We start from the raw sequence: 72,089 nt of genomic DNA on the forward strand, positions 1-72,089 counted from the left end.
TAAGCGCCGTGTGCTCCCAGACTATACAACCCTACCTTATGGATTTTAAATTAGATCAGGGGTTTGACGCCAGGTTACAGCACCCGTTCAGCATGGTGGCCAGCGGTCCCAGTAACTGCGGCAAGACTTTGTTTGTCAAAAATGTCATTGAAAATGCTTCCAGGATTATTTCACACAGCATTGATAACATTGTGTATATATACTCATGCTGGCAGCCACTATATGACCAACTTCTTAAGATAAGAGACATAAACTTTGTTAACAGTATACCCGAATCTCTGGCTGATGACACCCTTCTGCCTACAGACAAGAATAATTTGTTAATTATAGGCGATGTATTGAATGATGCCGCCAACAATTTAAAAGTACAAAATGTTTTCACAAAGTATGTGCATCATAGGAATTTGAGTTGTATATATCTGGTTCAGAATTTGTTTATTCAAGGAAAATCCAGTAGAACTATTTCCTTGAACACTAACTACCTAATACTGTTTAAAAATCCTAGAGATAAATATCAAGTCATGCTTTTAGGTAGGCAAATCTTTCCTGGTAATACTAAATATATTATAGAAGCGTTTAATGATGCCACATCCACAACACACGGGTATGTTTTAATAGACTATAAAGCTAAGACCCCGGACTATTTAAGACCCCGAAGAAATTTACTGTCAGACCGTCCGGTTGTTTATAACCCAAAACAAAAAACAGTGAAGAGGTGAAAGGATGTCATCACGCATGCGGAGGAATCTGTCTCTGTTGGAGTTGATATACAAGTCTCCCCCGGCTCTACGCAGAGTTATTATTAGCAATGCAAACTTGGATTTCATCAATGCATTGTGTGAGATAGCCTTTAACGTATTGCAGGGTAACATTCAGCAGTACAAACAGTTAAAAAAGAAAAAATCTCTAATCAGACTGATTGCTGAAGAAAAGATCAAAACTTTGAAAAAGATAAAGACAATCAACCAATCTGGCGGGTTTTTACTAGCCTGATTAGGGGCTGCAATCCCTTTCATAACCAGTCTGATAGCAAACAGGTGAAAATGGAACATGTGCAAAAGATGTTTTTGGTGCCCCAACATCAGTTGGACTTATTGAAGCAACCGCAGCAGTACACAGGCAACATCAGACAACAGGCTCAGAAAGACTTGGACAAGGAGATGCTTCAAGTGTTACAAGAATCAGACATAGATGTGTATGAGAAAGCTAAAAAAATATGGTGTTATTCTCCAAAGATACCTCACACTTGTGAGACAAGGTGCCCGTGAAAAGAATATATTGTCTTCATCCCTACCGGAACAATTTAACATGGATGTGCAAACCCAGCCTGCGGACACCCAACCTGTTTATGGTGATGCTGGGGTGAAGGATTTTATTGCAGAGAATGTTTTGACACACATACCTAAAAGGAGAAGGAGGAATGCAGAACTCATTCTATCAGCTCTGAACCGTTCGCCAAACACGGTTTCTTACAATGACAAAGGTGAAATTGTTGTTGATAAACACACCATCCCGGGTTCACACATTTACGACCTGATTAAAGCCGTCACAACCACACACACACCTTCTGAAGGTTTCAGACCTATTGGCTGGACAGAGTTTTTAAAGGCTGTTTCAGATTTTAACATACCGTTATCAGCCATATCCAACACCGGCATACGTAAGACCATTGCCATGTATAAAACTGATCACACACTGACTGAAGACTCTGGTTTTTTAAAACACACGCCTAAAAAGAACACACCAGGCGTTTCACTGCGTGATAGTACATTAAAGAAAAAAATAAAGAATAAAAAAAATAAATTAAAGAGTGGTCCTATCGAGTGGTTGGATTTTTGAATTCAGACTATTTCTTACCATAGCTGCAATGTTGTTATTGTTTTTCTGCCTAAAATATTGACTGTTTGTTGTTTTTCTACTGTATTTTTTTTCACTGTTAGATTGTTTTCTTTTATCACAGTTTTTCTATTATTATCATTGTATAATGTTTGATTTCTTTATTACTCTTGAAGCATGTGTGATGTGACTGTATAATAATACTGTATATGTGACAATTTTGATAATAAACACCATTGACTCGATTAAATCATGCTCTCATATCGTCTTTTATTATAACCGGTATTACACATCAGTATCCTTGTTGCACACACACATAATCACTACACACTGCTACGGGTTGTATGTTGTTGACAAAGTGACACGCCGTAGCATCGTTACAAGTTAAATTAGTAGAATACATGTTGAGCACATGTGAATAAGATACACCATTTTGTATATGAAATAAAAAAAAATACACAATGTTGACCGCATGTGATGGAGAAGTTATTCTGCACTTGTTTTCCTGAATATAAAATAGTGGAACAGTTTTTTAGAAGAAACACCTTTATTGCTGATGGAAAACTGTCTAGCGAGTTTCCAAAACTATCAAAAAAATAACCGCGTCTGTCTCTCGAAATATAAACAGCAAGCCAGTGTTCCCCGGGCATTGTCGAAGGGTGAGTGTTTACAATAGCCATAGCTGGGAGTCTTTGAAGCTGCGCATTGGGTACCTGATCACAGGCTAACACATCTAGAAAATGTGTGTTTTTATTGATAATCCTGCCCATCACAGATGTTAGTTCTATAGTGTTCATGACCGTCTTTGTTGCCTCAGTAGTAATCCAAGAGCACCTGTCTCATGTTATTTCAATGACTGAATCAAACACGGAATAACACAAGATGTTCATTGTGCGGGGTAGTGGGTTTCTGAAACGGGTTTCAAGCCTAACGTTCTCGGTTTTAATTAACGATACATTGCCTGAATGTCCTTCGTCAGCTTCCAGATTGTGTAACAGTGCCATTTAGAATATGTCAAACGCTGTAGTTTTTGAACGCCTAGTTTTGGGTCTTTTCACTCCGCGCGGCGGTGTCCGTTTGTTGGATCTTCTGCCTGGTTTTGTGGTTTTACGCTTTTTAGACATAGTGCGCGCTATGGGTGGGGTCTTTGAAGTACAGGGCATACACATACACCCCGTTACCGTCCTGCTTAGTGGCTGTGGGCTTGGTTATCTTGGATATGACATCAGACACTATGCCTGATGCGGCTGTTTTTAGGTGGGGTTTGACTATACTCACTCCTTTTTTAAACAGCGGTACTGCAAATCTAAATAAGCTGCGGAACAACCCCCCTAGACCTGCGCCATATTGTGTGCTGGTCCCTATATACCCTCCCAACTCCCCCCCGGCTTGCGCGAGGTAATATTTTAGATATTTTGCTTCATCTGCGTTGTAGACACCCATCCTTTCTTTTTAAAAATGCTGTCTTATCGGTCGGAAGTGTAGCTTGACAAACACCTTACCGTATAAAAAGGGTATGTGTTGATTCTGGTCGTCTTTCAAATCAATTTCTATGTCGTTGATTAATGTCTTTGACACAGGTGTGTAGTGTGGACTGTCAAATTGCAAAATGGTTACACGCCGCACATCGTCTGTGATATTTATAGCCCTTAATAGCCGCGCATGGGCGTCACCCACAAGTTGGTAGTCGGCAATATCTACATAAATAAACATGTTGTATTTTCCGCCGTATATGTCAGCAGGATGTGGCACGTATGTGTTTTTATAATGAAGTACAAACGGTTCTTCTGTTTCAAATCCTAGGATTTCTGCCAGTCTCCCTCTAATTGTGAGCATGCTGCCTCTAGGCCCCATAACACTGACATAGTTACTAACTGTGTTGTATTGTGTTTTAATGTCCGTTGTGCCCTGGTGCTGTTGGCATTTCAAATTAAATTCTTTTATTATTTGCTCCACAAAGGTATAATGACCCACAGACAGCTCGATCGTAGTTACGGCTAGGGCATCATCTTTGACAGGGTTATAAATTTCTACTCGCGCGTCTGGTTGTGGAAAAGACAACCAAGTGCGTGGGTACTGTATCTCTATGACAGCTACCTCATACTGATTATTCAGAACAATAGGTTTTGCTGCTTATTGCCTGGGTAAACATGAGCCGATGCATTCGAGAAGAGACTCACATAAAAGCCTGCTTTGTTGTTCTTTTTATCCATCCTTCTTTACTCCGTCTCTGCACTGTGATGAATGAATGACTGCATAGCTGTGTCATCCGGGTTAATCACGCATCAATGATGTCTTTTTCTGGAATCCATGAATTAAAACTTGCTGGCCATCCTAACCATTTTACTAGAGCCATCTTTTTCCGGCTCACTTTTTTTCTAGCCAATATGCTTTCAATTTTAAATGTTTTGTTTTTATCAACAATCACACGTTGTATTTCAGGCTCATAAAATGTTCCTTTCAACACCTCTCCTACTAGATCGGCTAGTCTGTAGACTGGTGGTTGTCTCCCTATACACTCACTGATTGTGAAAATCTCATCGGTGTAGGTTTGTTTGTATCCTTTTCGAAAACACTCCTCTCAGTTTCGATATTCGTATGGTGCCGCCAACATTAAATTTAAAATGCACTTTCTTCTGAGGCTTGGTTTTGTACAGGGTGTTAAAGACCAGCTTCTCATTATCCTTATTTACCTCTGCCGGAGCCATTTGGATAGTCCTGTGATAAGCATTGTTATATGCCTGTGTGAGCTCAGGGATGACTTGTACATATCTCCTTGAGTTGACGGATGTTAAATACTTCCACATTCTACCCTTGAAGCTGCGGTTGAATCTTTCAACAATACTAGATTTAACCTCACTAGCTGTTGAGAAATGTTTGCTGTTATATCGCTTCATTAGCTGTTTAAAGGGTGTATTATAAAATTCTTTGCCTTGATCTGTTTGTAGTTTCATGGGGATCCTGCCCTCGGTAAGTATATCCTCAAATGCGGCTGTTACGGCCGGGCCCGTCTTGGTTGTGAGACATCTAACCCATGCATATTTTGAGAATACATCTATACATGTTAGCAGGTATCTAACACTGTCATTATCTGCCATGTATTCAGACATATCAACCAGATCGGCTTGAAACTGTTTGTCGATTCCATTAACCAATACTCTGTTTCTGGGAAAGTGGATCCTAGCTGGTTTATGGAGTGTATATGTGTCATCTCGTTCTAAATAATGTTTGACCTGTGATAATGAGGGTTTTACCCCTGTTGCCTCGGCGGTAGCTAAACGGAGCTTATTTAAACTGGCCAAGCCAGCAGGATGGGCCGGATCATGATAAATTTTATACAATGTGTTTTCCATGATGCATGCAAGACACAAATGACTAAAATGTTGGTGTTAACACGTCTTTTTATTTCGTTCACACAGACAATGAATACTGAACAGCATACATTAAACCAGGTGTCTCCCAGCCCAGTAGTTACCAATCATGCGAAGCATGGCTGGTTTAACATGCTGGGCATAACGACTTGATTCTAACAGCAGCACAATGTTGTCGTTAATTGCGCATACTATATGTTGTGATGATCTCAGTTCAGTCATGGTGTGTTCTGCAATCCTGCTGAATTGTGTTCCAGTCCCAGCGACTGTGTATGAGCGTACAAACAGTCGAATGGCGGGGATGACTCGGTCTGTCTTGAGCCTTATCATCACATCGTCATAGTAGGTGTCAAAGAAATACTCGGACAATTCGTGCAAGCAGCTGTGTTGCACGGGACTGGGATGAGCTGTTTGACATCCGTAGCATGTATCCTGTAAAAAGTAATTTAGCGCCAACATCAGCAAGTGGTGGGTTGCAAGCTTGATGTCGATAATGGTTTCTTCACACAGACCCGATCCTGTAGGATCCTGCAGCAATTGTGGAGAGGGGGGTGGAGTTGGTGGGGTCTGGATTAGCAACGCTGGTGGAGGCAGGGAGTCTGTGAGGTCCCATGCTTGCATGTCTCCCTCTGAAAAAATGAGAGCAATAAAAAGATGTTATATTTTGTTGCATAGATACGCACACACACACACACACACACACACACACACACACACACACACACACACACACACACACACACACACACACACACACAAACTAAACCTGCCATTTGGTTTATTTAGTTGTCAGACGGCCTTATGATTTTAGGTTTGCACAGGGTAGAAGGCAAACCAGTCTTCGGACAAGTCGCAAAATCATCAAAAACAAGGCGTTTTCTAATACCCTCGTACGCAGTGTTGAGACTATCCCTCTTGATGGTGTTGTCAATCTGGCTAAACAGACGCAGCATAGGTCTCCAGTCGCACCACTGTATAAAAAACATGTCCTTAAACCATGTAGCGCGCTCTTCTATGCTCAGAGGGTAAGGATTTAACCTCCAGTTTTCAACCCCTCTGACAGCAATAAAACTTTCCCTGTCATCACATACACTGAGAAAAATAAAGTCATCGGGGCTACGGTTGAAGCGATCAGCCTCGACCCTGTAAAGTTCAGGGCCTGTTGGACTGTTCCACTGGGAAACATACAGCATCTCTGGGAATCCCACACTGTCCAAGTCCGCACAAACAACTGTGCGAAAGAGTTTCCAGTTTCTGGTAGACATGCATTGTGTCTCCCCCCAAAATACTCCCTCACCGCAATCTACACGAAGTATAACTGCTCCGTTGGTATATTTAACGGTGTTACGGTTCGTTCGATTCAGGTAATCAGAATCAGAATCAGAATCAGAATACTTTATTGATCCCTGGGGGAAATTATTTTTTGTTACAGTGCTCCATTTTAAACCAACATTAAGACAAGACAGACAATACGCTAACTAAGAATAGTACAATATATACATATATATACATACATACATACATAAGTCACTTATAAATAAATATTTGGAAAAGAAACATGTGTAGTTGTAGCAGCAAACAGTGTGTTAAGTGGATGCGTTGTACAGGGAGATGGCCACAGGCAGGAATGATTTCCTGTGTCGTTCAGTGGTGCTTTTCGGTAATCTCAGTCTCTCACTGAACGAGCTCCTGTGACTGACCAACATGTCATGGAGTGGGTGGGAGGTGTTATCCAACATTGTCTTTATCTTGGACAGCATCCGCCTCTCCGACACCACCTTGAGGGAGTCCAGCTCCATCCCCACAACATTGCTGGCCTTACGGATCAGTTTATTAAGTCTGTTGGCATCTGCGACCCTCAGCCTGCTCCCCCAGCATGCAACAGCATAGAGGATCGCACTGGCCACCACAGACTCATAGAAAATCCTCAGCATTTTCTGGCAGATGTTGAAGGACCTCAGTCGCCTCAAAAAATAGAGACGACTCTGGCCCTTCCTGTAAAGTGCTGTGGTGTTTTTAGCCCAGTCCAGTTTATTGTCAATGTGTACTCCAAGGTATTTATAGTCCTCCACAATGTCAACACTGACCCCCTGGATTGAAACAGGGGTCAAGTGTTTCCTGGTCTTCCTGAAGTCCACGATCAGTTCCTTGGTCTTTGCCACGTTGAGCTGCAGATGATTCTGCTCACACCACGTGACAAAGGAGTCGACCACAGCCCGGTACTCTGTCTCATCATCCCTGCTGATGCATCCAACCACCGCAGAGTCATCAGAAAACTTCTGAAGATGGCAGGTCTCTGTGCAGTGGCTGAAGTCTGTGGTGTAGAGGGTGAAGAGGAAGGGGGAGAGGACAGTCCCCTGTGGTGCCCCTGTGTTGCTAATCACCTTGTCAGACACACACTGTGGGAGACGTACATATTGTGGTCTTCCTGTCAGGTAATCAACAAGGTAAGAGAAGAAAGCAAGCCCAGGCCGAAGTAGGTGTCAAAAATAGTGATCTTTATTACACACTTTGCGCAGTCAGTGTGGGAAAGACAATTTGCAATACAATCCTTCGTCGACTGGACCGTCCCGTCTCCTTATATTACCATTATGACATCACAGTTGGATCTTTACTGGAAATGATAACAATTGCCCTCCTCTTCAAAACCTTGTCCTAATATAGACATCAACTGCTACTCTTAAAGAAAAACAAGTGTGTATTACATTGTGCATTTTGTGAAAGTGTATCTATCAGAAAAACTGTCCTCAGACGACCCTCCTATTATTACTAAGTGTGAGTGTAAACGTGCGTGTGTTATATAAGTCCGTGCATGTGATTACAGGCCGGCGTACGTGCAGAACTGAACGCAGACAGGCCGGTGTCCAAGTACTGATCATCTGTGTGCATTAATATTTGGTCAAAGTAACATAGATGTGATTCAAAGATTATTCTGTGAACAGATTCAACAATGGTAAATGATTAATCAATGATAACTGATTATAAGAATACAAAATAAAGTATCTCCTGATCACACTCCTCCTCTTTGGCCTTTAGAAAAAAGGCCAACTTTTACCCAGATATTGTGTCACTCCTCCATCCAGGCGGCTTCTCGCAACGGCATCATATGTTCCGGACCAGCTGACCCAGCTGAACCAGAAGCTATGGCCCTGCTCACCAGATTACCCAACACCTGCCTTACCAGAGGAATGAGACAACACCCGATCAGCAATAAACCTAGAAAAACTAAAAGAGAAAACATGGCAGACATAAACACACCCTTCCATTGCCCAAAAACAGATGTGATCCAGTCTCCCAGCCTCGAGTTCACGCCTGATTGCTCATGCATGGTTCTAGATAACGCTTTCAAATTCTCCAGCGCCCGCGCGACCGTTCCGTCCGGAGCTGTATTGTTGGGAATAAAGGTGCAACATAAGTCCCCAAACATCGCACACACGCCTCCCTTTTCAGCCAATAACATATCCAGCGCCATTCGATTTTGGATTCCCATTAACAACGTCGGACCTAATTGTTCTGCAAGGCCTTCCACCGCGTCCCTAGTGAGATTAGAGAGTCTCAACACATTATAATGAACATAGTTAATGCGATCAACATTTTTATTTGGAGTTACCCACAAAAACACACTTTCAAACCCGGCCACTATCTGATCAACTAACTTATACTCATCTGGAACTCCTCTGGGAACTCCTATTGAGTCAATCCAGGTTGGCGAGTCCCGTCTTGGATCATACCTGTGGATACCCCCTGTGGCTCTCCTTCGTCTGGCTGTAGACACATCCGCGCCTCGCTGTGGAACTGTCTCTAGCCTACTTCCTATGAGCATCAAAGGTGCAGCTAGGTACACCAGAGCACATGTTCCCACACTCCCCAAGGGAACCTGCACCAAAAGGGTGTACTCTCCACAATAATAATATAGCCCACCTCTCGCCCAGGTGCCTATAATTGTGCTTGGGTCACTTACATCATTGGTAGTCCTACCTGTGATTGTCCTCTGACACCAGCTTGGATCAATCCTCCCTACCCTAAATCTCACTCTGTCGGTAGAGAACTCAAAACATGTATAATTATCTCGTTTTGGTGTGAATGAACCTGGTTGTGTACGTTTATCAATTGGCGGATATAAACCTGACAAAGTGGTGCAGTTACCTGTGTCCACCGCCCCTCTAGTTAATCTCAGCATGCAATTATAACCCCACTCATCCTCTGGATACAGAGGAGCGGGTTCAGTAAACAAATGAGGTCGAGCGGTAGCACAAGCAACACAATCAACCACTTCCTGCTCTTTAGCATTTTGAGCCACCCAATCTAACCAAAGATTCCTATCTCCGAAACCTGTGGCACGCTCTATCAACTCCTGAGGTTTTAACCTAGTATAATCAGTGGCAACAAACCATTTCTCTTCTGAGTCCTTGTAAGTAACTGTCTCTAAGGGATCCATTTGCTCTGTGAGATTCAGTGCAGAGTCATTCCCCAGCAGTTTAGACCTGGGATTGAATAAATTCACCCGAATTAACCTGAATGGATCTGTCCCTACTTTATCTACCCCTACTACTAGATAAAACGCACCTCCATCAAACCCAGGTTCAGGGAGTTCATTCCATGGTCCTAGGGAAAGAGTAATAGGGTTATTTGTAACAGAATAATCTCTCTGAATAGCTATTCCTTCAAGGGCCGGTGGCACTGTTGGCTGCCATCCTACTCCTGTCCACGCGACCACATCCTGCCAAGAACACCACTGATCCGTTATATAAGTGTAGATGTCACTATCCCATGATGGGCCCCACACCGACTTAGGGTAACACATCATTGGATGATAACAAACCCACACATTATATGTCCTCCAGCTACTACCGTCTCCTGGGCATTTAATTACCTCACACAAATCGAATGTGAACGCCGTCGTGGACCCATTAACATACCCAAACTCGACACCGCCCCTGGCCTTGAGACACCCATCATCCCCACCTGAACCAACCGCACGCTTGACTTTTTTCGACGATTTGATCGGTTTGGGCTCTGGAGCGGATAGACCTCTGCGTCTGGGCAATTCACCTGTCTGCCAAAAAACAAACAAACACGTTATAACACTTATTAACCCCAGCACCCCCATTATTTTCCAATTTTCCCACAATTTCATGCTGCTCCCAGGCTCGTTTTACTTTTACTCTAAGCTACGTAATAAGAATATAAAGTTATAAGTATAAAAGTATGTGATTAACGTACAAAACTATTAAGATTCCTTTAAACTATCAATTACTTCAGACTAGAGCCCTAGCCTACTTAGGAGCCTAAAATGAATTGACTGACGTGTGACGCTCCTCTTCTTTTCTTCACCTCAACTCAGGTTAGACTACTGAGGAGGACCGTGGCCAGGGGGAGAGGATTATTCTGCCTCTATATTCCCCCTGGGTTAGTTGGGGTGGAGCTTAGCTCCAGCAAGCTCTCGTCCGCGACTGCACACTGAGACCAATGGAACCAGGTCTCCCCTTTCCCCTTCAGACGGACAGCACTGGTGGTTCGGGCAGTTACTTCGAAGGGTCCGGTCCACCTCGGGTCTCTCCACTTTCGCTTAATGACCTTCAGCCACACCGCCTTGGCATCGGGGATGGACCTGTCCTCCGCTTTCACCCCTTCTCCAACCTGTTGTGTGAAACTAGACACAAGAGCTTTTAATTCTTTCCAACATTCAATATGTTTTCTGTTACTTTTTACATTTTCTTCCGCCGGAACTGTCGTCCAAGGACCTGGAAACTGTCGTCCTGTCAACAGCTCATATGGTGTGAAACCTGTGGATTGATTAACACAACATCTTATTATCATCAATGCAATTGGCAGGGCTGCTACCCAATTTAGCCCCGTGTGAGCAGAAATTTTAGCAATTTTATTCTTCAGGTTTAGATTCATTCTTTCTACCTTTCCCTGCGACTGGGGGTGATATACCGTGCCAAATCTATGTTGCAACCCCAGCTTCTGTTCTACCTCTGCCAAATCTTTGTTTTTGAAATGAGTCCCATTGTCGGACCTAATCCGCTTAGGGAAACCATGGCGGGGGATGTAATGATTGATTAAACACTTAATCACACTTTTTGCATCCTCCCTCTTGGTTGGCCATGCCTCAGGCCAGCCCGTCAAAGCATCTACACTTACCAGTAGATATCGAACTCCTCCTGGGCCTGGATCAATCATGTCAGTGAAGTCAATGACAATCTCTTCACCTGGTCTTTCTGGAATGGGGAACTTACCTGCCTCTGGTTTAATCACTGGCTTCGGATTGTGCCTCCCACAGATCAGACACGTCCTGGCCTTCTCCTTGATCATATCCTTCAAAAAGGGATGCCACCAATGGCACAGATGTCTCCCCATCTGGGCGACACCTACATGTCCAAGGCCGTGCGCTTCGGCAATCTTCTGTTTTGCCAAGTTGGCTGTCAACACTGGTCGACCGTCAGGTCCTCGCCAGAGACCTCCTTCTTCCCAGGCTCCTCGACTCTTCCAGATCCCCTTCTCTTCTGGGGCGGCCTCCCCTTGGGCCTTCCTGGCTTCCTCTAGCATGTTAACTCCTAATTCTTCCTCCACCGTTATTTGTACCATCTGTCGTGATGCTTTATAACCCGCTGCCTCTTTTGCAGCTCGATCGGCTTCCTGGACTGACTAACCAACACAAGCGCAAACACACTGACCTACACCACCAAACCATCGCACACACCAACCTGTAAATGCTCTTTTGCACAATATTATTACTAGATATATTATATATATATATATTTTTTGCACTAACTTGTCTTGTAGCACCTTGGTTCCTGGAGGAACGTTGTTTCGCCTCACTGTGTATTTTTAAACTGTATATGGTTGAAGTGACAATAAAGTTGAACTTGAACTTGAACTTGATTTCCTCTGGCCATCAGGCCGGTCCCTGAGGAGTGGCCTTTGCATTTTATGATGCTCACCTCCTCTGGATCTCCCAAGGCCTGCTCAAGTTCCTCCATTTCCTTTTTGTGGCAGATTGGTGCGTTATCTGCTGTCCTGAATCCTGCTCTCCTCCATTGGGCCAGCTCCACATGAGCTGCTCCAAAGGCATAAGCTGAGTCCGTGTAAATGTTGACTCTTTTTCCTTTTGCAAGTCTCAAAGCTCGACTTAGAGCAATTACTTCTGCTCTTTGGGCTGACTGCTGCCCTTCAAGTCTTCCAGCCTCCTTCACTTCAAATTCAGCCCCTTTCCTGCAAACTACCGCGTAGCCTGCTTTTAATCCTTCCTCATCTCTGTAGCAGCATCCATCCGTGAACCAATCTTCAGCTCCTGTCAGAGGTTCTGCTTTCAAGTCTTCTCTTATCTTCTCGTCCACTTCAGCTCCCTTTGCGCAGTCATGAGGTTCTCCTCCTGACTCCATTAAATCTGCCATGTTAATCCCTTCATGTGTGAAGGTCAAGTTAGGAGCATCTAAAACTTTACACACTCTCTGTTGTGTGAGAGGTGTCATGGTGAAGGCTTGTGAGTTAACATATGCCACCACACTGTGGGTGGTCAGCACCTTCAACGGATGGTCCCTCACTATATGTGCTGTCTTTTGTATAATTTTTGACACCCCAATGGCATGCTGAGTGCATCTCGGGTGCCTTGTCTCTAATGGATTCAGCCTGATGCTGACGTACATAAGTACATCTCTTCCTCCCCCTTTTTTCTGAAACAACACCCCATTAGCTATCCCGTGTGTTTCTGAAACATCAAGATAGAAGGGTTGTTCATAATTAGGGATAGCAAGATCAGCCGATCTTGACAAGTCCTGTTTCAATGCAATAAACGCCGACTCAGTGGCCGATGTCCATGGCAGTTCAGCCTTAAGATTTCTGACACCTGCCGTTTTTACCAAATCCCTCAACAGGGCTGTTTTGCCTGCATAATTTGGAATGAAGTGCCGGCTGTATCCTGTTAACCCTAAGAATGAGAGCAGCTCCTTAACCGTACGCGGTTTTGGATGTGTCAAAATCTGATCACGATGAGTGTTTAGCAGACCCACTGATTTGTGAGCAATGACACAGCCCAGAAATGTTACTTCTGGTCGGACCAACTGCAACTTTTCTTTACTGACCTTGAACCCGCACTCAGCGAGTCTCTTCAGTATGGTAAGTGAAGCTGCCGTGCATGCCGAAGCAGACGGAGCTGCAATGAGCAAATCATCAACATATTGCACCAATGAACACCCCTCTGGGAGATGGCATGGCGATAAAGCTTCTTTCAACACTTGGTTGAAAATGCCAGGGGAAAGTGCAAACCCTTGTGGCAACCTTGTGTATCTGTACTGTTGCCCCCTATATGTGAATGAAAAAATGTCCCTCAGAGACTCATGCAATGGGAGACAGAAAAATGCATTCGCTAGATCAATACATGTAAACCACTTCTGGTCTGGGGTTAATGCCGTCAATGCTGTGTATGGATTTGGGACTGGCACCGTGTCAGTACGTAAAATGGCATTGATGGCTCTTAAGTCATGTGCCATTCTGTACTTTCCTGTCCCATGCTTCTCTACTGGCAAAATAGGAGTATTCCAGTAGGATTGAGAGGGCTCAAGCACCCCTACTTTCAATAGCCCTTCAATGGTTTCTGCAATTCCCTCCTCAGCTTCTCTCTTTTGCCTATACTGTGGTTTCCAAATTGGCGTTTCAGACTTCAGCTGGAATAAAACAGGCGAACACGTTGCCTGGCCCACATCCGTAGGCCCTGCTGACCACAAGGTGTCAGGAAGAGTCGCAAGTGCGGCAACTGCATCCGCATGGTCTATTCTTTCTCTCCCATGGATTCGTGAGATTTGTTCATGCTCCAACATCACTGTGTCCTCTGATAGACAAGTGATACGGTAAATTTTGCATTTTGGCGAGTACCAAACGTCTGGAATCTGAGTAGCTTGCCAGCCGGGTTCATCGAGGGCTCTCTTGACCATTGTTCCCAGTTCCTTCGCCTGATGACTCTCGTGGACCGCCAATGTTATGTGGGGCACTGAATCAGGTCCCATTTTGAACCAAGGCCGTTGTTCGTCGGTTAATTTTACTGCTGCCGCGACGCCCTCCGGGCCGACATAGTTGTTTTGAGAACACACATTCCAAGTCTGGCCTTCAAGGTCAGACTGGAACAGGTCCCTGTAAATTTCATCATCATTTCTATCATAATAGAGGGTGACATGGAACGGATCCCTGGGGAGCGAGAAGACTGCCAAGGCCATAATCCAAGGTTTCCACAACTGATATTGTCTTAGTATGCCTTCTTCCACCAGACGACCCCAATAGATGTCAGCGGTCGTTTGTTCACAGTCTTTCAGCAAGTACTGGTTCTTTGAAAATGTCCCCAGGCACGGAAACTCTTTTCCTCCTGGAAGTGTAACTGTTAGTCCATCAGCTGAACACATGATAGTGGCCCCCAGTTTAATGAGCAGATCCCTGCCCATCAAGTTCACAGGCACATGGGGAGACACCACATAGCTGTGCTTCAATGTCTGTTTTCCCAGCACCGTCAGGGCTGGATTGGTTGTTGGCAGCGTCATTGGAACCCCAGAGAACCCTACAACACTGACCACATGGTTGGAAAGTGTGGCACTGCTTGGTTTTTGTCTCAGTGTTGAATAGGTAGCCCCAGTGTCCACAAGGAAGGTCATTTCATCTCCTTCCACACTCATTGACAACATTGGATCTGCCACTCCCATGTTGTCTTGTCTCTGTGGGTCCCGTCAGTACAGCTCCTCCTCTCCGCCCCAGTAGCCCAGGGGATACTGAGCCGCTGGCGCCATGCCTGGGTTTGGAGCTTGATGTCCCCTTGTCTGGACCACTCTGCCTCGAAAAGTTCCCTGTGCCTGGGGTGATGATGGATAACCTGTTTCTGGTGGCCATGGCGTAGGACAATTACGAGCCCAATGTCCTCGTCCTCCACACCTTCGGCATACATTTGGGTCCAGCATAGGTCCCCCCAGACCATGGCCCCTTGGTCCACCTCCCCTTTGGGATCCACCACGTCCCCTCAACGACCTAGTAGTCCCCCAATTCCCCGCGGGTCTTTCTTGCCTTGGGAATCCATTGACGGGCCATCGGTCATCAGGGTACAGAACTGGATTCAAATCTGGCCAGTCAGGCCCCGGATCGCCCCGTGGCTGCGCCACCAGCATCTTCTTAGGTGCATCTTTGTTTTCCTTTTTCTTTTCGTTTAGTTTTTCTCTCGCCTCAGCCAATTTCAATTTCACTAACTGCCCTTGCGCCTCCTCCAGCTCCTGTTTTTTCTTGTTCACCTCGTCTTTCTCCAGCTCAAGTCGATGTATAATGTGCCTCTCCCATTTTGCTGAGTCCGCCACTGCAAAGTCAGGATTCTTTTGTAAATCTGTTCTTACTCGTTCTGGGAGACCTGCTAACACTGCAGATCGGAACCACGCCCTTGGTTCTCCTTCACGCCCAGGATGTTCACCAGTTTGAAGAATCCACTGTTCTTTTGCATGCTCCATAAACTCTCTAGGGGAATGTTCTGGGCTCCAAACAATCCTAGGTGTAGTGCCAGTATTATAGGTCGGATACTTCTCACGCACTGCGTCAGAGAGAGCATTTCGCACCCTTGCATAGGGGACGTCGTTTGGTTGGCATACAGTTCTTGCTATCTCTTCTACATCTGCGAGGCCTCCTCCTCTGAAGGTCCTCCCGCCGATAGCTCGGAAATCCCCCAGGGCCAATTCCTCTCCTTCTGTAAGACTTCCTAGTCTCCTCAACCAAGCCGCTCCTCCCTCCGTGATTGGGGGCAGCTGCTTCACCAGAGCCTCAAGATCTCTGATATTATAGGGGTGGTAGACTGGTTCACCCCGTACACCCGTCAATAAAGGCATTGTCAGGGGTAATTCCTCCTCTGTGTCACACTGCCCTTCTTCAGTTGGCAATGCACCAGTCTTCTTCCGATTCTTTTCGAAAATGGATGGTCTTTTATCTCTTGGTTCCTCCAGGACCCTCCCAGAGCGAAGAGTCGTCATTCCTGGGGGAGCCTGAAAATTTCGGGCAAATCCTCCCCTTTCCAGGTTTAGCACTTCTCTAGATTTTCGTATGTTGCTTTTTACTGAGGCCGCCAAGTCCTTTTCCAATGCATAAAGCGTTTGTGCTACGCTACGTGGTGTTGCTACACCTTCTTCCTCCAGTCTTCTCATGACCCGTTCCAGTTTTATCACGACCTCCCGATTGTCAGATTCTTTCCCAAAAACGTGGCCTTGCCACCGTTCTTTCTCAGGATTGTCAACCGTTGACCTCTGATTGGTTTTACGGGTGGCCTTTAATGGTGCCCTCTGATACTGCAGTGAAGGTGAATCTTCCTCTGACGTCCAGACCTCCTGGGATGGATTTTCCTGGCTGGGCTGTTGCGATGTCACCTGACCTGTACTTGTAGAAGCCACAGGTTGAGCTTCTTCTGTAGCTCTATCTGGGCTAAAAAGAGAGGGAGGGATCAAGATCAACCCCCGTGTAGTGATTCCTTGTGATGTCCCAGCAACTGGGTGGGGCTGACTTACCTCTGATGCAGCTGCCGCTGATTGAGGCTGCATCGCTTTCTGTGCAGGTACCCCTGATTGAGACTGCACTACTCCTGTGTCTGCCTCCACTGTGGCCGGAGCAGATGTCGATGGTGTGGGATTCTCCTGTAAATTGACAATTCCACCTGTCACTATTCCTGTTTTTCCTTCCGGCCCCCACATGTTGCCACCCTCCAAAGTCACCACTGGACAAATATAAGGAGGGGGTGGGGCACTCAGGAAGTCCTTCAGGCTGGGATATAGCTTTCCCCCAGCCTCAGCTTCCTTTTTTAAGGCTGGCTTGATGTCGTTCACTTCCTCTTGCATCCAGTGAGAAACACCTTGGGAGACAATCATAAGCTTGCAATACTTACTTTGTTTTTCCATCATAAGTTTCTTTTCAGCCTTTAATTTTCTCCCCTGAAAACGTCCTAAGGGTTCCTCTTCAAGCTCCTTAATCCTCTTCTCACATTTCTCACCTTCCAGTTGAAAGATGGAATGCAGAGGGATTCTGTCCTCCAACGTCTTCTGTTGATTTTCACATAATTCCTTCACTTCTTTTTCCAAATCTTGACACTGACGAGCAATCTCTTTTGAAGAAGTCCCTTCAGTCATTTTAATTGCTTTCTTCAATTGCTGTAATTGCTCCTTCAGTGGCTTGTATCTCTTTCCCCCACCAGGGGTCGCCTTTTCCTCTTCAGCCATTTTGCTTTTTGACCTCACTTACCTTACCAAAATGGCCGGTCTTAGGCTCCTCCTTTTGGGGTTGCCTCACTGTATTTCCCTTTCGGCAGTCAGAATCTCACAAACTGGTCAAGCCGAACTTCCGCTAGGCTCCAGCCTGAGAGAGAGAGAGACCGCCCACAGACACACATACACTCACACACACACTCTCTAATCCTCCTTTCAAGCGAAAAGCTTCACAAACGTCTAATACAACAGTTTTAAGCACACAAAGCCAACGAAAATTCACTCTCACATTCACTTCCCTAACAACTACAAAGTTTTTACATGAGAGAATAATCCAGACAATCTACTATGCACACCGTTTCCCCTCCTTATAATGAGAGACTCAACCAACCTTTAAAAAACTTTATATACACAACATCAAATAAAGCACAGATCTCTGCCTTTTCCAGGTAGAGAAGGAAATACGACCCAACTAGAAAATCTCCCAGCAATCACACAAAGTTCTCAAATTTTGTCAATATATTTATCACCACACTCCTACCTTACGGGAGTTTTACACAAGAGATCATTACTCATGAAATTCCATTAAACCATACTCACATTAGGAAATCACAAACACAAGACTACAAGGTTTAGTTTATTTAATATACTAAAATCTTCTAACCACACTTCTGAAACCCACTTTCACCTAAGCAAACGAAACTCAGAAGCACAGAAATGGAGAAATAGGGAGATGAAACCAAGGCCGCAGCTATACACACACACACGCCCGCTCGTACTCGCGCGCGTGTGCCCGCTACCGCACAGCACCACACAGCCCCTCCTTTCTCCTAAGGAGAAATACACACACACACTCACTGTCCTCTTCTCTAACAGCGAGAGAAGAGAAAGGCGTTTTCGTTTTTTCACACTCTGGATCCACACAGAAAAAATTCAACAAAAGACAGTTTATACAGTTTACACTTTTAAATTCACACACACGGGTAATTTATATTCTATATACACACGGGCCCGCATAGACATAAGAAAACACTATATGCCAGAACAGCTTATCTTTTTATTTCATTTCACTTCTTATTTCTATACCGGTATTTCTAATTTTTAGACCAATTTAAAAGCATCTATAGCCCAGGCCGCGCCTTGCTGGTCAATTACACGCGTCGGGACCGCCCTCGCCGGCCGCGGTCTAATTTCTAAATACTAATTAATTTATAACCGTTTCCCGCAGCTGGAAAGGAGCTCCACCTCTGGCGCTAGTATCAAACCCACGCCTTCAGCTTTACTTAAAGCTCACAGGCCAACGACGTTGAGTGGTCCCGGCCGGGTCCCCGACCCTGTCAATCAATCAAGCGCAGTAAGAAAGTGGTCTTCGTCGACCGCTTTGGTTTGTTTGGGATGCTCGAACTTCCCCGGCAACCAACCGAGCAAATAGCCTAACCACGCGTCCGCGATCAGGAGTCACCGCCACGGTGCTGAGCAGCTGCGCTCTTAGGGGATCCTGCGCCCCCCGTCCTAAAAAACCTTTAATTATTTTAAAAGCCTCACTGTGGGCACTCTGCCCTCCCCAGTTTAATTATCTGAGGCCCAAAACCGCGTTTTTGCTACCCAATAAAAACCAAATTTCCTACACTACCGATTTACTGTCTGGCATCAAACACTTTAAACTGTATTGTCTTAAACACATATAACCTCTTAGCTCAAAATTCACCCCCAAAATAAACAGCAATGAATTTAGTCAGACTAATATGCCCTATTTTAATTTTAAAACTAATTACTCAAGATCACTATGGACCAACGCCAGAAGCCTATACTGAGTGAATATTGTTTAATTAAATTTAGTTTTAACTTCCAATATAGCGCCTTTGGATAAACATCAACAGGTGGCACTACTCACCTTTCTTATTCCGCCTGGCGTCACTCAGATAAGCTGCTGGCCTTCGCCCCTTTGTCACCTCCACGACAAGCTGCGGATTCTACTCCTCCCCAACCGGGTTTCGAGCACCAGGAATTGTTACGGTCCGTTCGATTCAGGTAAGAGAAGAAAGCAAGCCCAGGCCGAAGTAGGTGTCAAAAATAGTGATCTTTATTACACACTTTGCGCAGTCAGTGTGGGAAAGACAATTTGCAATACAATCCTTCGTCGACTGGACCGTCCCGTCTCCTTATATTACCATTATGACATCACAGTTGGATCTTTACTGGAAATGATAACAATTGCCCTCCTCTTCAAAACCTTGTCCTAATATAGACATCAACTGCTACTCTTAAAGAAAAACAAGTGTGTATTACATTGTGCATTTTGTGAAAGTGTATCTATCAGAAAAACTGTCCTCAGACGACCCTCCTATTATTACTAAGTGTGAGTGTAAACGTGCGTGTGTTATATAAGTCCGTGCATGTGATTACAGGCCGGCGTACGTGCAGAACTGAACGCAGACAGGCCGGTGTCCAAGTACTGATCATCTGTGTGCATTAATATTTGGTCAAAGTAACATAGATGTGATTCAAAGATTATTCTGTGAACAGATTCAACAATGGTAAATGATTAATCAATGATAACTGATTATAAGAATACAAAATAAAGTATCTCCTGATCAACGGTATACACATACCCATTACTGCCTCGATATTCTAGCTTAAATTCAGTCCCATCTACGGCGTTTTCACAGCGCTGCTTTTTGCGATGAGGGCCCCTCGTCACAGTACCTAGTACGGCTGTGGCTTGGGCGATGTCCTGGCTGCTCGTCATGGTTGATACAGATGTCATCCTGCACTCCTTAGTTAGAGGTGTCTGTGTTCCTTAGGTCACTCTGTTGATGCTCCAAATGGTGAAGGAGTCCGTTTTATATGTGTATGTGTTAGCCCAGCCCAGTAGGAGGTGTCATTACATTACATGACTTCTTTTGCAGACATTTGGGAGCCTAACGGTTGCAGACTGGTAGATACATGATAAGATAATGGAATTAACTGTTTGTGAAGAAACACCTTTGGGCTGGGATGCTTTTGATAAGGGAGCCTCTTTTGTTGCTTCATACCTTTTTGCAGACTGTTGGGAGCCTAACAGCACCCCCTCTGTCTAACTGTTACAGAGTGTGACTAGGTGTGAATATGTGTTTTTTAGAAGTATCACAGTTTATTTCTAAAAGAATACATGTTGTTTGCGGTGCTATTGGCCTGTGAAACTTTTAGAAAAGTGAAATGCCCCTAAAGTAGTTAAATCATCTATGTGTAATCATCGAGTCTAACTGTTGCAGACTAGTAGATAATTATAAGACTAGTAGCATTAAAGCCACATTGGGGTTGATACAGCGCTAGTGTGAATATGTACTTTTAGAAGTATCACAGTTTCTTTCTTTTTTTCTTTTTTTTTTTTTTGCCTGTCCCGTTTGGCTCTTTTGCCATCAGAATTGTTGTCTAAAGGCAAAGAAAGATGCCCAACGGATTTACTTTACCAAATTGACCATCCCAGCCTTGCCATAATGGTCCATTTGATTCACCTTTTATTGTTTTTTTTTTTTTCACTTACTGAATACGGGACAGACTTGACTGGGGGAAAGAAGGGGAGAAAGAAAGAGGGAAAGAGAAACAGCTGAGAAGAGGGATGGGGGAGAAGGGCAAAAGACAAAAACCAACAGAACGGGCAGAAAAAAAAAGAAAAAAAATGCATATATCGATCACCTGGATCACCTGCTGAGAAAGAAAAAAGAAAACAAGCAGAAGAGAACAAGAGTAATAGAATAAACAACATCACAATGATATATGGGAATATGACAGTAAATACTAAATATTAAACATTATTGTGCAGCACATAAGATCAACAGCACACAGTGTGCTTTGAGGTAGGAGCCAAAAAGGGTGTAGTTTGTGGGTGTGATCACCCGTGTGTACACCTGTGAGCATGGACGCGCTTGTTTTTTTTAAAAGGTTCCTTCATGTAATGATCTGCTAGAGGGTGTGGGGGGGCCACAGCCCCATCCTCCAGGGCATGAAGCAGGTATGGAGGAGATCAAAACTCCAGACATCCAGAGGCCCCCAGAACACAAGAGACCAAGGAAGACCAACAGAGGGGCAGCCGCGCCACTGTCCCAGAAAGAGCTGAGGAGAGTCCCAGATGAGGGCTCACTCAGCAGCCGTGGAGCAGAAGCCAGGGGGAGTTGCAGTGACGCGCCCGTGAGCTCCGCCGGCAGCCAGCTGTGCCAGAGTGACCGAGCCCCAGGCCGAGAGGCCGGGGGCACCCCACCTCCGAAGTGGCCCGAGCAAGCCCCAGGCTCCAGGCCCCGACAAGCGGCCGCCAAGGAGTGAGCCGGTGTGTACCTGGACGCCCATCCCCAGACACAAAGAACCACCAACGCATCGATGTCTGAGGGAGTCCGCCACTGGCAGGGGAAGTGGTGGTGGGGGGAGATAGGCCTCCAAACCTTGGAGGGCCTGAGATGTCCCCAGAGAGGTGGCGTCTGACACCCAACCTGACATATAGACACAGACATACAGGCACACACAAATACTGTACAAACATCCATTCAAAAAAGTACAGGTATATTACTACTCAGGGGTCTGCACGCTTGAAGTACGCGCACTACGCGTACTACGTACGGTGCGTACTATGAGTACGAGAAGTGTGGAAGTGAGAGACTTGTAAAATGGGACGGTATACGCTTCGTCGCGCTGTTCAGGTTGCCTAGCAACCATGATACTAACCGCGAGACACGTTACATACAGCTTTGTGTGACAGAAATGAAGGAGAAAAATGTTTTGTTGGTCATTCATTTTTGTCATGACATCACTTTGATTAGCTGAGTATCTGAGGCTGAGACCACAGGACTGTGAAACATGATTGTTGGGCTTCATTTCTGTACTGAACAGTCATTTCAAGATTAGTTATTAAATAACAATTAGTTAATGTTGTTCATGAGACTAAAGCCATCTCACTGTGGTAATGTAAATATAATATGGCCAATATTATAGTATTGTCAGATTATTATGATTATTATGATATATATATATATATATATATATATATATATATATATATATATATATATATATATATATATATGACTTTCAGCTTGTTGTGTTTGTGGATATATGACTGACTTTAATTATTAAACATTCGCACATAAATAAGTGACGTCATATTCAGTACTTTTGACAGTTCACTCTTCGGCCGCTCCATCTTATTAGGGAAATTCCATATACATAAATGTCAATTTCAAGACTCAACCCCATCATTTAATTTGTTTTTGATTGAAATTGAATATTACTCGAACTCTCTTAAATTACCTTCCAATATAAAAGGTTTAACATTGATTGAAATTCATTCAGAAATGTTTAACGAATGAGCTGTCACAACTTTCAAGTACAAAGTTGTTATGAAGTCTGTCACATTCCCCCCCTTTTTTTTCTTTTTTATCCTTTATTTATTTATCCTTCTTATTTCATTGTACTGTATATTGTTACTCTTATTTGCCTTGTATGTCTACTGTACAAACTGAACTGGAATGACTGACTGTTTGCTTTATAATTTCAATAAAGTTTGGAAAAGAAAAAAGAAAAAACCTCTTCGCCGCTCCCTTCTGCCGTATTTTGGAGAAGGGTCTGGCTGCAGCCACTGTGGAGCTCCACAGTAGCCGGAAGCACGTGACCTCCACAGTAGCCGGAAGCACGCATGGATACCGTGGAAGTCTTGCAAGTTGATCGCAAAGGTTAGTTAAGTCTTTCTTAAATAAATTTGCCGTTAGTGATTTCATAATTCTAGGAATCGTCTAGTTTTCTTACAATGATCATGTTGCCACTTTTTTTTGCGTTACAACAACATTCCTCCTTATTTTAATGTTTTTTCCATCGTGCTCCATGGCAGAGAAACACACAAATATCCTTTTTCCTGGGCCTGGTTTAAGTAAGAGAGCTGGATTAACGGCTTCTGTGGGCGAGAAGAAGCAAAAAACACATTTTGCATTAGAGTATGATTTATTGTTGGCGTCAGAGATGCAAAATAACGAATACTTCAATACTGTACTTAAGTAGAATTTTCTGGTATCTTTACTTTACTGCTGTACTTTTTTGTGCCTACTGTATACTTCTTTATACTTCAACTTCTCATATTTTAGCACGCGTATCTGTACTTTGTAATCCGTACATTTGTAAATCAGCCCCCCGCACGCGTGCTTTGGACGCAAGATTACTTCAAAAATTTGTACATAAATTATATTTTAGACACTGTACTTCTTACTTCGACTTGACTAAAAAGTGTAGTCGGTGCTTTTTAAACAGAGGTATCTAAACTGTAGTAAGGAACGTGTGTACTTGTGACACCTTTGGTTAGCGTCAACACTGTAAATTTCGTCACAAACAGATTTATATATTTATCAATACTTCTATTCGTTATTCTATTCTGTACAGCTTTTTTATTGCCTAGATTTTAGTTAGCCCCTGTTCAATTGACTGTTATATGTCAATAGAAACATGTCTCACAAATTAAAGTGTCTTGTAAAATATTTGTGGGTTTTTTTCAAGAATTTTCTTCCCAAATCTATTACATGCCAACTGTAAATTGTTATTTCTGCTAAAACCTTAACTTAAATGTGTATATGGTGTTTATCTGTTTCTCTCTCTGTTTTAGATGCACATATCAATCTGGAATTCGGGCTTAAAGCCAGAATTGCAGGAATGCAACACGTGTTGCAGAGGACTCTCACTGCCCTCTGTGCCCCACTTTCAGCCCTACTGTCAGGGCAAAGATTGAGGAGCATCTAAGTGTGCATATAAAAAATGCTTTGCCTTTCAAAGGTATGTTTGTATTAAATATACTTTATAGTTATAAATATGCACTTTTTTAAGCATTTCTGCAGTATCTTTGTTGACTTAAAAGTTGCTGTTGATATTGTACAGTTCAGTTCATTCATCTGCAACAAAAATAGTGTTTTTATAAAATATATTTTTATTTACTTTTCACCACTTTTCTTGACATAACTTTTGTGATCCATACCATTTTGCTTTCATTATTGAGGTTGGCTTGGATGTTTTTGTTAACATGTACAATCTGATTGTTAGACAAATTGATTGCATTCTATACAACTACATTTAAATTACGTCTGTTTGTTTGTTTGTTTGTTTTTTTCTCTTACAGATAAAATGATATGCCGGTGCAGGCTGCCTTGTAGGACAACAGGACACTTTCACTGCCCTGTTTGTAAGATTACAATCATACGGCGTGGGGATATGGCAAGGCATTTACTGTCTTGTCAGCATTCTTCAATGCCAAGTCAGCCACCATTATCAGGACTGCTCTCTGCTGAACTCTCCGAGGAGACCCGTATTCCTCCGGCAGTACTCTTCGAGGAGCCCCGTCTCCCCCCCAAGGTTTTGTCTTCGGTATCTGAACCATTTTCTGAGTCTTTGTTAGAACATTCATATGCTCTATCCTCTGTGTTCAATAAAACTGCAGCTGATGGAAAGTCCATGAAAATGACATGCCCTCACTGTGGCCTTACTCTTCGTACCAAAAACTACAAGGCTCACATGATGAGGAAGCACTCCAACCAATCAATAGATGTTTGCCTGGACAGTCATCTGCAGTGTGTTTGTGTAGATGAAACTACAGGGTTATTTGCTGTGCAGAGAACTGGCCATGGGTTTTCTGTGCCAGTTCACGTTCAGAGGAAAACATGGGGGATGTCTCACAATATCAGATGTGAGCTGGAGGAATGTCAGCAATACCAGTTGCTGGCCCAGCGGAGCGGACTAGGCTTCAGTTGATGTGAGCACCTTCGCTCACTAGATTACTGCCGAGAAACTGTAAAGGAAGTTTTTCTTCAAGAGCACATCGTGATGGAAATGGTGGACCTTAAATTTTTTGGAGAGGCCAAAGCTGCTACATGCATAAAGAGGCAGAAAGCTGCCCAGATGGGACATGCTCCACTTTGTGTGAGGGTGGATTTTGGTGGATCCTCAACACAGATCTGTTTGTCTGTATTTGAGCCGGAAATACACAGTTTCTGCCGTCTTGGCAGAATATTTGTGACTTACAATGCTCTGAGGAACACCTGGCATTGTGCTTGTGCAAAGCCTCGAATATCATGTCCTCATAAAAACATAGCTAAATGGCATCTCTTCCAGACACAGAGAGACATCTTCAAATCAACTGTACCACTATCATCAGGCACCCCATCACAGATGACTCAGGAGAGTTCTTCCTTTGAGGACAATGCTGCCGTCGAAAGGAGTATACGCTATATTTTTAAAGAGAAAAAAATACCTGGATCTCTTCCAGAAAATGTCATCTCACAGAAAATGGATCATCAGAAACAGCTCTTTCCATGTGAAACGCTGTGCCAGGTGTGCCCAGAGCACCCAAACTTGATGAGGCTGTTCTAGTTACCAATAAAGCGAGGATTGTCAGCATGATGGGAGTGATTGAGAGTAAGTTTTAATGAATAAGATTAAACATCATTGTGAAATAATTAGTTATAATTGTTCCTATACTAATGTTTTGACATTAATGTGATTTGTCTTTAACAGATGTTTCAACACACCATAGATCGTGTCCTCGGTGCCACATGGTCTACAGGTACCAGGAGTGGACAGATGGGCTTCACATCTTTGACAACCACGTTGTTTTGTCTCTTGAACTCTGCCTTTTTTTGAGAGAAAATCTGCAGGTGAGGATCACAAAAATAAAATATACTCATCTGAAGATTGCTTTAAAAATGTGTTTGTGTCATTATGATATTTTGGTGCCCAAATTTAAATATCTGTGTAATCATAGTCTTCTTCACCCTATTGTCATATTACAGAACCATGTATCCACTTCAAGGGTCATTGACTCATTGGAGGGCTTAAGAAGAGTGAAGTTTCCTTCTCGGGATACCATTTTTCATGCTTATTGCCATTTTGAGGCTTTGACTGACGCAGAATACATGTACTCCTGCATAAACTGTGGGTTTCACCCCCCTGTGGTAGTTATGGACTTACACAGAAAAGGGGTGTTCAAGTTAGCAGGTAAGTTTAATGTACATTTGTGTATATAGTTCATTGTGTACATTATGTGCATGTCCTTATGAGTCAATTTATTATAGTGAGTGACCTCAAAGCCCCGGAAGACTTCAATGGTGAACATGACATTGAAGGTTTTTGGAACTCTATTCACCTGGAAATGATAAGCCGTGGGTTTTTTCCAAGTGAGTGATGGCAAAAACTTTTTGAAAGTCATTCAGTGTTTTAAAGTAATTTAGATTGTAATTAAAAACATGTCATTTTCTGTAGGCGGTGTGAAGAATCCATTTTCCGTTCCACCAAGTTACACACACTGGGCACCATGGATCGGGAGTGAAACTCGAACAAGTGACATTGTGCTTAACACAGAGTTTAAAAAAGTAGGAACAAGCTCTTCACATGAAGCAAAGCTTAGCAGTGTCACAGAAGACCGTCTGTTGGATGAACTCGCCAAACAAAAGGTAACATTGCTTTGAAGTTTTCAGAATATGTGACATAAAGTTCTGGGGTTGTTCCATTTGCAGTTTTCCCTAATTACTGTCAGGTTGGAGTGGTAAGAAAATTGTGTAAAGCATGCAACATCGACTCCAAAGGCTCCCGCTTTGATCTCATCACCAGACTGAGGGAGAAGATGAAGAGCAGGCAGACATATGATAAGGTCTTTCAAAGCATATGGGGTGCCTCTGGTAAGCATCACTTAGCGATTATTAGAAGTAGCATTAAAATATGTAATTACAATCACAAACAACTTTTTAAATCTTTGCTTGCAGGAGGATGGTCTGTAATACTATGTCCACATGGCATTGTATACAGTGTTAAATTTAATCTTCGTGCTGAAAGTCCCCGGGATTTTGCTGACCTTCTCCTGTCCTGGAAGCACATGCCAAACGTCTGTGTTTACGATTTTGCGAGGGGTTTGGCAGCACACACCAATTTGCGGGTTCCTGATAAACTGCCATTTCATCCACATGAAGGTCGACTGGCTGAGCCCACTGACGGAAATGTCAAGGCTGCACAGGATGGAAGCCTGAAAGTGAATCTTCCATGGCTACATGAAAGGATGGATAGTGTAAATGAAAATCCTCATCCTGTCACTGGATCATCTGACCATTATGTCCTGTAGGACAGATTTCATGAGGGAAATACAAAAGATACCAAGGACATATTACGCAGAATTCAACTTGTCCCGGAGCTGAAAGGCTGGCTGAACAGTCAAGTTGTTGAACAGTTCTTTGCAAACATGAGGAAAAGCAATTACTTTTTAAGTAATATGAGTCCATCCACACATGTGTTTCTGATGAGAAATATAAATCATCATTATAACACTGTCACCAACAAGAAACTTCTGGAGAGGCAGCTAAGACATGGTCGACTTGGAAAGATCAATATCTCATTGTCGGCACTGGGTCAAGCTGTCGTAGGTAAGTACATGCATTGTCTCATGACCAGAACGCTACCATTGTTTACATGTTAGATTTGTTCCTATCTGTGTGTGTATATTCTTTTCTTTGTGTACCTAGCCCCACAGGTGTGCAATAAACTCAGAGAAATCACAGAAACGGTGTTGAACCCGGCACCTTCAATGTCTGGTGACACTGGTAAAATTTCTTATTTTGAATAGTGATTGTCATATATAGGTGAAATAATAAGCTTGCATTCATTATCTTGTTGTAGTTGATGGCTCATAAACGAATTTGTTACATGCTGTTTCAAATGAATTTCCTTCTATAAATAGTGCTTATTTTTCTTGCATTTGTATGCATTTAATATACATTCTATGTAGTGTTTTGTCTGAAACCTGTTAAAATCCCTATAGAACCTCAGAAAAGAGTTGACAACAAGAAAGCCAATAGAAGGTCAACAGATGCAACTTTTCCTGACCTGTGTGGATCACCGTGCGAAGCTCTGACAAAGCCTGAGAACATTTTGGCCAGCCGTTCATCATGGTGTTTTGTACCGCACCCTGGCCAACAACAGCTTGTATGTTAAAGTTTTCAGATGTCGCAAAGTGCAACTTTTAGTGCTTATCTGATTTGGTCATCCACAGTCTATGACACCTATCTGTTTTTTTTTAGCTCAACTATGTTCTGGACATCAGCAGACCCAAAGATGAGCTGATTGTTGAAACGTCTTCTGGATGCCTCATGCGGTCAGATTTTTGGACACTGGGTTTAAACAAAGAAATGGAATCGACTGTAAGTATTTTTGTTTTCTACGAATATGAAAAAATAAAGTGTACATTCATTGTTATCATGATTTTTTCTGTTTCAGATTGGAAATGGCTGTTTTGAGCTTATCACTAAAATTGTTCAGTCAAAGGTACTGTATGTTGTATATGATGATTGTCAAGCTATAATTTAAAGAGTTGTTGTTTTAAATGTTTTTTTTTTTACATTCTAGGGGATAAGCATTTACATAGAAAATCTGTATGTCACCCGGACTTGGCTTGCACCCTATGGCTGTGATCCATTGCAGTCCTTTCCTGTAAGTGTACCGTCCTTTAAAGAAACAAGCAAGTAATCAAAATGATTTTTTTTATAACTTTGGTGCGAGTTCACATACAGGATACTTAAAAATACAATTCTGTTTCAGACTGATGCTCAGAGGATGGACATCATAGTTCTCCCTCTCTGGACACCTGGTCATTTCCAGTTGTGTGTAAGTCTTGTTTTTTGACACATACAAACTGTTAGAATTTTGCTATGTGTCTGAGATGTATTCAAGCTTTTATGACGCAGTTTCAAAAGTCTTTGATTGTGATCGCTTGCAATGACATTGTTTTCAGGTTTGAAGTCATGGCTAACTGTCTTTTAGGTACTGAAGCCACCTAAAAGAGAAATCCTCTTTCTTGACCCATTATACACCAAGGCAGGATTTGGTGGCCAACAATATGTTTCACTTTTGAGGTCACATTTTTATAAGCATTTTTGGTTTGTTCCGGAGTTTTCAGGAACCTGTTCAGTGTTCCAGCTTAAGTGCATCCCAGATCATGTTCTGCTGATCTTGAGTGTTCACACATACAGTACACTCGCATGCTTTTTTTTATAAACTATATCAGCAAGTTTCTGTGTGGAGTTTGCATGTTCTCCCCGTGTTTGCGTGGGTTCCCTCCGGGTACTCCGGCTTCCTCCCACCGTCCAAAGACATGCAGCTTGTGGGGATAGGTTAATTGGATAATCCAAATTGCCACTAGGTGTCACTGTGTGAATGAATGTGAGTGCGAATGGTTGTCTGTCCCTGTGTGTTGGCCCTGCGACAGACTGGCGACCTGTCCAGTCTGTCGCCCTATGACAGCTGGGATAGGCTCCAGCGCCCCCCGCGACCCTGAAAAGGATAAGCGGAAATGAATGGATGGATGGATATATCAGCATGATGCTTCAACATTTTATTCTATTTCTCATCTTCAAATTATGATCAAGTCAGTGATGCTGTCTTTAGATGAGTTTCAGACATAAATAGGGTCTTCAAATGTTCTAGTTTAACATAAAACACCATTAAAAATTAGTTTGTAAAATATGCCAACCTTAACTTAAAGCTGTTAATGCTTTATTTTGACCAACTGTGAGCATGTGACTGTACTTTTTCATTTTGTTATGCTGTTTTGTTGAGGTCGTGTTCCTGAGGCCTGTAGTTACAGTTGGTGCTATTAGCAATAAACATATTAGCAAAAAAATGACATTTTTATTTTTTCTTCCAAATAGTCTGCTCTGTACGTGGCACTGGATGCTTCATTTGACTATACTATAGTAAGTATTCTATTTACTTTCACAGCAATGGAGTCTTGAATCTTTTGAAAGTTGTTAAACATGTTTCATATTAATATTTTACAGTCAGACATGCCCTACTTGCGTAAATGGTGGTGCTTGCTGTTGATGGAGAACTTTGATCTCAGGAGGTATTTATATTTTGACTTCTGTTCTATGTCGTGTCAAAGTTTACACACCTTAACAATATCAACATTTTCTGTTAAGCTCTGGCAAGCTATTTGCACACTGGAGAGAGGAAGCCAAAGCAGTGCTTGAAGGACAACACGTGCCCATTTTCAGACTGAAAAAACGCAAGTTCCAGGAAGTCAGTCAGGTCAGTATTCACTTTAAACAGTAGTGTAATTACATGTTTAGTGACATTTGAATAACTGTTAAAAAACTGTTCTGCAACAGAGAAATAACTATGTTTTCATCCCCATTTGCCTGACACAGGAGCCAGCAGTTGTTGAAGATCTGCGTCCTGCTGTGCAGTGGGTTGTCCAAAATAAGGCACTTTTCCGTGGACAATGTAAATGTAACAGCATTTTCATTTTTTTTAAACTTGTAATTTCAAAATAAAAAGCTTATTGTTCATATTAACAGTAAAGAATTGTAATCAATAATATTTTTTATACATTTTAAACATTAACACTCTGGGCTCTATCCTGGCCATTTGTGGACACTTCACTTATTCTTTTTTTTGACTACTGCACTGCAGTGGACCAAAAGAATGACACGGGTTTGATCTTAAGGATCTAATAGTTGTGTGTGTTGTGCATGACATTGCCACACAAATATGTATTTGCAAGATAGAGTAGAATAAATTATGACGCATGAAATATTACATAGGCTGCAGTGAATTTCTGTTGATACAGACTATTGAGCTTTGAGTTTCCCAGTCAAACTTAACTTTGAAGCACATGCTAAAAACACTTTTACTCTTGTACATTTCATAACAAGACACCATAGCCAAAATATTAACAAAATATATATTATTAAAAAATTCAAAGCTGCAGCACATACAGCAACAAACACCGTTAGTAAATGTGTCCTGGATTTTATGCAGGTGCAGAAAGTGCTGCTGCTGTAAGTAAGCCTAACAGCTTCCAGATCACTTATTCTTCTGGAAAGATGGTAGGAAGGGCATCACTGCTGATTTCTACAGTCTCCCAGCTCTTGGAATACAATCCCTTTGTACCATGAAACCACTTCGCAGTACTAGGAGTCCACTAAAACCTATAAAGAGAGTGATCCCGGAAGAAATGGGGCACACACTAGTGACCTCAACAATTGCAAGACAGCCTTTTCCCCGATGCTCAGATGGGGAAAAAAAGGAAGTTTCATGAAAACATTAGGACTTTATAACCGTTTTATCTGAAAAGTTAATGGTAATATATAACCTAACTGGCTATAAAGAGTAGAAAATTTAGATACAATTTTGATTTTGATGAAAAGGACTGGTGCTATTTTAAAGAGTCACGTCGGTAAAAGTAGATAAATGTTTTAAGAAATATACATTTTATAGCATTTTGTGAACATACACAAAAAGTGGCCATTTTTGGCAACAAACAAGCTGAGAGAGAGTTTTATATTTTTTGCTCTCCTTGAACAAAAATAATAGTGCATAATAATCAATGTTGATGTTAATCAATTAGATGTCCCAGACACTACTATTACAGTTTTTTCTGATTGCTTAAGCACATTTTTTGTAACTATTGGCTAATTTTGCAAAACTCTTCACACAAATAAGAAAACCTGTCACCCAATAATCAAAACATTGTAGTTCTCTTGCAAAAGCAAACACAGCTAGATTAACTCTTCACACCTTCGTAAAAATGGTGTTTCCGTATCAAACAGTACACACAAGCCATCATCTACTAAGCACACAATGCGCCAACTGCACACTGATGGTATGAATACAAAACACATCTGGCTTTTGCTTTCTCTGTGCACAAGGTAGGCTATGTCAGTTTGAGCTCATACTTCTGTCATAGATCCATAAGCATAGAGGGATCTAAACTTCAAGTACTGGTGTTTATTCAAACACATCAAAACAAACACAAGTGTTTATTTCCAAGTATAGGATTATTTGCAATCGCCATAATGACTATATGGGTTACTTGGTCTGCAGTGAACATGCTTCCTCTGCCCCCAGCATCTGGTCATCTAGCAATTCTGTAAAGTAACAATTTCAGTATTTTTACATCAATGGTATTGGTGTGTTTCTCATTGGCATATGGCAGTGCTACAAATCTTTGTGCGAAGTGACTGTACTAACCGATTCTCATTTCAAGATGTCCTTATGGTACTTGCTACAGTGTAGCGGCTCGAGTTAGGCTGGACCCGTTGGCCAGCTAACCTCAGGGTCATTCCACGGTTGATTACATGGTCCACTATTGTAGCTCTGATGTCATCAGCAATTCTATTTCTTACTCTTCCTACCCTTCCTCTCCCCCCTCCTCATCTTCCTCTCCCTCCTCCTCGTCTTCCTCTTGCTCCTCCTTGTCCTTGTCGTCCTCTTCATCCTATTTCTTCACCTCCACGTCCTCTTCCTCGGCCTCCTCTACTTCTCACTCTTTCTGCTCCCTCCATTGTACTCTGCACACACAGCTTACCTGTATTATAGTGCTTAGGCTGATTGCAAAGTGAACTAATTATCTAAAAAAGTTTTCACATGTGAAAGTGTGTCAGACAGTTGGCAAGTTAGTGTTAATGATAGCCATACATGTGTATACTTTTGCTAGGAGTGTGTTGGAAATTTGGTAATTGAGTGTTGTGCAGTGAATTGTGCCTACAGTTTTGCAAAGTGTGTGTTACAAAATTGCAAACTGAGTGCAAAGCAGTTTTTGTGCTTTTAGTTTTGCAAACTCAGTGAGTGGTTTTGCTATAAGTCTGAATAGTTTTAGAGATTGTGCTACAGGAATCACAGTTAGGGTTTAAGCATTCAGAAAAAACTGTAAGAAGCAGAGAGGAGGATGTCACTGTCATTGTTGTTGGTGCACAGCTCAAGTCACGTTTATTATTATATTTACAAAATACCACAGTTTCTTTTTTTTTATTCTTTTGTTGTATTTATCCGCGACACCTTAAAGGTCGTTCCCTGAAAATATTGTCTGACATTAAAGTCGTCTGCGGTGCAAAAAAGGTTGGGGACTCCTGCTGTACAGTACAGAATGCGTTTAGCTTGTCGAATTTACATAAATCTTCGATCGCTAGCAGTGTAACTCTGAAGTGCTGTACTGTATGTTTGTAAGTTTTCTCCCAAACAAACACAACAATGCTGACGAAACGTTTTGCACCCTCAAATGCACCTTTTGGTTTCATTCCATAATACTGGACTTATGTTTCTACGAAGGTTTGAACTCTAAGAGTGTTTAAACAAAAGAGAAAAGTGTGAAAATGTTCATGCCTGTCTGAGAAAAGTGTATAAAGCATGTAGTGAGGGGTTTTACAGTCTTAACATCTATAATAATTGTAAAAAATGAAGTTGGCTACTTCATGGATTTCACCTACCGCGGGTTATTTTTTGAACGTAACACCAGCGATAAACGAGGGACTGCTGTATTATTACAGTTTTTTCTGAATGCTTAAACCCTAACTGTGATTCCTGTAGCACAATCTCTAAAACTATTCAGACTTATAGCAAAACCACTCACTGAGTTTGCAAAACTAAAAGCACAAAAATTGCTTTGCACTCAGTTTGCAATTTTGTAACACACACTTTGCAAAACTGTAGGCACAATTCACTGCACAACACTCAATTACCAAATTTCCAACACACTCCTAGCAAAAGTATACACATGTATGGCTATCATTAACACTAACTTGCCAACTGTCTGGCACACTTTCACATGTGAAAACTTTTTTAGATAATTAGTTCACTTTGCAATCAGCCTAAGCACTATAATACAGGTAAGCTGTGTGTGCAGAGTACAATGGAGGGAGCAGAAAGAGTGAGAAGTAGAGGAGGCCGAGGAAGAGGACGTGGAGGTGAAGAAATAGGATGAAGAGGACGACAAGGACAAGGAGGAGCAAGAGGAAGACGAGGAGGAGGGAGAGGAAGATGAGGAGGGGGGAGAGGAAGGGTAGGAAGAGTAAGAAATAGAATTGCTGATGACATCAGAGCTACAATAGTGGACCATGTAATCAACCGTGGAATGACCCTGAGGGTAGCTGGCCAACGGGTCCAGCCTAACTCGAGCCGCTACACTGTAGCAAGTACCATAAGGACATCTTGAAATGAGAATCGGTTAGTACAGTCACTTCGCACAAAGATTTGTAGCACTGCCATATGCCAATGAGAAACACACCAATACCATTGATGTAAAAATACTGAAATTGTTACTTTACAGAATTGCTAGATGACCAGATGCTGGGGGCAGAGGAAGCATGTTCACTGCAGACCAAGTAACCCATATAGTCATTATGGCGATTGCAAATAATCCTATACTTGGAAATAAACACTTGTGTTTGTTTTGATGTACTTGAAGTTTGGATCCCTCTATGCTTATGGATCTATGACAGAAGTATGAGCTCAAACTGGCATAGCCTACCTTGTGCACAGAGAAAGCAAAAGCCAGATGTGTTTTGTATTCATACCATCAGTGTGCAGTTGGCGCATTGTGTGCTTAGTAGATGATGGCCTGTGTGTACTGTTTGATACGGAAACACCATTTTTACGAAGGTGTGAAGAGTTAATCTAGCTGTGTTCGCTTTTGCAAGAGAACTACAATGTTTTGATTATTGGGTGACAGGTTTTCTTATTTGTGTGAAGAGTTTTGCAAAATTAGCCAATAGTTACAAAAAATGTGCTTAAGCAATCAGAAAAAACTGTAAGACTCTCTGGTCGCTATGGTAACGCGTAAATAGTTCTTTCAAAATAAGACACACAACTACAAACATACATTTCACACCGGAGGATCAACTCTCGCGGAATGGTACCAAAAGACTCACGGACCGGGCCCGGTCCGTGGGCCTATTAGGGACCGCTCCTGTACAGGAGACACTGGACTAGATGGATTGACAATGGTCTACAGCAATCAGAACGCACAATACGATGTACTGTAAAAAAATAAATAAATCAGCGAAACAGCAAGTGTCGCGGAAGGTGCGCCGCGTTATAGCGAGGGACCACTGTACACTTTTGGCCACGAACAATTTAGGGGATGGTGAATTTTTTTGAACAAACCCAGAGTGTTAAAAAACCCCCACTTAAAACCATTTTTATTTCTCAGCAGCATCAATAGTAACAAAAATGCAATTTAGTTTTCGCTGTCAAAGTCGATTTAACTGAAGTTATGTGTTTCCGGTTACTGTGGAGGTCACGTGTTTCCGGTTACTGTGGAGGTCACGTGTTTCCGGTTACTGTGGAGCTCCACAGTGGCTGCAGCCAGGTGCTCTTGGTATTTTGCGGCAAAATCATCCACACCCACCGCCGCGCTATCAATTGTGGGATATATGGGACCACGAAGCGTGCACCGGACCACGCTTGATATTTGGGGAAATCGATGGCGCATTTGGAGTATGCATTTGAAGTACACTTCATAGTGCAGAAGCCAATGCTGCATTCTCTTACACTCGGATATCTGAGCTTCACTGTGAAAACATAATCGCACATTTGATATTTGATAGAATTTTATTGTTTTAGCTTCGGGGTGGCACCTGGGGTGGCTAGTCTGGTGGGGGGGTTGCCTGTGCCCCCCAGGCCACCCCGCTGGACACGCCACTGCTCCCGAGTGTCCTCAAACGCCTCTCTGGGTGTTTTCTACCTGCTCAGTTTACTTTCGCTTTCCTGAACTTCGTGCAGTGGAGCTTGTTGTTGGTGTGTGAAGAAACTGTAAGTTTTCTTTGTTTCCTCCTTTAACAGTTTGTCTTTAGGAACTTTACTGTTTGTTCAGCCCATGTTTGAGTTCTTCACACAACTGTGTGTGTTTGTATTTCCGGTTTCTCCATTAAAGTCAGTGTGTAATAGGGTTATCCAGGGTTAGGGTTAGGAAAACATATTTTTTCCTGGCTAACATCAGCTGTGTGCAGCTTAGTTCCAGCACAAATCTGCCGCTCCAGAGTTCACGGTAACGGACTCACAGCTGGACCAACAAGGCCGAGTGTGTTCTCCACTCTGAGCTACGTTTGTGTTAGTGTACTTATAGTTTGTACTTTGTGAGTTCACTCAGAGCACAGAGAACACAGCGTACGTGATGACGTCACAACTCAGCTGCAGTGTTTTTCTCACTTTTTCCACCTTTACTGTCACTGTGATTAATATTTACATATGACACCTGCAGAGCTCTGACGCTAAGCTAGCCAGACAGCATGCTAACGCTAAGCTAACGCTAAGAGCTCTTAAAGATACAAGTTAAAAATGTAATTGAGCACTTTGTGAATGAGAGCAGCAACAACAGCACAGAGTTAGTTGATGGTCAGATGGTTACAGAAAGAGCAGCAGACTTTGCAAATTATTATTCCAGCTGTAACTTAGACATGACATGTAAACAGACTGTTGGCTCTCCTCAAACAGGAAGTGATGCTTCCCTTTCAGCCTTCTGTGGATTTTCTTCAGTAAAAGCTGAAGTCAAACTGTCAACATGTCAGCACACAACATGGAGCTCTGAGTGTTTATTAAAGGATCATTGTGTGAGAGACGCTCTAACACAGCTGACTGCAGCCTTTAGCTGTGAGCACACAGTGTCTCACATTTACATTCATTTACTATCAAACACACTCGGGAACTTTAAACAGCTGCTGTTATCAAGTGAAAATAGCAAAGATTTCAGGGCTGAGCTCCAGTGTTTCTACATCCTAGTAACACCTCAGAGAGTCACAACTCATCAAAGCTTCTCATTATCATCAGGACAGATTTAGGTCAATATCATTTCACATTTCTGTATCATCATCCATCAAATGTTGACACATAGTGGGTTTGTCATTCTCTCAGCTGACACTGAGATGAAGCAGGAAAGAAGCAGCTGATATCTGGACAGCACACATGATGGAAAGGAGGATTTCAGCTGATGTGCACATGAATGATTTGTGTTTCCTCTGCAGGTGAAGGTAGAAAGTGTGTGTGAGCTGATGTGAATTGAGCAGCATGGATCAGTGTGAGGACAGAGAGGAGGGAGTCCCTCCCTCTAAAAGCACTCTGTGTGGGGAACATGAGAGCCAGACCAAAGCTCAGAGGTGAGATGACCATCTCTAACTGTCCATGACTCTTCTCCATGTCACAGCTCAGCACTCACATCACTGCCCCATCATTATTCACAGGAACCAACCTGGACCTCCACCCAGCTCTGTTTCCCTACAGAGTGACCGGTCTAAAGATAAACCCATTTATTTTAAAGTCCAGCCTCTGTCTGCTGCAGAGAGGTGAGCTGTTATTAAGATAAACTGATGTAAGTAAGTAAGTAAGTAAAATTTATTTATATAGCACATTTCACAGATAAAAGTCATAAAGTCATTTACAATAAAATCAAAAATACAAATAAAATAATATAAAACAGTGAAAAAATTAATTAAAAGCTTGTTTGTATAAAAATGTCTTCAGCTGCTTTTTAAAGGATTCAATGGAGTCTAGACAGCGTAAAAAAGACAACAGCAGGGAGTTCCACAGCACTTGGTGCCAGTGCCTGAAAAGTCCAATCCCCACGTGTTTTAAACCTAGTAATTGGGACCACCAGTAACCTCTGACCTGATGACCCAAGTGACGGGATGAAGCATGAGGTTTCAACAGGTCAGAGATATACTTAGGAGCTTCACCGTGCAGAGCTCTAAAAGTTACAACTAAAATTTTAAAATGAACGCTCAAATTTAGTGGCAACCAATGAAGAGAAGCTAAAACTGGAGTAATGTGTGACCTCTTCTTTGTGCCAGCTAAAAGTCTTGCCGCTGGATTCTGTACAGTGTGAAGATGATCCAGAGCTGATTTGTTGAGACAAGTAAAAAGACCATTACAATAATCCAAACTGCTTTTTTAGACAAAGGCTCATCGTGTGAGCCCAGATGTGTATAACAGCTGGATGAAGGAGAACGATCACAGTCACGTCTCTATCCGCCTTTATTAATGAACTTCCTGTTGCTTGCAGATGACAGGAACGCAAAGTGTTTGTTCCACGTGATGCTGCAGGATTTGTTAACATGTCCATGATGGTAACATCTCCTCGTCTAACTGCAAACACATGAACGCTCCTAATGTATTTTGTATTTACAGTTTTGAGGGATAAGCCTCTTAAATTTCTCTAACTAGAAATAGATGTTAAAAAAAACAAACGATTTTCAATTTATTTGTAGTTCATTGCACTTTTTTGCAATTTATGTAATTACTATGCACTTAATGCATACATATTATTAAAAGTTAGGCTATAATGGTTGTATTGATGTATAGCAACTTGAAAAGCTCCCAAAAATGTCACTACAGCATGTAAAAATATAATATAAGCTCTGGCAGACTTGGTTCTATGGTAGGTCTTAAAGGGTTAATCAACCATTTGATGTGATAACAATATCAAAGTCTAGGAAAAACACTGGAAAAGAAGAAGATTTTGAGATAGAGGTATATGAATTCCTCCACTTAGATAGGACTAATAAAAAAGGAGATGGTGTGGCACTCTATGTTAATAAAAATACTTTATACCTTAGCTCGTTAACAATACTGTAATGCTGTAAGCCTCGAGTTTGTAACTTACGTTACAATAACACTGTCGTGCACCAACAGTTTATTTAGGTCTTGGCAATTTGCTCACATACTGTAGTCCTTGACATCCTGGATGGTTGCAAGGGAGCTGCTAGTGCCATCGGGGTTAAATATTTTAATGATGGCTGGATAAAGGAAGGAATATTTGATCCCCGCCTCTCGGAGAGCTTTACGCGCATTCACCGACTCCTTTCTCTTTCGTGCCACCTTAGCGGAGAAATCCTGATAGAAGGACACACTCCCTGTCTCTGTGTTTGTGGTACTTTTAGCCCTGGCAGCCTGGAGAATCTTCTGTGTATCGGAGTAGTAATGAAGCCGGACCAGTACTGCATGCGGTCCCTCCGTGCTGGTAAGCCTCATAGGTGTTCCAGTGCGATGAGCTCTATCGACTGTAATGGCACTCTGCTGAAGGCCCAGGACTTCTGGTACCCGCTTTTTAAAAAAGTCCACTGGTGCTCTACCCTCCGCGCCTTCTTTTAGCCCGACAATCGTAAATAGTCTGCATTTGTATAGCGCTTTTCTAGTCCCTTAAGGACCCCAAAGCGCTTCACACTACATTCAGTCATTCACCCATTCACACACTGGCGATGGCAAGCTACATTGTAGCCACAGCTGCCCTGGGGCGCACTGACAGAGGCGAGGCTGCCGGACACTGGCGCCACCTCTGACCACCACCAGTAGGCAAACACGGGGTTAGTATCTTGTCCAAGGATATTTGGCACGCAGCCAGGAGGCAGCCTGGGATCGAACCACCGACCTTCTGATTAGTGGCTGACCTGCTCTGCCACCTGAGCTACAGCCACCCAATCCTCATGTTCTGCAGCCGGCTCTAATTCTCAAAGCCTTCCAGACGCTTCATGGCCTTCTTAAGCTGGGTCTCGAGAGCGGCAATACGTGGCTCACTTGTAGCCGTAACATCTTCCAAGTCCGAGACCCGCTGCTCCACTGTTCCCATTCTTTCTATCCGACTGTCGAATTTCTCAGTGAGCTCGTTTATTGGCTTTATGACTTCGGATATCTTACTATCCAATACAGTCGATATGTTAGAAGTCACCTTGTCCACAGTCACATCATCCCGCAATGTACTTAGTGCATCCTCAGCCTCGCACATGGTCTCATTTTCGGGGCAATTGCTAGCTACCATGTCACTGCTAGCTTTCGCTTTGACTCCTCGTTTGCCCATTTCTCTCTTTTTGCTTGATCCAGGGTGTGCAAAAACACTTGTCTAAAGACAAGCAAAAAAAAAAAAACGGGAACCACCCCCCACCCTCCACCTCAAGATGCTTAATCGACGTAATCAACTTTAATTCGATGCAGTGTGGGAAAAATGCACAGAAACTAATTAAATAGATTCAACATCTTTCTTCAAAACAATTGCAGACTGCACAGATGGTATCTTCCCAAATGAAAAAGTAGCATAGCTTCCTAGGGTATATTAGACTTAACAGTTACTATATACAGTAATGGACTTCTATACATTTTACAGCAGATTAAAACTTTGGGTGTAAGATTCAGATAATTATTTATTAAAAGCTCGACATTTTAAATGTGAATAAGAAAGAAAAGTATGTCTTTGTGCCCCCTTTTCCCTGTTAATGCCCTATCGGCCCCCCTGGCTAAACTTTGCTAGAGCCGCTCCTGCACAGTTACCAGCCGTCAGCGGCATAGAAAAGGATCCTGGTCTAGAAAGTAATATTAAATAAATTCTAACAACAGCTTATCACGTGCTGCTGTTGTTCAGCTGCTGGTTTCCTCTTTCTGGTTCAAAGTGGGCCAAAAACAAAGAAGTGAGATGGACTCGCGACAGAAAAGCTGATCAGCTGATCATTAATCAGTTTCACGATTGAAGTAGCAGCAGGAGAGGGAGGGAGAGAGAAGAGGCAGTCGCTCTATATATCGGTTGTTAAGCTTAATGTGGGAATGCTTTACAGACATTCAGAGATGAACTTACACACTTACTTTACTTCTCTCTGGGATCACTTCCTCAGAGATGAAATGCCGGTTTGGTAGCGAGGCTACAAATACACACGACCGCTCTATCACGTGATGCACACTGCTACTGTGCTACGGTTATGAGCCGATTTACGCCATGTCACAAGTTTTGTGAGGTGCTTTTTTGATATTTAATGGATCGGATTACATTTTTTATTTCTCTCCGATATCCAATCCAGTAATTCACGTCAGTATCGGACTGATACCGATACGTAATATCGGATCGGTCCATCTCTAGTTAATACCATAAAATTTCTTGGTGTGATCATTGATCGTAGGGCCTGGGCCTTTCATAGGGTCTTTCCCCTCACATAAGTGATGTGAGGGGAAAGTTAGCTCGAGGCATTGCTGTCTTGGGGAAAGCAAAACAATTTCTGGACAGGAAAACATTGTACACGTTATATTGTGCTTTGCTATTACCATACATGAGTTATTTTGTAGAGGTTTGGGGAAATACATATAAAAGTAATATTCAGACTATAACCATAATGCAGAAAAGGGGTATTAGATTAATAAATCAGAAGGGGTATAGGGCTCACACAAATGCACTCTTTATTAAGACGCAAGCTATAAAATTCCAGGATCTGGTGAAGTTTAAAAACAAGTAAATGGTTGTTAGAAAGAGAAGGGGGGTATAATTTTAGAGGGATGTGGAATTTAAAAATACAAAAAGTAAGAACAACTTTGAAAAGGATATCTATTTATATATAATTTTATATAATAATAATTTATATAAATTCTGGAATGAGCAAAAGAAGAAATAAAGGTCAGTAGGGATATAAACCAGTTTAAAATAAAACTCAAAAAATAAATTTTAAATAATTATGAGAATGAAGAAAATTAACCCAAGACAGCAGTCAAAGTGATGTTTATTTTCTTTTGCAAATCATTCAATCTAAACATATTTTTAGTTGAACGTTAAAAAAAAATTGTGACGTTATGTTCTAAGTTGGAACCATTGTATAAGTTTTTGTTGTTCAAATTTAGATGATGAGGAAATGATTAAGATGTAAACATAAGTGGGTAGGGCTAAATAAGTATATACTTCTGCCTACTCCTTTTCAAACAACTGCATGGAATGATATTATAAAATGTTGGTGACTGTATATGTTTGAAATAAAAATGAACTGAAATGAACTGAACTGAAGAAGTGAATGTTGTGTAGACTGAAGTTCAGAGTGGTGGGTCATTCATAAAGTATTCTGTTCCAGCTGCTGGAGGACAACATCATAACCTTTGTGAAGAACGAGCTGAAAAAGATCCAGAAGGTTCTGAGTCCAAATAAGCCCCAGTCATTGGAGTTTCAGAGGGAGGATGATGAACAGAGGAGAAACAGAGAGGCATTTGTTAAGATCACAGTGGATTTCCTGAGGAGAATGAATCAGGAGGAACTGGCTGACCGTCTGCAGAACAGTAAGAGGATTTCTATAAAGACTTAAGCTGCTGGATAAATGAGGGACTTATGACACCAGTGTGTTCAGTCATTTCTCATTTAGTCAGAAATTATCATCAGCGTTTTGTAAAATATGATTGTTGAAGTTGTGAATAGTAATAATAACAATACAACTTTTAGCTGCAGTCTGTCATCGTAACCTTAAATCCACCCTGAAGAAGAAGTTCCAGTGTGTGTTTGAGGGGATCGCTAAAGCAGGAAACCCAACCCTTCTGAATCAGATCTACACAGAGCTCTACATCACAGAGGGAGGGACTGCAGAGGTCAATGAGGAACATGAGGTCAGACAGATTGAAACAGCATCCAGGAAACCAGCCAGACCAGAAACAACAATCAGACAAGAAGACCTCTTTAAAGCCTCACCTGGAAGAGATGAACCAATCAGAACAGTGCTGACAAAGGGAGTGGCTGGCATTGGGAAAACAGTCTTAACACAGAAATACACCCTGGACTGGGCTGAATACAAAGCCAACCAGGACATCCAGTTGATATTTCCATTCACTTTCAGAGAGCTGAATGTGCTGAAAGAGGAAAAGTTCAGCTTGGTGGGACTTGTTCATCACTTCTTTACTGAAACCAAAGAAGCAGGAATCTGCAGCTTTGAAGACTTCCAGGTTGTGTTCATCTTTGATGGTCTGGATGAGTGTCGACTTCCTCTGGACTTCCACAAAACTACAATCATAACTGACCCTAGAAAGTCCACCTCAGTGGATGTGCTGCTGATAAACCTCATCAGGGGGAAACTGCTTCCCTCTGCTCACTTCTGGATAACCACACGACCTGCAGCAGCCAATCAGATCCCTCCTGACTGTGTTGCCATGGTGGCAGAGGTCAGAGGGTTCACTGACCCACAGAAGGAGGAGTACTTCAGGAAGAGATTCAGAAATAAGAAGCAGACCAGCAGGATCATCTCCCACATCAAGACCTCACGAAGCCTCCACATCATGTGTCACATTCCAGTCTTCTGCTGGATCACTGCTACAGTTCTGGAGGATGTGCTGGAAACCAGAGAGGGAGGACAGCTGCCCAAGACCCTGACTGAGATGTACATCCACTTCCTGGTGGTTCAGGCCAAAGTGAAGAAGGTCAAGTATGATGGAGGAGCTGAGACAGATCCACACTGGAGTCCAGAGAGCAGGAAGATGATGGAGTCTCTGGGAAAACTGGCTTTTGATCAGCTGCAGAAAGGAAACCTGATCTTCTATGAATCAGACCTGACAGAGTGTGGCATCGATAGCAGAGCAGCCTCAGTGTACTCAGGAGTGTTCACACAGATCTTTAAAGAGGAGAGAGGACTGTACCAGGACATGGTGTTCTGCTTCATCCATCTGAGTGTTCAGGAGTTTCTGGCTGCTCTTCATGTCCATCTGACCTTCATCAACTGTGGACTCAATCTGCTGGAAGAACAACAAACATCCTCCAGGAAGTCTGAAACAGGAAAATCTGCAGAGAAACACTTCCACCAGAGTGCTATGTACAAGGCCTTACAGAGTCCAAATGGACACCTGGACTTGTTCCTCCGCTTCCTCCTGGGTCTTTCACTGCAGACCAATCATAATCTCCTACGCGGTCTGCTGACACAGACAGGAATTAGTTCACAGACCAATCAGGAAACAGTCCGGTACATCAAGGAGAAGCTCGATGAGAATCTGTCTGCAGAAAAAAGCATCAATCTGTTCCACTGTCTGAATGAACTGAATGATCGTTCTCTAGTGGAGGAGATCCAACAGTCCATGAGATCAGGACGTCTGTCCTACGATACAATTTCTCCTGCTCAGTGGTCAGCTCTAGTCTTCATCTTACTGTCATCAGAAAAAGATCTGGATGTGTTTGACCTGAAGAAATACTCTGCTTCAGAGGAAGGTCTTCTAGGGCTGCTGCCAGTGGTCAACGCCTCCAACAAAGCTCTGTAAGTAACTCTGTGATTAGTCTTATATTTATAACACAAACCGTGTAATGTGTGATGAACCCTTAAAAAATCATAGCAGCAGGAAATGTCAGTTTCTTAAACATTTCTGGGTGTCAGCTTTTATCAAAGTCACTTTCACTTTGACTGCACACAGTCTGTAAACCTTGACAAATTGTGACAGAAATGCAATGATCAGTAAGGACCCAGAGGACACTGACATCTACACTGTGGATAAGGAGGCATGAGACTTTATGTCACTGTGGGGCGTGGGTTTGGTCTCTGGCCTGCTGCAGTGGAGGGGAGGTACAGTGAGCTCTCAGGGCAGTGACGGGGGAAACAGGTGGAGGCTGCTTTGGCGCCGGCCCCCTCCCTTTTGCTGTCAGTGGCATTGCATCGGATGGGGGAGGGCAACGATTTGCCAATTTTTACAGAGACTTTCCGCGCCAAAGCACTGGTGTGTCGTTGGCCAGAGGAGAAGTGGGCACTGCTGCTGCAGCTGCTACTGTCAGGGGAGGCCCAGATGGCGGCCCTAACTCTGCCTCTGGCTCTGGCTGCAATTAGGACTGGGCGATATGACCCAAAATTCATATCTAGATAGTTTTTAGCTGGATGGCGATATATGATATATATCTCAATTTTTTTTAAAGCCATAAAGTAAGAACAAAAAGAGAGTTCTTAGTCAAAGCTGTGTCCCAGATGTCACACAGGCACTTTTATTAACATACAATGTAGATGTACATGAAAAAATTACTCAAATAAATAATTAGCATTTAATAAATAATAATGCTCTATAAATAAAAGAAAACAATGTTGTTTTTGTGCATAACAAAAAGTTCGCAATTGTGCAGTCAACATGTAAACTAACAGACGCTGAGCGTAATAACAAAGACAGACAGATTTCACAGCTGCTCTGTTCCCAAGTTCTACTACGTGACTGACAGTATTAACCCCGATTCTTTTGTCCCCATGATAGAACAGAGAAAACCGACTCATAGTGTGTTAAAAAATTTATATGTCTTTTTATTCAATCATCTTCCGGAAGAGAGAGAGACCCTGCACAGCTAAAACGCCAGCTGCAAGAGTTCTAACATTTTTAGCTCAACATGTGTCTTATATGGTGTTATTTCTGTACTTCAGACGTCACACACGTCACACACAGTTTCAAACATTGCTTATATGGAAAGTTCCTCTTTTCTGTATCTTATCTATTAATATGCCTGTGCACTAAAACTTCCTGTTTTTCAGTCTGGCTGAGCACTTAGTTGTGTGGCCTTGCTCTACAAGCCTTCATTATTAAAGTACATAAAACAATATAATAGGAAAATAAGGATACTAAGGATATTGATTTCATGACAACGGCCTGGAGTTTGAAATGCTCTTTTTAACCACATCGCTGAACAGGTGCAATTTATGGTCCTTATACGCACACAGTATGGTAATATTACGTTGAAGCACAGTAGATATCACTCCCTAAGGCTCCAGACTATGGTAGCAGCAATGCTCAGACAATCCATCAAGTGGTGCAGCCCCGTAGTTTACCAAAGTCGTACTAAAACATTTTTTGACAGATTGCTGAGCGCCGTGTCCCACATAAAATCGGTTCGCGGTCATCAAGCACAACCAGAATTCATACATAAGGTGCACTGTCAACTTTTGAGAAAATGAAAGGATTTTAGGATCTTATATCTCGTATAAAAATATATCGATATTTAAAAAAAAAAAAGAAACAAAACTCGACATATCGCCCAGCCCTAACTCGATGTGTGCTGCAGTTGTGGATCATCTGGGCCTCTCCCTGGAGGACCATCCAGCCAGCCGGATGACTGGAGGAGAGCGGCTGTTTGCCTGGGCCAGAAACTGCAGAATGGAATGGTTGGCTTTGACCTGGGCTATCAGAAGAAGGCTCGCATGATATCACATATTGTTTGCTGTGCAGATTTACCTGCATTTCCTGTTGCGGAATGACAGGCTGTATTGAGTGAGTCACGGCACTCACACCGAAGAAACACACACCTAGCTGTTGGTGCTGCGATGCCGCCTGGAATATAATTTCCCGGCAGCTCATTATATCCCCATGGCAGGGCATGTGGGATGAAACAAAACTCTGGAGAGAATAACATCCCGATTTTATTGGCCAGACATCCAAGCAGATGTGTTTTCCCCCGTTCCTGGTCATACTTCACTCATTGAGCACCATTCTGCCTGAACATAAAAGGCAAATTGTTCAGAGGGAATTGGCTAAGATGTTAAAGTTGGGAGTAATAGAAGTGTTTCACAGTGTGTGGTGTAGCCCCATAGTTCCTGTGGTGAGGAAGGATGGGTCTATACGGTTCTGTGTTGACTATCGCAAGGTGAACGAAGTGTCACAGCTTGAAGCCTACCCCATGCCCCGGGTTGACGACCCCTTGGGCACTGCCCGCCTTTTCACTACATTGGATTTTACCATGGGCTACTGGCAGATTCCCTTATCTGCAGATTCCAGGGAAAAAATAGCTTTCTCCAATCTGTACGGTTTGTACCAATCTGTCACACTTCTGTTCGGGTTGTTTGGAGCCCCTGCCAACTTCCAGTGCCTCATGGACCGGATACTGCAGCTGCATGCTGTGTATGCTGCTGCCTACTTGGATGATGTTATCATCCACAGTGATACCTGGGTGGACCATGTGCAGCAAGTGGTCGCGTCCTGGAGTCTTTGAGGCTCACAGCAAACCTGAAGAAGTGTGTGCAGTTGGATGAAGGTACAATATTTAGGGTACCACTTGGGGGAAGGGCAGGCAGGTGTGTCCTCAGATGGAGTAGGCTCGGTCGGATGTGGCCCAGGCCTCAGTCGGGCGGTGGGAGTATGTGGTGGTGTTGTGATAACTGGTCTGCCTGTGGAGGGCCAGTATAGTGAGTTCTAAGGGCAGCATCACAGTGATGGGAGAAACTGGTGTGTGCGGGAACTAATGGCTCTCTCTTCTCTAAATATGTAGAGACTGTGGGGACATGCGAGAGAGGAGTTTGTAATGTTAGTGGAGTAGCACAGAATGGAGCTGCTCCTGGAGACACCTGTAGCTTACAGTGAAGAATTTAGTCAACAAAGCCAAATAAACAGATCAAGTGACACTGAAATCCCGTGCATGTTCGGTTGCTTGTTACACACTGCTTTGTGGAGAACTCTGATGTGTTTTCTAACTACTGTATCTGCTTTTGCAGAAATTATTTCTATAAAAACTTTACTGTTTCAGTCTCTCAGAATCTCTAAATCATTTGTTAACCTAAGTGAGATCAAAGGACTTTTGCAGTCTTAGAGTCTAATTAGCCCTCACTCACCAGGATCATTGGATTTAATGAGCAAGTTCCAGGTCTTTGATATTTTGTCCCTGTGTAAATCTAACGTTATTAAGTCAACCATAAATAGTAATGCACACTGACATTTGTCTTTCTTGTAAAGGTTCAAGATATGAAGTGATTTGAATGAATCGCAAACCGTTTGTGATTAAATGATAATTGTTTTTGTTCTTTTTAGTCTGAGTGTCCCTAAACTCTCAGAGAGAGGCTATGAAGCTCTGTCCTCAGTTCTCAGCTCCCGGTCCTCTAGTCTGAGAGAGCTGAACCTGAGTATCAACACTCTGCATGATTCAGCACTGAATCTTCTGTCTGCTTCAGTGAAGAGTCCAGAGTGTGCATTGAAAACACTCAGGTCAGCTCATCTAATATTCTGCATTCTTTCATTCTTTATGAATTGACATAAGAAATCAGTTAAAGTACTAAGCAAATCAAGGTCAACTTTTATTGTTGTGTTTTATGAAATACATTTGAGAGAGGGAGAGAAAGATTTTTTTTTTTTTGAAGTTATGGTAATCTTCTATATTTCTAACCTTTTAACATGAGAAGACAACAGATTTTTAAAAATGTTCTTTTCCCCCAGACTGAGTCTCTGTAACTTGTCAGAGACGAGCTATGAAGCCCTGTCTTCAGTTCTGAACTGCCAGTCCTCTAGTCTGAGAGAGCTGGACCTGAGTAACAACACTCTGCGGGATTCAGCAGTGAAGCTTCTTTCAGCAGGACTGAGGAGTCCACACTGTAAACTGAATATGCTGAGGTGAAATCAAGTGATACTGTGCTTTTCATCAATTGGCAGAATTAAGCAATATGAATACACTATTAAAAAAGAATAAAAATAAAGGAACACCTTTTAATTAAAATATAACATCAGTTAAACTTCTGCAATAGTTTTATGATCATTTAAGTATTGATCAATGTCAGCTACTTCGGTGGTAATGCACTGCCCTCACTGCCCGGCACATGGAGCCCAATTGGCATTTGCCTTAGAAAACCAGAATTGATTCACCGTTGTCCTAAGTATCATCTTGGTGTTTTGTTTTTGCTGTGTTTTTTTTCTTCTTTTGACTAGTGTAATATAGCCAATAAATGTCAGTGTCATCCATCTATTGTATGTTAGTAAGGCATGAAGGATTCCTGAAAAAAAAAAGAAAAAAAACAGGGTTACATATTGCTAAACCTTAACTCTTCCGTGCACTCTCATTCCACTTCAACAGTGTTCGTTTAATGTTTATATTTCATTTTTCAGACTAAGTCATTGTCAGTTCTCAGAGAGAGGCTGTGAAGATCTGTTCTCAGTTCACAGCCCTCTACTCTGAGAGAGCTGGACCTGAGTAACTCTGACCTGCAGGATTCAGGCGTGAAGCTCTTGTCTGTTGGATTGAAGAGTCAACATTGTAATATGGAAACTCTCAGGTCAGAATTGAAATTTTTTCTACTGATGATCATTTCAAACATGTTTTATATTATTGCATAAACAGTATCTTGATAGGGAATTCTTCATTTAAATTATCAGTTTCCCTCTCTGTGAATCGCTACCTTATCATGGTGGAGGGGTTTGTGTGTCCCAGGGATCCCAGGGGCTATGTTGTCGGGGGGCTTTTGCCCCCTGGTAGGGTCTCTCATGGCAAATTGGTCCTGGGTGAGGTACCAGACAAAGAGCGATTAAGAAGACCCTTATCAAGAGAACATCAAGGGAACAGTTTACCCTGCCCGGAATAGGGTTACCGGGGCCCAGTCCTGGAGCCAGGCCCGGGGAGGGTGCCCCAGGGCGAGCGTCTGGTGGCCGGGCCTTAGTCCATGGGGCCCGGCCGGGCACAGCCCGACGAGGAGACATGAGCCCATCCTCCCGCAGGCCCACTACCCACAGGAGGCGCCATAGGGGTCGGGTGCATTGTGTGCCGGGCGGCAGCCAGAAGCGGAGGCCCTGGTGGACTGATCCCCAGCTGCCAAACCAGAAATAGGGACCGTGATTGGGCCTACCTGATCGGAACCCGAGCGGTGTTTTGTTATTGGACTTCCGTGCAAATCACAGTTTGGCCATAACAAACACCTTGTTGGAACATAAGAGTGTCCATAAGTGCATGTGGCACCAGGACGCTCTAGGCCGCAGGTCGATGATCGATTTTGTAATCGTATCACCAGACCTGCGACCATGTGTTCTGGACCCTCGGGTAAAGAGAGGGGCTGAGCTGTCAACTGACCACCTGGTGGTGAGTTGGATCAGGTGGCGGCGGAGGATGCTGGACAGACCCGGTGCACCACGTAGTGAGGGTGTGCTGGGAACGTCTAGCAGAGGCCCCAGTCCGCGAGATCTTAAACAGCATTCCGAGGGAGACTGTGGACATTGAGTCCGAATGGACCATGTTCAGCGTCTCCATTGCCGAAGCTGCTGCATTGAGCTGTGGCCGCAAGGTGGTTGGTGCCTGCCGTGGTGGTAATCCCCAAACCAAATGGTGGACACCAGAGGTGAAGGGAGCCACCAGGCTGAAGAAGGAGTCCTATCGGGCTTGGTTAGCCTGTGGGACTCTAGAGGCAGCCGACAGGTATCGACAGGCCAAGCGGAATGCGGCTCGGGCAGTGGCTGAAGCAAAAACTCGGGTGTGGGAGGAGAGGCCATGGAAAAAGACTTTCAGACTGCCTCGAAGAGATTCTGGCAAACAGTCAGGCATCTCAGGAGGAGAAAGCGGTGCTCTACCTGCACTGTGTATAGTGCTGGCGAAGTGCTGTTGACATCGACTGAGAAAATTGTCGGGCGGTGGAAGGAATACTTCAAGGACCTCCTTAATCCCACTGACACGTCTTCCGAGGAGGAAGCAGAGTCTGGGGATGAGGGGAATAACCCGCCAATTTCTGGGGGCGAGGTCACTGAGGCAGTTAAACAACTCCTTGTTGGCAGAGCCCCTGGTGTTGATGAGGTCCGCCCCGAGTTCCTGAAGGCTCTGGACGTTGTAGGGCTGTCCTGGTTGACACGCCTCTACAATGTTGCGTGGAGATCAGGGGCAGTACCCCTGGACTGGCAGACTGGGGTGGTGGTCCCCATTTTTAAGAAGGGAGACCGGAGGGTGTGTTCCAACTACAGGGGGATTACACTCCTCAGCCTCCCTGGGAAAGTCTATGCCAGGGTGCTGGAAAGGAGAGTTCGTCCACTAGTCAAACCTTGGATACAGGAGGAACAATGTGGTTTTCTTCCTGGTCGCGGAACACTGGACCAGCTCTTTATCCTCTCGAGGATACTTGAGGGTGCATGGGAGTTTGCCCAACCAGTCTACATGTGTTTTGTGGACTTGGAGAAGGCATTTGACCGTGTCTCTCGGGGTGTCCTGTGGGAGGTGTTGCGGGAGTATGGGGTGTCTGGCCCATTGCTACGCGACATTCGATCCCTATACAACCGTTGCAAGAGCTTGGTTCGCATTGCCAGCAATAAGTCGGACTCGTTCCCGGTGGGTGATGGGCTCCGCCAGGGCTGCCCTTTGTCACCGGTTCTGTTCATAATTTTTATGGACAGGATTTCTAGGCGCAGCCAAGTGGCGGAGGGCTTTCCCTTCGGTGGCCTCAGAATCTCATCTCTGCTTTTTGCAGATGATGTAGTTCTGTTGGCTTCATCGGGTGAAGGCCTCCAGCTCGCACTGGAACGGTTTGCAGCCGAGTGTGAAGCAGCGGGATTGAGGATCAGCACCTCCAAATCTGAGGCCATGGTTCTCAGCGGGAAAAGGGTGGAGTGCTCTCTCCGGGTCGGGGATGAGTTCCTGCCCCAAGTGGAGGAGTTCAAGTATCTCGGGGTCTTGTTTGCGAGTGATGGGAGAAGGGAGCCGGAGATGGACAGATGGATTTGGGCTGCGGCTGCAGTGATGCGGACGCTGCACCGGTCCGTCGTGGTGAAGAGGGAGCTGAGTGTAAAAGCGAAGCTCTTAATTTACCGGTCGATCTACGTCCCTACCCTCACCTATGGCCACGAGCTGTGGGTAGTGACCGAAAGAACGAGATCGCGGATGCAAGTGGCAGAAATGAGCTTCCTCCGAAGGGTGGCTGGCCTCTCCCTTAAAGATAGGGTGAGAAGTTTGGCCATCCGGGAGGGGCTCAGAGTGGAGCCGCTGCTCCTCCACATCGAAAGGAGCCAGCTGAGGTGGTTCGGGCATCTGACAAGGATGCCTCCTGGGCGCCTCCTGGGTGAGGTGTTCCAGGCATGTCCCACCGGGAGGAGGCCCAGGGGCGGACCCAGGACACGCTGGAGAGATTATATCTCCCGGCTGGCCTGGGAACACCTTGGTGTTCCCTCAGATAAGCTGGAGGAGGTGGCTGGGGAGAGAGAGGTCTGGGCTTCTCTGCTTAGGCTGCTGCCCCCGCGACCCGGCCTCAGATAAAGCAGATGAAGATGGATGGATGGATGGATGGGATTGTTCATGATATTTGTTCACTTTTTTTCATTTGCAATGAACTATCACAACTGATCCTCTGAGGTATATCAGCACCACTTTCATCCACCAAGCCTTCCAGTTTTATCCCTGTAATCTGAAGTTTTTAACAGACATGTTTTTTCATGTATCAGAATGTGATTGAAAGATCAAGATCAAATTTCTGTTGTGGAAAATTACATTTGCACATATTAAGAGTCATGACATATTTGCCTCACTCAAAGATAAAATTTAACCCTCTGGGGTCCACAATATAATTCGTCGTTTTTGACTACTTTTGAATATACCTCTATATTTCACCTTTAAAAACAGTTTACCTTGCCTTGTTTTCCGTTGGGGGTGGGGGGTTCAGCATAACCTCACATGTTAGCATTTTTACATTTTGACATACCGTGTCAAAATCCCGAGAGATTATATCTCTCTGGTCTCTTTCCCTCTTTTCACTCCTGATGTTTTTATATATCACTACTGCATGTTTTTAACTTTTGATTTCTTTCTCCTTAGTTTGTTTAATTCTTATCTCTTTGTGCTCATGATTCTCTTTCCCCTCACAAGCCTTGGTAGATTTTCAGCCTGGTAGTATCTTTTTGTAAAAGGGAGTTCTTCCATCCCATCATCACCAATTGCAGCTCACAGTGGACTGACTGTCTGATGGTTGGGGCTTTCTCTCTATCATACTATATCATGTTTCATTACACTGATAAAATGCTTGAGATGAGTTTTTGAAATTGTCACTTAGAAATGAAGTGAAATTAAATTGAATTGATGTAAATGGATAGATGTTATTGAATCTGACAAACAGAAAATCATCGTTGACAGATGGATTGTTGTTTTGTGTGTCTGCAGTCTGTCAGGCTGTCTGATCACAGAGGAAGGCTGTACTTCTCCGGCCTCAGTTCTGAGCTCCAGCCCCTCCCATCTGAGAGAGCTTGACCTGAGCTACAATCACCCAGGTGACTCAGGAAAGAAGCTGCTGTCGGCTGGACTGAAGGACCCACGCTGGAGACTGGACACTCTCAGGTATGGAGAGAATTGCTGTGTCCCAATTCAGGGTCTGCAGCCTTGAAGGACACGGCCTTCGTGGTCTACATGGACGGCTTCCTCGAAGACAGAGTAGGACGGAAGGTCGAGGCTTGTGAAATAGGACGGTCTAGCCTCCGTTGCGCTGCTCAGGTTGCCTATAAACCATGATACTGACTGCTAAAACGTTTTATACAGCATTGTTTACCAAAAATAAACAAGAAAATCCTTTTGTTCATTTGTTTGTTTGTGAGCTTTTCTTGATTTAAAAGAAGTATCTGAGGCTGAGACCATGAGACTGTAAAAGCATGATTGTTGGGCTTCATCTTTGTAACCAACTAATTTTAAAATTAGCTAGTAATTAATAGTTAGCAAATGTTTTTCATGAAACTAAAGTCATCTCACTATGGTAATGTAAATATAATATGACCAATATTAAAGTTTTTATATTTATCATTGTTATTTACAGGAGTGAACTGGAACTCTGTGTCAAATACTGAGCTTCAGTAAAGATTTTAAGTTGCATTTATTTTTATGTCCATTCATTACTAAATTTGGCCCAATGCTTATATCCATCCATCTTCTCCCGCTTATCTGGGGCTTGATCGTGCAGGCAGCAGCCTAAGCAGAGAAGCCCAGACCTCCCTCTCCCCAGCCACCTCTTCCAGCTTGTCCGAGGGAACACCAAGGTGTTCCCAGGCCAGCCGAGAAAGATCATCTCTCCAGCGTGTCCTGGGTCTGCCCCAGGGCCTCCTCCCAGTTGGACATGCCACCTCAACTGGCTCCTTTCGATGTAGAGGAGAACCGGCTCTGAGCCCCTCCCGGATGGCTGCACCTCTCACCCTATCTCTAAGGGAGAGACCAGCCACCCTTCGCATGAAGTTCATGACCATAGGTGAGGGTAGGGATGTAGATCGACCATTAAATTGAGAGCTTCACCTTTACGCTAAGCTCTCTCTTCACCATGATGGACCGGCATAGCGTCCGCATCACTCCAGCACCGCAGCACCAATTCGTCTGTTGATCTCTGGCTCCCTTCTCCCATCACTTGCGAACAAGATCCCGAGATACTTAAACTGCTCCACTTGGGGCAAGAACTTGTCCCCGACCCAGAGTGGGCACTGCACCCTTTTCAGGCTGAGAACCATGGCCTCAGATTTGGAGATGCTGATCCTCATTCCCGCTGCTTCACACGGATGCAACCCATTCCAGAGCGAGCTGGAAGCCATCACCCGATGAAGCCAACCACATCATCCGCGAAAAGCAGAGATGAGATTCTGAGGCCACCTAAGTGAAAGCCACCACCCCGGTCTGCCAGTTAGTTTCACTCTGTCTGCACCTCATATTCTGCAAAAACAAGCAGTTTCCTATCAGCCTGTGACCTAGTCAAGGCTGGGCCTCTCATAAAACAATGTAATCAGCAAATAGCATTAAAAATATATATTTAAATCCCAACAGTTTTCCCCTGTTCGAGTTTTCCAAGAAACACAACATAATTCCTTATTTATCCCATTACGTTTACTTTCATTTGAGAATAATAGCTAAAATATAACAAAAGAAATCATATCAAAAATGTAACCTTTCAATTGCCCAACCCATTAGGTCATCCGTCCCCTCAACGAGTTGTACACTTTCAATGTTCCCTTATTACTATGGCATAATTATATACCTTTATTAATTGATTGATTGATTGATGATATAATTAATTACTTGTATCCACAACAAATAAAGTCACAATGGTTTTAATATGTCCATTTGGCTCGACACCACCGAACACAGACAGCAATATAACATAGCTAACATTAACAGTGAAGTAAATCCTGCTTGTGCCGTGATATTCAGGACTGGAAACCGAACAGCATTCACTGACTTTCAGCTTGTCGTGTTTGTGGATATATGACTGACTTTAATTATCCATAAATTCATCAAATTCTCTGTATTTCCTCTCCTCAAACGTAATTCATGGGACAACAGTAAAAGTTATGAAAAAAATTCTTGAATCATGAGCATCAGGAGTGTCTGACAATATATTGGTAAAAGGTTTGTGTCTTTAGGAACAATTGGAAAATGCATCCCTGTAGAAAACTCCATTTCTCTTTCTATGGAGAGTTTTCAGATTTTGTGTTGCTCTGAGGCAATTTTCCAGAAATCTGTAACTCCCAAAATAATGACAGTGATAATTTTTTGAAAGCCAGCACAAATACCTACGTTTTGATGTATAATTTGTATTGATAGAGTGAGAATTCACCAAGTAGGAAGAAATTGTTCAGACATGAAGAAAAGATTCAGAAAGGTCCAGTGAGTATGCTATGCAGCGACCATAACAATGCATGCATCTTCTGAAAAATTATAATGATGCGACTGAAAATTTAAACAAGGATTAAATGAAATTAGTAAATCATATAAAAAAGCTGTTTTTAGGGTCCAGAATTTTGGAAGTTTTCCATTCATTTGAATGGGAAAAAAATCATGAAAAGGCTTAATATTAAAACTAGTATAAAAGAAATAAATACCAAAAAATATAGCTTCGACATTCACCCAGTAAATAGAAACACAAACTCAATAGGTCCATGGCCTGTGGCATTCACCCAATGAAGGTGACAACTTGAATCAGTCATATTTCATTCAATACAGTGGTATACTGGCAAATCCAGGATCAGTCCAAATCATCAGCAGTTTGATCCACATATGGATTGAAGTGTATTTGTGAAAATGTTGGACTGTTTCTTTATCAGTGTCTAACAGTATATGTATGAGAGCCATGTAATGTCCATGTGTGGATACTGAAAGAGACTGTGCTGCTCTGACCCCCCTCCTCCTTTCAGGGTGGAGCCTGCTGGAGTCCGATGGTTGAGACCAGGTCTGAGGAAGTGTAAGTGTGTTTTTAATGGGATTCCTGAAAACAAAGCAGCACACATTCAACCATCTTCATCATGTCAGGAGTCATCATCAAAGTGTCAATCAATGAACAGATGATGGATCAATAACTGCAGCTGGATTGTGTTTGTTCTCTCCATCAGATTCCTGTCAACTCACAATCGACACAAACACAGTATATAGAAGACTTATCTGACAACAACAGGAAGGTGACACGTGTGGAGGAGGTTCAGTCATATCCTGATCATCCAGACAGATTTGATGTTCGTCCTCAGTTACTGTGTAGAAATGGTCTGACTGGTCGCTGTTACTGGGAGGTCGAATATGGAGGAATTGTTTGTATATCAATGAGTTACAGAAGAATCAGAAGGAAAGGAGGCAGTGATGACTGTGTTTGGATGGAATGATCAGTCCTGGACTCTGAGTTTCTCTAATGATGGTCCTCAATCTGTCTGGCACAATAAGAGAGAAACACCGCTCTCCCCCTTCTCCTCTCTTTCTAACAGAGTAGCAGTGTATGTGGACTGTCCTGCTGGCACTCTGTCCTTCTACAGAGTCTCCTCTGACACTCTGATCCACCTCCACACCTTCAACACCACATTCACTGAACCTCTTTATCCTGGATTTAGGTTTAGGTCTCCTGGTTCCTCCGTGTCCCTATGCTGAGTGGAGTGTAAAGAGTGTCCTCCTGTTAGAGAAACACTCTGACTGTTGAACAGATAGTTCAGTCTGTACATGTCATGTCTGTCTCTTTCACTCACAAACACGTTTTCAGATTCATGGATTCAATCAGTTGATGTTTGAAACTGTTCTAAGTGATTCCTTGTAAACTTCTTCCTCTTCAGTCCTTTGAAGATGAAGGTCTAATTATTCCTTTTTTCTTTTTTTTTTTGCCTGTCCCGTTTGGTTCTTTTGCCCTCAGAATTATTGTCTAAAGGCGAGGAAAGATGCCCAACGGATTTACTTTACGAAATTGACCATCCCAGCCTTGTCGTAATGGTCTATTTGATTCACCTTTTATTGTTTATTTTATTTATTTTTTTATTTTCACTTGCTAGATACAGGACAGACTAGAATGAGGAAAAGAAAAGGGAGAAAGGAAGAGGGGGAAAAACAGCAGGGAAGAGGGACGGCATAAAAGGCAAAAAAACAAAAACCAACTAAATAAGCAGACAAAAAAAATACATATATCAATCACCTGGATCATCTGTGGAGAAAGAAAAAAGAAAACAAGCAGAAGAAAACGAGAGCAATACAATAAACAACATCACGATGATATATGGGAATATAACAGTAAATACTAAATATTAAACATTATTGTGCAGCACGTAATATCGACAGCGCACAGTGTGCTTTGAGGTAGGAGCCAAAAAGGGTGCAGTTTGTGTGTGTGAGCACCCGTGTGTACACCTGTGAGCATGGACGTGTTTGTTTTTAAAAGGTTCCTTCATGTAATGATCTGCTAGAGGGTGTGGGGGGGCCACAGCCCCGTCCTCCAGGGCATGAAGCAGGTATGGAGGAGATCAAAACTCCAGACATCCAGAGGCCCCCAGAACACAAGAGACCAAGGAAGACCAACAGAGGGGCAGCCGCGCCACTATCCCAGAAAGAGCTGAGGAGAGTCACTCAGCAGCCGCGGAGCAGAAGCCAGGGGGGGTTGCAGTGACGTGCCCGTGAGCTCCGCCGGCAGCCAGCTGCGCCAGAGTGACCGAGCCCCAGGCCGAGAAGCCAAGGGCACCCCACCCCCGAAGTGGCCCGAGCGAGCCCCAGGCTCCAGGCCCCGATAAGCAGCCACCAAGGAGTGAGCTGGTGTGTACCTGGGCGCTCATCCCCAGACACAAAGAACCACCAACGGACCGATGTCTGAGGGCGTCTGCCACTGGCAGGGGAAGTGGTGGGGGGAGATAGGCCTCCATACCTTAGAGGGCCTGAGATGTCCCCAAGAGAAGTGGCGTCTGATACCCAACCTGACATATAGACAGACATACAGGCACACACAGATACAAACATCCATTCCCACCCTCATGCTCTCATATGCAATTACTCAGCACTCAACCAACTTGGAGACAGACATAGAGAGACACTGTACACACAATCACACTCCCCAAGCGTACTCTAAGAACCGGGTCTAGGTACCTTTGCCCCTGGAGGGGGGAACTGCACCCAGACCCAGGTGGTGTTACCCTTTTCCCTGCGGTGGGGAGAAGCAGACCACCCCGACTCCGCAGCAGCAGGGAGGCCCCACATTCCAGACCCCAGTCGGACGGCCAACTCCTCCTCCTGGCCCCCCGCTCCAGCAGGTCGCAGAGAACGGGGGTGTGAGAAGACTCCAAAACCTCCCTCCACCCGCTCATATGTAGTGTTGATGCATGTGTGTTCTAAGGTTCATTTAAAATCCAGGAGCTTTCATTATTCCAGGATCTACATGTTGTTTTTCTGTCTTTTTCCACTCAAAGCTTCACATTGAATATCAGTATGCTGTGTTTCTCTGAAGCTCAGTTCACAACCAGCTCCTCTGCATTTTCAACAAGTCTGAGCTCATTAAAATGAATCCAAATGTTTGATTTCTCTTTCTTAATGGGATGTTTCCAAACTCTCCACATGCTCTTGCTGTTTCACTCAGTGTTGGAAGCTCATCATTTGAAAAAGTTTCAGCCATAGAAGCTGAAAATATTGGCTCAATAGTTTCGAATGCAGTTCTAAGCAGAATCTGATTGTATTGAGGGATCATAATGCATGTGGCTAATCCAAGGGCGTAGATTTGATTTTGGCATTGGTGGGAACAAATGATTCAGCCACCAAACCCTGCCCTGTTTCTTTTTTTTTCTTTTTGCTTCTTGATATAAAAAGAAAAAGGAGAAACATACTTGCTTACATATGCCATTCTACCTGCTTTTAAACCATTTAAAATTACAATTCATAGTTTTATATGTGAATTATATAATGTTATATTACTATTAAACAAATGACTAAGTATTTTAGACTTTAGTTTACTTCAGCCATATTCCATATATATTAGGTATCATGTAAAAATAAAAATAGATTCAAATAGGTCATTACAATAAAAGAATATGACTTTAAGGACTTAACAACATTACTTCAGTTTACTACACCAATATAGCTTACACATTAGCACTAAGGGAACACTAAATGACCTGGTGGGTTTTGTCCATAAACTACTCATCTAAGATTACCACAAAGTAAAAGATCTCTCAGCAAAATTATGCAACATTTTAGGCACATTATTGTCCCTGTCAACTCAGTGAGCTGGGATTTCTTATTCTAAACATGAACTACTGTTACAGCAACAGACATGGACTACTGGTGCCCCACACTACAACCAATGCCCACTATGTGAAGGAGCCAAACACATGCCTGCTCCTCTCATTAACTGAGATAAACTGCTGACATTCGTTTTACATCTATACTGTCCAGTCTCTCCTGATGGACATGGCAACACGTTATTCATAGTTACATACAATTTTAGATTGATGTGACTTACAGGTTTCTTTGAAAAATATTTTTTTTATCCAGGTTCTTCCTTTTTTGCTACCATCCTCCTCTCCTCCCTGCAGGTCATCGCAGCGACCGCGGTCAAGTGAGCCCTCACTGCCGCTGCGCTGCTAAAATTAAACAGAGCTCCCTGAAAGGCACAGCTAATCACATTGGTCATATTTGTCACATGAGGACTCCAGCAGAGAACGTAATTTAACTCTTTCTGCACCGCTGGGTGAATGAGACGTAGACAGATCTTTTTTTTTTCTTTCTATCGGTTTTGTTTTTCTTTACTCGAAGAGATCAAATTATTGGTGGGGACAATTCAATAATCGCTGGATATTGGTGGGGACATGTCCCTTCCGTCCATGCCAAATCTACGCCCTTGGGCTAATCTAATAAACAGCAAAGGCTTCAATCCTCATTTGAAACTAGTCTTGTTTTTTTCCCATGTTGAACAACAAGAACATGGTTCAGGATGTTGATAACAGCTTGGTTATCAAACTCTTAGAAACGTAAATATCTGTGTATAGCACTGCATATGTTGTGTATCACTTTAGTTTGTATGAAACATGAAAATTATCACAAAGGGTCCTGGTGAAGAATCTGCTGGAATTTGTTGACAGACATTAGATTTGCTTTGATGTCAAACTTTTAGAAGCTGTTTCATTGTTTTTCATGCAGCTCTAATTTGATAAAACGCTGCATCAAAAACAAAGAGGAAGTGATGTTACATGTGTTTATGTCCACACAGCAGAATGAGCTCTATTGCTGACAATAAGTGATGTACAAACAGAGTGAGCATTTCTGAGGCTCAAAGTAAATTTAGTAGTTTACGGAATGGACAATGGACTGTGAGATCAGTTCCTTCATCATTAGTGTGTATTATGAATGTATGTGGATCTCTAGGATCTCTAATAATCGGCTATGTACACTCAGAAAAATAAAGGTGCCAACTGGAACCAAAAGTGGTTCTTTAGACTGATGCCGTAGAAGAACCTTTTTTGGTGCCACAAAGAACCTTTCAAACAATGGTTCTTTGAAGAACCATTTCTTTCAGTGGTTCATTGAAGAACCTTTAAAGGTGCCCCAAAGAACCATCAAGAAATGGTTCTTTGGGGCACCTTTAATGGTTTTTCAAAGAACCTTTTTAAAAATGGTTCTTTAAAGAACCATTTTTAAAAAGATCCTTCAAATGGTTCTTTAAAAAAACCATTTTAAAGAACCTCTTTTGAGTGGTTCTTTAAAGAACCACTTTAAATCTTTCGAAATAAAATGTATCATAAATTGAATTTGAGCAGGGTAAAATAAATACGAGCACAGCATAGACATATATTAATAGTTTATTGTCATTTTGTAGTATACCAAAAGACAAAAAGGCATTTTAACCCTCAGCACAACATCACTACTAATACATGTCACATATTAGTGTTTTAAACAGTAATAATTAAATATATTGGCTATACTATAAATAAATAAATATATAAAAATACTATATCTACAGATAACACAACAATTAATACATGTATTGTTTAATTAAGAAAACATCAGAAAGTGATAAAACACATTAGAAATAGCAATAGCTTCATAACAGACCAATAAATCAACACATTTTCATCAGCAGATGTTTGCATGTTCAGTAAAAATATTTCAACAACAAGTTTATGATTAAAATGATCAATGAACTTCAGCCTTACGCTATGTAATGTACGTTTCATGTTGTACTCATGGTCCTTTGTTAGTCCAGTTTAGGATAATGTCTCTGACGTATATATCATATCAAATATATGTCATATCAAAACAAGCCCACACCTGCAGTTGTTTCAGTTTTTCACTGGTGTTTCCTGTCAGCTGGTCAACCTCACTCAGGCGGACATCCATATCAGCCAACCAAACGACAAGTTCCTCCCTTTGTGCTTCAAATCCCTCCCACTCTGAGACAAGGAGCTGAAAGAGAGAGAAAAGAGTCAATTATAAAGAAGAGAGAAAAGTGAAACCCTCCTCAGAAGGTCTGACTCGCATACCTGCAGTTGACCTGTGATGGACTCCAGTTTGGCGTTCACGTCATCCCTTGCTGTTGCCAGTAGCCGAGTCTGCAGGGTGCCCTGGAAGAGCTGAGTTAATGTTCGACTCCTCCTGGTCAGGCTCTCCAACTGGATGAGCCGAGGTCTCCCCTCTCGCCGCTGCCTCTGAACACAGAAACACAAATTGCATCTGAAGCAGGAGGTGCAGATTTTTTTTGCTATTCTTTTCTAAATCCAGGCTAGATCACGTGGAGGTATTTGGAAAACGTATTTGGCCAGCGGACGACTGTTGTCTTGCAGAAAGTCAAATCAAACATATGCGATACACAATCAATTCACAAGAACACATTATAAAAAACAAGTCCAGTTCTTGCCCGATTTCAACTGAATTCTGCATCAAAACAGGGTAAAACGAGTGTTTGCAGCAAATGTGAGCACAAAGCCTCACTTTGTACAAGCCTGCTATTACAGTTCTCCTCTATGCAGACGACTTTCCTGTTTTCAAGGCACAACTTGGATCTGCTGTACGAATCTTATGGATACACACTAAATGAAACAATAGTGTGCATGACTCCAGATTCTGATCCCTCATCCTAATATGGTCCCAACATAGCAACAGCAATAAAGCAAATGTTGAGGCTTCAAAATACAAAAGTCCATAAATCAATGGCTGACATGGGTTTTATCGTAAGGGTGATAAATATACAGATTTCAGTCTTAGAGATTTGATGTTCATTTACCTGCAGATGTCCTATACGTGCCTGCTCCATGGTTTTCCACAAGGTTTTGCACATCACTATTTAATACAGGAAGTAGGTGAACTAAAACAACTCATCTTTCTTTGTGAGAGGACCATATTAATGAAACAAACCTCAATGACATCATAGGGATCCCTAAAGATGCTCCTGCTGCTTCTCTTCCTCCTCATCCTAAGCTTCCTTCTCCTTGTCCTCGCCTTCCATCCAATTGTAATTCAACCTAATTGTGTTTCTCCCCCTCCTCTTCCTCATTTTGTTGGAGCTGTGAACACAATTAATGTGAATCTGGATTAATTTGTGCAAACAAGAAAAATCTACAGCTTTTTGGTCAGAGGTGCTCTTGTGATTTAAGCCGGGTAGAGTAGATTTATGTGTTGATGCTGCCTGCTTCAGCTCTGGCTGCTGAGTGATATTTACACCCTGGCTGGATTACAAACTTTAACATGTGCTGAACTTTGGCCCAGCGTTGATACCTCTTGTTAGTATAACGACCTCTTCTTAGCTTGTATGTATGATGGTGGATAAATGAAATATACAAAGAAAATTTAACTATTTTACAAAAGAACATCTATCTTGGAAACATCAAATGACCGGAGCATAACTTGTCAACTAGTCCGAAAATAAGTTATACAGGAACAGTCAAAGACACACCTTCTCATTAGAGGTGGGAATCACCATACATCCCACGATACGATATTATCACAATACTTAACGCACGATACGATATTATTGCAATTTTTTAAAATATTTTGCGATATTCAGATTCTGTACATCATAGGTGTCAAACTCTGGCCCGCGGGCCAAATTTGGCCCGCAGCCTAATTACATTTGGCCCGCGAAGCCATACCAAATGACTATTACAGCTGGCCTACTGGTATTATACAGCTAATATATATATTGTTTAGTGGTAGGACCTCAAAATCCCATCCTTTCGTGAACCTCGGGACCAAAAAATGGTCCCGCCCCAAAAGTGCTCTAAAAATGTTATATATCAATATTTTTTTCTACTTTAAATTAGTCAATCTTTTAAAACTACTTCTGCTTAAAATATCCATGTCAAGTTTTAATTATATTTTCATTGTTTTAACCCTTTAAATCCCAGTTTTATTACATGAGCGCCCTGTTTTTTTAGCCCCAAAAAACAAAAAAACTAAATATTTTCCAAAAAAAACATTTGAAGTAATATTTGTTTGTTATTATAATTAGGCCTTTAGATGGACTAAAGATTGGCACCAACAGTCATTTCGATCGCCTTTTATTTTTTTTCCAGGAGCGCATTTCATAAAATGCACACTATCGACCACGCCCAAAAAGTGCTATAAAAAATTTATATATTAATATTTTATTCCACTTTAAATTAGCCAATCTTTTAGACCTACTTCTCCTTGAAATATTCATGTCAAGTTTTAATTACATTTCACGGATTTTAACCCTTTATATCCCGGTTTCGTCACATGAGCGCACTGCTTTTTTTGCCCCAAAAACATAAAACATAAAACATAAAATATTTTCCAAAAAAAACATTTGAAGTAATATTTTATTGTTATTATAATTAGGCCTTTAGATGGACAAAAGATTGGCACGAACATTAATTTCGATCCGGTTTTAATTTTTTTTGCAGAAGCCAAAAATGTCCCCAGGCGGCGCTGCTGCTCCTGCTCCCCCGGGGAGGAGTGCCTCTGCCGCGGGTGTGTTTCGCGCAGCGCCGGAGCATATGGTTCGGTTCCCGTGTCTGCAGCACACACTTCCGCTACCACGTGAAAACAAATACGTCATTTCCTGTTGATTAAAAAAAATTAATGCACCCTCAAACGAACCTAAGGTCAGAAAATGGTCTGGAACGAGCAGCGGGCCAAGCTGCTGCTGTACGCGGGAAATTAGTCTGCCTTTTCCGGGTATCTGTCTCGAGCAGGCCGCTGGAGAACATGTGTATGTTCCAGCAGGCGTCACATGTGGAGCAAGGGCGCCACCCGGTGGACAAATAAAAAAATTACAACTCTAAGGCCTGTAGTCCAAAACGAAACCTAAGCTGGAAACCTGACGATCCCTTTGACCGTAATTTTTCTGGCGTGAAAAATAGCGTTTATAATGGGTTTCAATGGGGCACAAATCGGCCACGAGGTTCGATAGTGGATGTATGCCTTTTATTCAGCCATTTAAGCTCATTTAAAAAACTCAGACTGAAATTTTAAAATAAAATGGGAAAAAAATACATGTTTGAAAATTTGGCTATACTCCATTAAACACAGTGGAAATGGCGTGGAATTAAAAAACGCAAAGGCCACGAAATGGTCCCAGGTTCTACAGAGGGTTAAGCTTTGCTTGTTCCATATTCAGTTTTTCAGCAAAACGTGTTTGAGTCCATAAGAAAAGATTCATTCTTATATCTGGAGGAATAAATATATTTCAATAAATATTAACGTTAGCCCGCGACTTTGTTCCAGTTTTGAATTTTGGCCCACTGTGTATTTGAGTTTGACACCCCTGCTGTACATAAAGGTAAACTTTATCAATATTCATTTTATCTAATATCAAAGTCTCACACTCAGTCTTTCTCTCAGTTCAGTCAGTTTTATTGTTGACAAACTGAACGGTTTGTATTACAGTCTAGTCCAACTTAACTGAATGCAACCATCTGGTACAATTATAGCTATTCTGAACTATGCAATTTATGAAAACTATGCAGCCCCTTCAGCAACTGAAGAATTTGAAAGTAAATTAAAACAAAATATAATTTTACATTAAATAAAAAAGTTTTAAACTTAATTAAAATAAAACGTGTCTTAAATTAAAATAAGTAAACTGTCATGTTTATTACTGCCAAAAAAAAGTTAAACACATTTGGACAGTGAAGGAATGTCAGGATTCTTGCTCAGAAAAAGGATCAACATGCTCTGAAGTCAGTTCCAGTCCACAAAAACTTTTTTGTAACAAAATATCGATTTCTGCTGTCCCTGTATTGATACATTATTAGCAAACAAAATATCACGATACTACACAGTATCGATCTTTTCCCCCCACCCCTACTTCTCATGTCACATTTCTATTCATTTCTATTCACATTTCTATATAATTAGATTAGACAATAAAGAGTTATCTAATCTAATTATTCATTCAAAACACTTATTCATAGCTGTATTTTATACAGCTCATACAAAATTCAAAGTACAGGTTCATGTGAGTATTTAATGTACGGCTCAGATCTACAGAATTTCAGAGTTTCTAGAGCAGACACAGAGCTCACATCACAACAGGCTTCAGGCGCCATTTTAGTGACTTTAACAATATATAAAATTTTAATTTCGGTCAAGCTGACATTAGGTTATGTACGCAGCACGCAATTGAACCACATATTTTAGAAGCCTAAGGTTCAAATTAGCTGGGAGCACCTTCACTTAATTATAACAGTGGTTTTGTTAGGAAAATAGTTTCTGTATACCGGATACTAAATTGCGCTGACGTCAACGGCTAACGTATCTAGCTAATCGCTACTGTTAGCACAACATTAACAGCAAGCTACAATGGCGAGTAACAAAAACAAAACAGTAATAAGGTTTTAATGAAAATGTTTTACCTTTTCCAACAGTCCCAGAATCCAGAGCTTCAAAGTCCAGCAGGTACTGAAGACTGTTACCCGTTTCGTTGTCACCATCCGTGAGAAAGAGTTTTTTTTTCCCCGAAAGGTCAAGGCCCGCCGCTCGCGCACTCTGTCTGCGCATGCGCATCCCAACGACTGACCCCCTCCGTCCGCTCCCGGGAGGTTATAGTATGACGTATTCTGACGTCACTCTCTCTCTCTCCCTGTCATTTATTTGGCTCGAAACACATATTAACAAATTGCTCAGTGATGAACAACTACTCAGATCATTTACCTAAGCAGTGCGCTTTGTCAAAACGAAGTGTGTGTTCATTACACTGACATTCTGTTCTGCAATTGTTATTTACTTGTATTTTATAATTTGACTTTACATACTGCTGGGTGGTTTGTAAAGTTTACAATAACTAGTATTATCATTATGCTATATTTTCAAAAATATATAATAATCTCAAAAGTAATGCCTTGGAGTAGAAAATAGTAATGCTTTATCAAAATTTAAAACGAATGTACACTATTTGAATGTGTGTATTGTTTCTACTGTTTGTTAACTCACCATATTTGGGTTTGCGGGGTTAGGGGTGTGTGTGTGTGTGGGGGGGGGGGGGGCGGGGTTAGGGTCTTTAGGCTCCCCCCCCACCCCTGCCACCAGTATATTTTTAAGCAAATATTTCTAACTTTTATTTGAATATTCAGTTTCCTACCATCTTCTCTTAAAGGGTAATTGCCAGGTAACCCGCCCTCCCCCTTCGCACACACATGCACACAAAGAAAACACACAGTATAATTCACAGCCTCGTTATGGTGAATAAATATTTATGCCATTTACACCATCAAACTTAGATAGCTAAGGATGAAGAACCTTTTGTTCTTTAAAGAACCATTTGTAATAGCTGAAGAACCATCCACAAAATAAAAAGGTTCTTTGACATATGATGGTTCTTTAAAGAACCATGAAGACATCTGAAGAACCATTTAAGAACCATAATTTTTCTGAGTGTACCAAAGGCCTTCAAGCTGGCTGTAATTAAACCTTTACTTAAAAAGCCATCTCTAGACCCAGCAGTCTTAGCTAATTATAGGCCAATCTCCAACCTTCCTTTCATATCAAAAATCCTTGAAAAAGTAGTTGTCAAACAGCTAACAGATCATCTGCAGAGGAATGGCTTATTTGAAGAGTTTCAGTCAGGTTTCAGAGCTCATCACAGCACAGAAACAGCTTTACTGAAGGTTACAAATAGTGGTGGGAATAATGGCGTTACTAACGGCTTTGCTTTTTTCAGTAACAAGTAATCTAACTAATTACTATTCCTATCACTACAATGCCGTTACAGTTACTAACAAAAAATTTGCGGTCCGTTACTATTTTTCAACAAACAGACGGTTGAAGCTGTGTTCAGCTTAACGCATCTTATACCAGCTGCACGGAAGTAGCTGACTACATAAGTAATCTGGACGCTACAGCTTTAAGCAGCTGCACGCTCCCGCGGACAGTAATCACGATCACTGTCTAGCACAACACCTGGAGCTCAGGGGGCAAAACAATCGCATGAGTGCTGCTGTTTGACTGAGGAAGAATAAAGTAGTTGTGGTAAGCCAATCACCTGACCACTTAAAGACAAAGCAACAAGGTAATATGTACCAGTCTTTATATTGTGTTGATAGGCCACGTAATATGGAGCGCCAGGACTGCCATAATGAATTAATTAAATACACCATTAAATAATTAATTAAATGTGTCAATAATTAATTAAAATTGGAATTAATTAATTAAATAAATAGTTATGACACATGTAATTAATTAATTATTGACACATTTAATTAATTATTTATGTATTTCACATTTTAATAAATTATTGACACATTTAATTAATTATTTATGTATTTCACATTTTAGTTAATTATTGACACATTTAATTAATTATTTAATGATATATTTATTTATTTCACTTTGGCAGTCCTGGCGCCTGGCTCTCATCTTGAAATAATTTTATCTGTCAGCCTCACCCATCAAACTCAGGGGGCGGGGTTAACGCTGCCCATGCAGCTTCTCTAACATTTGATTGGTTGCCGTGCAAAGTAAGTCAAAACAGGTCGATCCTAGATAATCGATTGCTTGTGTAGACTTGGGGCAGCCAGGTATCCCAGAATGCAGATCAAATCACAGGCAGCAATGGTGGTGGTGTAGTTTTAAAATACCCCGTTTTTCTGTCACCAACTACACTTTTAACAGTGTTTTAGCCGCGAATGTCGCGACGTATGTCTGGTCAGGTTGTCAACATAGAACATGTTTGCAAAAGTGCTCAGATTTTTTCAGAGATTTCACTAGCTCTGCTAACAATTAGTATGCAGAGTGCACCCAGGGGTTACGTTAACTGGTTTGTTTATGTAAGGTAGTGACTGGAATAAGTCACAAGGTGTCGCTGTTGAGCTGCATATATGGTGTAAATGTTAGCAATTTTGGCCATTCGTCCTCTGCAGGACACCGTACTTTAGATTTCTTGTTCGCGCGGGCGCCATCTTGGGTCAGTGTTTGCTGTGATTTGCGAAGGTAAGCACTGCCAGTGGCGAACTGCATCAGTTTTGTGTTGTATTCATCGCCGAGACCGTGGAATGTTGTAGAAGGCACGGTTATTGTTACTTAATGTGTATTCTGTGTATATGTGTTGTTGTATTTTGCAATGTTGATAGTCACGGAGTGTTTGCTGTGATTTGCGAAGGGCCAGCAGCAGAGTTGGAGTGGTGTTTGCCCCTGCTTCCGAATAAACGGCGCGGTCCGAGCCACAAATTGAACGCCTGTGTCCGACTGGTCTCTCTGCGGTGCACCCCAATCCAACACAAATTAACACAACGCAGAGTCCGGGGTGTAGGGAGGCCCCTGCACTGGTCGGGTAAACATATTCCACTCTCCGTGTTCCACATGTTGCATTCGCAGATTCTCATTTTCACCGAACGATCGTCTCTTTCCGCCTGGTCTTGTGTCTCTGTGCTTCTGTAACATAAAGAACGAGCTGACATTTTTCTCACGAAACCAGCGATCAGCTCAACAGACCCTCAGTTTACCTGCATGCATCCTCCTCCTCATCTGTCAGCTGTTTAACACCTGCTGCTAATTCAAGAAACATGCCTACGTTACCTGGTGATAGTCACAGTTTAACTGGGCAGCCGGTGCTCGATATAAAGCAATGTCAGCGCATTTTTCTGCACAAGATAAGTAAATATAGTGTTTTCCCCGAGTGCAGAGCTGCTGGAGCTTGTTTCCTTACAGAGCACTTTATAGGCGAACCAGCTTCATCAGCGGCTGATGTCCAATCACCGGCACACAGCTTTGAAACCTCAGCTGAGTTTTAGCTCTCAGTGGTTAAACGCTGGACTTCATTCACTCAGGTTCTGTCTGTCGGGTCACGTTTACTTCGCTGTTTTATTTACAACTGAGCAAATCGGTTTGGCTGAGGTTAAAGTTACGTTTCATAACTGCATAGTTTCACAGACGTTTAATGGTTCACTGGCACATGTGTTAGACTGAACTATTCGCTTTTCTTTATCTGGTGTGTTTTGGATTTAACAGTGAATTTTGAGATTAAACTGACTTTTAAAATGTTTTTATACAAAGAGGAAAGAGAAGGCGCATTTCCACCGAGAGAAGCAGAATTTGCAACAGCATGTTCATCATGAAGTCTGCAACCTGGACAGAAATATTATATCATCTGATTTTTAATAGTTATTCAACTGTATTCTAAGCACCAGCTGTCTGTTAGAATGTGATTTTTTTTCTCTCTCTGTTGGCAGAGGTATAAAAATGCGCAGGAAAATCTGACGTGCATGGCAAACTTCACCGACGATATTTAGGGAGGAATAAACACACATCAAACATAAATGAACCATTTGCCTGTCTCCATAATTGAGAGCATTTTCTCTTCTTATGTCAACACTCTCTCTCTTTCTTTCTTTTTTTTCTTTCTTTTTGCTTTTTCGGTCATGTTATGTTTACCTGTCAAAGGCTTGTTACAAACTATGAAACACATCGTGCAGACTTCTGGATGTTAGAAGAAAAGTAATACTGCTCATGAAGGAGACTAAAGGCAGGAAGGTGTCCTATAAAACTAAACATGTTAATAGGACCTCCCTATTTATATCATAGTTTATGATATAGCACGTGTATTTCAGTAATAGCCTGCTGATTTCAGTGTAGTGGTGAACAGTCGCACAGCTCACGTAGGCGTTATCTGTGAAACTCCTTAACTATAATTTATCCAAGTTAACTTCAGTTAACCATTCAGACAGTTCTTTTGCAATGAAAAACATAAACACCCATGCTGCCGGTAGGTTTCCTCAGTGCCAGCTGTTAACATTATAGCTGCTTATGCAGTAACCATGGTAACCACGGACTCTGAGCGGCTGGATCGACGGAGGTCAGACAACAATTTTACATAATATGTAAAATTGTTGTCTGACCTCCGTCAGTGGCTGTGTCCTGTTTTAAGATCATATATTATATGATCTTAAAACAGGACACAGCCACTATACGTGCTGGCCTCATATCAAATGTGAAGGCAGACTGAGTCTATGTTTGACGTTTGTTTATATCTAATCTTCCTTTTCAAACATTTAAACAGCAGCGAGTCTGCAGCTGAGGGAATACAAACTCAAATTGTCGGAACAGGTTTGCTCGTTTCTTGGATTCATTTGGTGATTTATTAAATGTATAACTGTTATTCTAATCTGCTGCTGAGTCTCTTACATTTTTCTTTATGCTGTATATTTTCACGTCTCTGGAATAGTTGGCAGTTAGATAGTCAGCTGGGAAACTCTGTGTTAACTCATGGAGCTGAGGATATCGTGGATATGCTGACCTCGCTCCGTGGTGTACAGGGCCGTTTACCCTCATGATTAATATTCACTATAAAAATATTAGCCGAACATCATGAAGTCTGTATGTGTTTCATAGTGTCGAACAACCTTTGTACAGTTAAAGCCAGCAGTTACTACATGACGGAAACACCAACGTTATCTCTTTTATGCGTTTATACACAGGTCACCCTGATTACTGAACAAAAACCCAAAGATCAGATGTTAAACAGATTTATTTGCTCTCTCTCCTCCTTAAACATGTTTTTAATGTTAGCTATAATTCAGAATTGGCGACTGAAACACGTAGGACACATAAGAACTTCAGGAAATAAAGCACCAATAAATATAACCTCAGTAAAAGAAGTCAGCGGGGGTTACTACAGCTGTGTACCGGGGCCTGCGCTTTGTTGGTGGGATTGCTTGCGAGGCGAGCGGGTCTATCCCACGCTTTGCCGTGAGACTGGGCAGACATCTCCGAAATCATCGAAGCACTTTTGCAAAGAGGCTGTATCTTGACAAACCGACCAGACACATGAAGATTAAACCACTACATTCTCGGCTAAAAAAATATTAAAACGGTATTTGGTGACACACAAACAGGGTTTTTCAAAGTTCAGTTCTGTTAGCTTCCACATGCCGGTTGTTGTGTGCTAGAAACAATGGCCACCAGGCCAAAGCAATGGTTTTGACTCGATCAGCGTTAACCCCGCCCCCTGAGTTTGATGGGTGAGGCTGACAGATAAAATTATTTCAAGATGAGAGCCAGGCGCCAGGACTGCCAAAATGAAATAAATAAATATATCATTAAATAATTAATTAAATGTGTCAATAATTAATTAAATGTGTCAATAATTAATTAAAATGTGAAATACATCAATAATTAATTAAATGTGTCAATAATTAATTAATTACATGTGTCATAACTATTTAATTAATTAATTAATTCCAATTTTAATTAATTATTGACACATTTAATTAATTATTTAATGGTGTATTTAATTAATTCATTATGGCAGTCCTGGCGTTCCATACAGTTGTGAGAGATTTGTGACGTTTAGCGTGTTTGCAGTGTGTAGTTAATGTGTTGTCTTGTGTAGTTGGTGTGTAGTGTTGTGGATAGTTTTGTGTTGTGTGTCAGAACAATGAGGCGACTGCTGTCTCCAGGTAGCAAAAGGAGTGATACACCTGCTGCTGTCAGACCTGCAGGTATCAGGCTGTGATGTTCTCCTTTATAGTGGACAGAAAATAATTTTTGTGGTGGCACAAATAATTTGTGTGGCATCTTATTGAAGAACAGCTGATTGTTCTGTAAATAGTTTGAAATGGTTATTTAAAAAATCAAGGTAAAAGGTAAATGGATGCAAATAACTTTGTTGTTTGCAAAACTTGTGCATATGATTTTAAAATTGACAATTTATATTTTTTTTTAAAGTAACGCAATAGTTACTTTTCAAGTAATTAATTACTTAGAATATTGTAACTCAGTAACTAACTCAGTTACTTTTTTGAAGAAGTAACTAGTAACTATAGTTAATTA

At 42.3% G+C, this 72,089-nt stretch overlaps 1 protein-coding gene, 1 long non-coding RNA gene and 1 pseudogene across 2 annotated transcripts; all 3 read left to right on the top strand.

Moving 5' to 3' along the window:
* The first annotated feature begins 26,193 nt into the window (after window positions 1-26,193).
* On the top strand, window positions 26,194-27,530 carry LOC113032013 (uncharacterized). The gene is made up of 5 exons (XM_026184639.1): window positions 26,194-26,413; window positions 26,491-26,592; window positions 26,678-26,868; window positions 26,952-27,093; window positions 27,178-27,530. Exons 1-5 carry the CDS (start codon window positions 26,332-26,334, stop codon window positions 27,528-27,530), a joined length of 870 nt encoding a protein of 289 aa, XP_026040424.1. The 5' UTR covers window positions 26,194-26,331.
* Window positions 27,531-30,104: 2,574 nt separating this feature from the next.
* On the top strand, window positions 30,105-30,439 carry LOC113031553 (uncharacterized). The gene is made up of 3 exons (XR_003273748.1): window positions 30,105-30,153; window positions 30,238-30,302; window positions 30,379-30,439. It is a non-coding gene; the product is annotated as an uncharacterized LOC113031553 (long non-coding RNA).
* Window positions 30,440-41,982: 11,543 nt separating this feature from the next.
* On the top strand, window positions 41,983-59,431 carry LOC113032019 (NLR family CARD domain-containing protein 3-like; annotated as a pseudogene).
* Window positions 59,432-72,089: the final 12,658 nt, after the last annotated feature.

Source organism: Astatotilapia calliptera, chromosome 11, assembly GCF_900246225.1.
Source record: "Astatotilapia calliptera chromosome 11, fAstCal1.2, whole genome shotgun sequence".
NCBI classification, from domain to species: Eukaryota; Metazoa; Chordata; class Actinopteri; order Cichliformes; family Cichlidae; genus Astatotilapia; species Astatotilapia calliptera.

Excerpts from the sequence above, each read along its gene's own strand:
- LOC113032013 (XM_026184639.1), top strand. The coding sequence starts at position 26,332 with ATGTACTCCTGCATAAACTGTGGGTTTCACCCCCCTGTGGTAGTTATG. Across the intron at positions 26,593-26,677 it reads AAGCCGTGGGTTTTTTCCAA|GCGGTGTGAAGAATCCATTT; the intron begins GTGAGTGATGGC and ends CATTTTCTGTAG. Across the intron at positions 27,094-27,177 it reads AAGCATATGGGGTGCCTCTG|GAGGATGGTCTGTAATACTA; the intron begins GTAAGCATCACT and ends CTTTGCTTGCAG.